We start from the raw sequence: 72089 nt of genomic DNA, 5'->3' as shown, positions 1-72089 counted from the left end.
AGCGGAGTAGTGATGCTATTTGGGTGGTTGTAGACCGGTTGACTAAGTCGGCGCACTTCATTCCTACGCGCGTGAGAGATTCGGTAGATCATCTTGCCGACTTGTATATCGGGACGTAGTGAGATTGCACGGGGTCCCAGTGACGATCGTCTCAGATAGAGATCCTCGTTTTACTGCTAGGTTGTGGCAGAGTTTGCAGAGTGCCTTGGGCACTAAGTTGACCTTTAGTACGGCTTATCATCCTCAGACTGACGGGCAGTCCGAGCGTACTATTCAGATACTTGAGGATATGCTTCGGGGTTGTATCCTTGACTTTAGCGGGACGTGGGAGAGGCACTTGCCCTTGGTAGAGTTTGCCTACAACAACAGTTTTCAGTCTAGTATCGGTATGGCACCGTTTGAGGCCTTGTATGGCCGACCGTGTAGGTCTCCAGTTTGTTGGGCCGAGGTGGGTGATGCACCTTTGTTGGGTCCGGAGTTGGTTAGGGAGATGACGGAGAAAGTTGAGCTTATCCGTAGGAGGCTTGTTACAGCCCAGAGTCGACAAAAGAGTTATGCCGACCGTAGGAGGAGGTCTTTGGCGTTTGAGGTAGGTGATCATGTCTTTCTGAAGATATCACCTAGGCGAGGTTTGATGAGGTTTGGGAAGAGTGGGAAGTTATCCCCTCGGTTTATTGGTCCTTTTGAGATCCTTGAGAGGATTGGTGAGGTTGCTTATCGGTTAGCCTTACCGCCGCAGTTGTCCGGGGTGCATGACGTGTTTCATGTGAGTATGCTTCGGAAGTATGAGCCAGATCCATCACATGTGTTGGATTGGACCGATTTAGAGGTAGGTGAGGATGCCTCGTATGAGGAGAGACCGGTTCGGGTCTTGGATAGACGGGATCAGGTCCTGCGTGGCAAGACCATTCCTTTGGTAAAAGTCTTGTGGAAACATCACGGAGTGGAGGAAGCCACTTGGGAACGTGAGTTGGAAGTTCGTGAAAAATATCCGGACTTGTTTGTTGATATGTAATCTTGTATTTAAATTTTGAACTATTGTTGAACTTAAGAGCTTTTATGTATGTCTTAAGTTGTGAAACATTGGAAATATTTTGGTTTATTGGAAGTATGTTTTGGAACTTGCCTCATATGGAAGTTGAATGTGACACTATATGTGTTGAATGTATTGTTGAAATTGGAAAGATAATGTGTAATGTTAATGCATGTTGAAAGTACATATGTTATTTACATATTGTGAAAATGCCTCTTGTTAAAGAGATGGGAAGACCGGTAATGGGTCGGATTGTTGAATGTTAAAATGTAACATTGTTTAAAATGGAGAAAAACTTGTTTTTGAAAACTTGTGCTTAATTTCGGGGACGAAATTCTTTAAGGGGGGGAGGTTATAACGATCCCGGGTTTACCCTTGTTGTACTGTGATCCGGACATGTGTCCGTGGATGTTGGTAGTTGTTTATTATCTAGTTTGCATCCTCTTTACTTTGTATATTGAGTTATAGGATGTGTTGGGCAGGTTTGCTACAGGTTGGTTGTGTTTGGGAGCCTAGTGTTGCTGCCCAGATTTTTGGACCTTCGCTCGAGCAAGGAGTTGGTCGCTCGAGCGAGAGTTGAGTTCGTGTCTGGTGGGTCGAGCCAGAGTGGCTTCGCTCGAGCGAGTGATGGCGTCTGGTTCTGGACCTGAGAGTTGTATTTCTTGGCTCGAGCGAGCTTTTCTTGGCTCGAGCGGTCTGGTTTGTTCTTCGCTCGAGCGAGAGGTCTGTCGCTCGAGCGTGCTTCTGGTTGCAGACCTGAGGGTTTGAGTTGTTGGCTCGAGCGAGCGTTCTATCGCTCGAGCGCACTTTTGAGTTTTTGGCTCGAGCGAGAACTTATTGGCTCAAGCGAGAGTTTTCTGTGTCTGGTCGCTCGAGCGACCAAGTCTTCGCTCGAGCGAGCATGTTTTATATCAGCGGACTGTAGCGTTTTTGAACATCACTTTTTCACTTTCCTTTTGATCAAATCCTAGATCCGAGACCCTTTCTCTCTAAACTTACACTCTCTCTAAGAATTGATCTCCCTAGAGTGTGAATCTAGCCTAGGGCCTTTGTTAAAAAGATAGAGGGCGTTGAGAGCTTTGTTTTAATCTGAAAAAGTTGGGATTTGGAACACGTTGATCTTCGAGTCTTCATCTCCTTTTTGGCTCAAACTTCGAGGTAGGGATATCCTACTCCTCTCTATGGATTTTTTCTTTAAATTATAGTATTTTGAGATGTTGGGATTGGTTTGGTAATTTGGTAAAAGTTTGGGGCTTTTGTGTTATTTTACAAAAGTTGGGGTTTTATTCATAATAAACCTAGATGCATGTTTGGCATAGAGAAATGGAATAAATGTTAAATCATTGATGAAAATGGGACCTAAGGGTTGAAATGTTAATTATGGGAATTGACCTAATTACATTGTTTAATTAATTGGGATAATTAATTGTGAGAAATGAGGAAATGAAATGTTGATTGAATATCCATTGTGCATTTATTTTCTGTTTAGAAATAACTGCTTTGGGCTATCGGTGGAGGATAGTCGTGATTGTTGTAGACAATGCATGATGATTAGGCAAACGGAAACTAATCAATGGAATGTGTCATGGAACTTGACGGTTGATAAAATACATTAACTGTATGTATTGAGTGATTGTATATAGAACCATTGTGTTTGTATACGTTATGTGTAGAGGAGGAGATGGGGGATGTACTCCGCGGTTTAGGGGAAGATGGGGGATGTACCTCTAAACCGGATAGTGTTGGGAGAAGATAGGGGATGAACTCCATAGATATAGCTCATATGCTTGTCTAGAGAAGTGAAGATAGAGCTCATATGCTTATCTTTGTGAAGTGTGGATATAGTTTATATGCTTATCTGTGGATATTGTTGTTATACATATCTGTGGAGAATGTGGGTAGTGCTTATATGCCTATCCGTTGAAAAAGGGAAAATGAAAGGTAACTTGGACTCATAAGTCGTATGACATAAATATGTGATTTATGTGAATGTATCAGTGTTGGCCATCTATCAATTGCTAATCTTTTAGTCATTGTTCATGGTTGGTTTAGTATATTTCTACTGGGCTGTGGCTCACCCTATATGGGAATATCATTTTCAGGTACAGGTAGCATGCCACCTCCAAGGACATAGCTTGGGAGGCTAGAGGTGGACATACTTTTGTCGTTTTTACTTTTTGATGTATTACATGTAAATTCAGGCCAAGGGCTTAATGTGTTTGAGTTAGTACTCTTTTGTTGTAACCAAGTGTTAACTTGGAAAGTTGTAAGCCCATAGGGCATTTGCTTTTGTTGTTAACATGTAATACTTATGTAATGGAATTCTGAGTAATAAAAGAATGTGGTTATCTCATATGTCTATGAATGTCTTATTTGATGGGTTTAATGTTATTATTTTGAGGGCGTTACAAAAGGGGTCAGGAAAAGGAGAAAACTGACTAGGATGCCTAAGGCATCGTTGGTTTACAAATTCTATAGCTTCAGACAAAGAATGTCTAGATGATTCTAGTAAATCTACCCGATAAGGCAGAGTAGATGAGTGATGACTCATACTGGACAAGCTTCGACTTAGAGGTCATTGAAATTTAAGATAAACATTACCTCCTTGTGTCTGAATAACATCATCTAGGGTTTGTCTGATGATTAGTCAGACTGGTACAGCATTCTTAATTTGCTATTTTTTTGGAAATGTAATATTACTCCACGGAATCATTTTAGGAACAGCTACCTGGTTACTAAAAAGGTTAGTATTAATTAGGATAGTTTGCCCTAATTCACTGTGTTTCCTGATATAAGGATTAAGAGTACTTAAAACCTTGAGATGGATACAAAAAATTGCAGATAAAGATGGTGATCCTAGTAAATACTGATAACCATTTGTCAAAATTCAAAGTTCAAAAACTTTAGACAGATTAGGGTCTATGAGTGCTATACTCAAATTCGGATAAATATTGAAATTTATTAGTCCATGAGATAAACTGGTTTCAATAGCTCCCATTAGAGGAACTTTCCAATCTAGGCATCTGCCATCCCTAAGAGCATGTTTGTTTTGAGGGATAAGAGGGTGGGATTGGACTATTAGTCCCACCGGACTAATAGTCCATTGTTTGTTTGAAAAATTTTGCTCCGGACCATTAGTCCCACAAACATGGGACTATCCTATCCCATGGGGGGGTGTGGGATAGAAACCATGGGATTGGTATCCGATGGGATTATTTTGTGAAATGTCCATTTTACCCTCCATGCTATTACTTAGTGAACAGTTAGAAAATGGTAAAATAGTCTTTTGAACATTTATAAATTATTTTTTTAGTGTTGTTAATTTAAAACTATATATTAAATAAAAAATTTAAATTATAAATTATAAATTAAATTTAATTAAAAATAATAAATTATAAATTATGGCCTTATAAATTAAATTTTTTTAGTGTTGTTAAAAAATTAAATTTACATATTAAATAAATTTTTTTTTAGTATTGTTAATTTAAAATTATATATTAAATAAAAAATATAAATTATAAATTAAATTTATTTAAAAATAATAAATAATAAATTATAAATTATGGCCTTATAAATTAAATTTTTTTAGTGTTGTTGAAAATTTAATTTATATATTAAATAAAATTATTTTTTTATTGTCGTTATTTAAAATTATATATTAAATAAAAATATAAAATATAAAATATAAAATATAAATTTAATTTAACTGAAAATAATAAATTAAAAATTGTGGCCTTATAAATTAAATTTTTTTAGTGTTGTTAAATTATAAATTATAGATTATAAGGGTAAAATAGTCTTTTGAACATTTATCATTATCCAGTCCGTCTAACCAAACATGAGATTTATTAAAAATAGTCCAATCCAGACATCTAATCCCATGACTAAACAAACATAGGATACAAATTCAATCCAACCAAATAGTCCCGAGACAATTTATCCCAAGACTAACAGTCCGATGTATTACAATCCCCCCTTATCCAGTCCGTCCAAACAAACACACCCTAAGAGTACAGGTAAGACTGGTATTTTTCCCTTGCAAAGTTAAAGGCTTAAAATCTATCTGGACGAGTTCGATGTGTACATACTTGTATTTTTTTAGAAAGGGCACTAAATCCTGTATGTGAAGTAGTTGAATTACTTCGTCGTCATTCTGTAAAGGAACTTCATGTTCAAAAGTTTTAATTATTTTTCTACTGGTAAAGTCAAAGGTTCTAATTTTCTAAATGGTTTCTGGTTTGACCTTTGGAATTGTCCATTTATCCAAGACTTCTCTAACATCTTGGTAGGCGACTAGTTCTGCTCACTACAAGAAATAACACCTTCGCCGACCAAAAAATTGGTCGCTAAAAGCCCATTTTTAGTTGGCAAAAGTTATCCGCGACCAAAATTTTGGTTGGTCGGGAAAAGTTGGATTTGCCGACTAATTTTTTGGTCGCTAAATATATCATTACTGTGACTAATCCATTTTGTCGGTAAAACACTTTGGTCGCGAAAAGTGATATTTTTCCGATCAAATATCTTAGTCGCCAATTGTCACATTCCACGACCAAACAGATTAGTCGTCAAAAGTCAAGGAATTACCGACTAACAATTTAGTCGCCAAAGGGTAAGGAATTGCCGACCAATGATTTTAGTCGCAAAAGTGTAGAATTTGCCGACCAATTTTTTAGTCGCCAAATCTCCTTTTGGTTTTTTTTGTTTTTTAGAACAACGAATTTTTGTTTATAAACATTCATTCCAATATCTATCAATTTGAAGTATCACTTAAACTTACTCCAAGAGCTTTAAATAATTTCTCAATCTAAATGCAATATTAAAAGATGCACAATCTAGAGCTATTCAAGGACAATTATTTTGCCCTCAAGCTGCTTTCCCCTGTATTTGAATATCTTGAAAACAAAATGCAGATCATCTAATCAAAAAGAAGAGTTTTCTCTTCTTAGTTTATCCCAATTCTCATCTACCAAAACAGTAATGCTAAAACCATACCACAAAGTTACACACCAAATCATATCAATAGAATCAGTGAGCCCACACACATATCATTTCCTGTGCCAATTTTCCTAGGGCTCATTTACATTTACTGCATTTTATTTGTGCACCAATTACTTTCACTTAAAAAATAAGAAACAAAAAATACCACGGAAAATAAAAACTATCAGCCACCAAGAGACACACGACTAATCAAGCAAAGATCAAAATTGACAATTACAACATAAAAAGGTTTCTGGTATAAATAAAATAAGCAAGTTTAACTTAAGCTACAACAAAAACCCCAATTACCCAAGTCAGTTCCCAGGGAAAATGAACTATAAGTTCACAACATCTACAATAACCTTAAAACGACACAATCACCTCCTCAGATGTGAGGAAAAACATGATACCTCCATATGCAGATTTGCAATTTGAGCTGCCCAGCAGCACAGAAAAATCACTTTGAACCAGAAGAAACCTCTTCAGAGGAGGATGTTTGGCCCGCTCATGTATGCACTCTGTCAAAGATTGTAATCTCACAGAACTGGCCTCATTTGTTGCTATGAGATCATAAGAAAACCCTTCATCAATATGTAAATTATTTTTTCTAAATTTGCACTGAACACTAATTTCCCCTTTTATATAAATAAAGGCAACATTTTGCAGGCAACCAAATAGAGAAATTAGAAAATATAAGGAACAAGAAGGATAACAATATATATATATATACATCCTACTGACTTGGCTTTCCAAAATTCTCTCCACGTTCGATACACATCCTCTACACATCATACCCCGAGATGAGAGAGACACAGAGAGATTAGATATTGAAGAATTCATTACAAATTTACAACAACCAAACACATTAAGAATTACATTTCATTTCATTTCAAAAACAAAAAAGAAGGAGAAAAAGAGAACGCGAGAGAGAGCAATTACTTCAACATTAATAATTCTCGCATCAGGCGACAGAGCTCCACCATCGGCGCCGCCGTCGCCGGTTGCGGAAGGGAGTGATGCAGCGCAGTGCAAGCGAGAGCGAACAAAACACAAATTTGTGAGCGAATTTGGGGAACGAGAGATCGAATTCAATGCTTTTGATCTCTGAGACTCGCCATTGAAAGGTCATATGAGTTGAAGAGACACGGATTGACAATGAATCGGACGGCGTAGACGACAAATGAAGAGTGTTGTTGTTACTGTTGTTGTTGTTGTTGTTGTCGCAGATAAAGTTGACCCCATTTGAACAGAGCTTTAATTAAAATTCAATTCACAACATCAACTCCATTGGAACAGAGCTCACAGTGATTCGCCTCTGCTCAACAGCAACAGCCAACGCAAAGGCGATGACATCGAAGACGAAGACCGCAACCTGTAAGATCTTTGATGCCCTTGCAATGGAGTTCCTCTTCTTCACACACGCCACAAATCTAGATCTGTACCTTTGCTTACTTTCTTTCTCTACTATGCGTTTTCTCTCTCTAGATATAGATATAGATATAGAGAGAGAGAGAGAGAGATAGACTGGAGTGTTGGTAGTAGAGAAGCTTGAGATATATATCTACTGAAGCTTGTAGATCTCAAACTGATTTGCAATGGAGCTCGAGATGGACGGAGCGAAGGTCTACGATGGAGCTTGCGAGAGAGAAGCTTTCGAGAGATAGACTGGAGTTTTTACACCTACGATGGAGCTTGCGAGATGGACGGGGCTTTTTCATTTTTTTATTTTTTTTCTGTTTTCCTGGTGCAAAACGACGTCATTTTACAATCGGCGACCAAATTTTTTTTATCACAAAAAATTTCAATTCCCGTCTCAACGTTTCAAATTTCCCTCCCAAACTTTTGGCGCCCAAGAGACTAGATTAGTCGCAGAAAAGGTACCTTCGCCGACAAACTTTTTTAGTCGCCAAATCTCAATCAACGACGACTAAAATATTAGTTGCTAAAAGTACTAATTTGGTGACTAATTCTTTTTTGGTTGTTGAAAATAAGTTTTTGGCGACCAAATTTTTGGTCGCAAAAGAAAGAAAATAATATTTTATTTTCCATTCGGCGACTAAATTGTTTTAGTAGCTAAAACTCAATATACGGCAACTGAAACATTTTTGGTCAGGGAAAATAAGTTTTGGCGACTAAAATTTTGGTTTCCAATTCCACAACCAACTTATTTTTTATCTTCCGCAACCAACTTATTTTTTGGTCGCCAAAATGTGACCTTCCGCGACCAAATTTGTAGTTGGTCGCCAAAAGCATACCACTTTCTGTGACCAACTCATTTTTTGGTTGCCAAAATATGACCTTCTGTGACCAACTCATATTTGGTCGCCAAAAATAATGATCATTCGCGACTAATTAATATTTGGTCGCCAAAAGGTAACTTTCAGCTACCAACTTTAATATTGTTCGCGGAAAGTGGTCGCTAAAAGTGCAGATTCTTGTAGTGGTTGCTACTGATGTAGAAGCTACTGTATTTGCTACTGTTGTAATAGTTGACTCTTCTTCTACGATTGGTTGCATTGTGACCATATAAATATAATTTGATTATAATATATTTATAATATGCATAAATATAAACTTGGCTCTGATTATTTAGAGTCCATCAGTATGGGATTGTTAAGCTTACCCTCTCTGTTGTTGGGATCTATGATTTATCTCGGATATTCTCTATTGTCGAACTTTTATGATCGGCTCTACTTTGCAGTACGAGCACGAGCACAAAATGTGCGTCTGAATATTTTAATAGTTTTCTATCCTTCGTGCTTCTCGCTTTATTTTCACTTGTTTGGTGTAAGTTTTGAGTTGGATGGACTCTAGTAAGTGGCGTTTGGTTTTCTTGAATGAAATTTTCTTCGAATCAAAAAGAACAAGAAAAAAATGGCATATGAGATGATACATAGCAATAGATAGTATAAAGGGTAAATTACAAATACACTCCTTAAGGTTTGATTAAAGTACGAATTGTCCCATGTGATTTTGGAAATTATACTCCACCCCCAGAGATTTCTAATTACATAACAAATTGCCCATTTTATTAATAAATCATCAAGTCAACTAACTATTTTTATTTTAATAAATAATGTAGGTAATTTTATTTTTGTATAGGAGAGAAATTATGAATTTCACTTTTTAATTAATTCTATTAAATAAAAAATTCTAACAATGGGGTATTTATAATTGTTCAAACCACAGGGAAAAATCCGTAATTGAAGCAAACCTCAGTGGGTGTATTTGTAATTTACCCTAGTATAAAAAAGTGATGAATGTAACATTATTTTTCTCCCAATAATAGAGATCTCCATTGACATCCTTCAATTGCAAATTGCTTAATGCTAATAATAATATTAAGAATGTTGATAAATTATATCAGTGATAGAACAACCTATGAGATGATACATAACAATAGATAGTAAAAAAAAGTGATAAATGTTACGTTATTATTATCTCAATAATAGAGATCTCCATTGACATCCTTCAATTGCAAATTGCCTAGTGCTAGTAATGCTTTTAAGAATGTTGATAAATTATATCAATGATAGAATGACATATGAGATGATACATAATAATAGATAAAACAAAAAAGTGATGAATGTAACGTTATTATTATTCCTGTTACAATATCTCAGAGAGAGAGAGAGAGAATATTATGTTATGTGTATATTAAATATTGTGTTGAATAATTATGTAACAATATATATAAGACTCCTTTATATATGAGGAGAGAAATCTAAGTATGGTTGAGAGGGTGATTTATACTCCGGCGTTGGGCCGAGGTATAAACCGAACAGGTTGGGGGCCCAGCAGAGCAGTGGGCCGAGATGATCGACTGTTCACCCGGAGATGGGCTACCAGAACTTGGGCCGGGCAGAGTTTGGACTATGTGCTGCCCCGAACCGTGCAGAAGGTGCTCGGCCAGGAAGTGACCGGTCAGACCAGGATGCTCGGTCTGAGGATTGTCGAGATCAGATAGACCGAGAGGCCGGCGCTCGGAAAGGCGCGGTCAGCCGAGGTAGTTGACTGACCGGCGAGAAGACCGAGCAAAGGAGGATCCCGGGCTAAGCTTTGCCGAGATGCCGCCTAGCCCGGTCCTTCATTCGGTTATCCGGTCGGGCGCTTAAGGTATGAAGCATGGTATGACCGAGGTAGGGCAGCTCGGCTGCCGAGCTCCAGCTATGCTGGCAGGCAGTTGAGAGCAGGTGATGAACGGCATGGTTTAAGCTGACAGATGGGATAGCAGAGCCACGTGTCAGGAGATGACAGGGAGTGGATATGGGGCACAGAAGGTATATAAGCCTGTCTGCGCCCCCCATACGAGATAGACGAACATTCTGTAAGAAAATCCTTACACTCAAACACTCTCTCCCTTCTCTCTATTCCCTCTAAGGTGTGTGCTAACTTGACCGTCGGAGGGTTTTTCCGGCCACACACCGCCGGGTAGCTCATCCTTATTGACTCGCAGGTGATCGGACATCGACGGAGCTTGGAAGAAAGGAATACGGGCACGCCGGAATATCTGCTCCCCGTACAATTGGCGCCGTCTGTGGGAATCTTGACAGACAAAACCTTGTCTTCCAGGTTCATCTGATCGCCGTCCATGGCGAACAACGACGAGTTCCCGTTGTCCGCCATCGATGGAGCCACCCCGGAGTATACCCGAAGGAGAGAGGGACCACCTGCCATCCATCCAATGGCTGAGTTGGGGACGCCCACTGGAGGACAGTCAGGAGACGCGCGGGATAAGCGCGGAAGGAGTCATGGGCATTCACGGAGTCCAGACGGTCACCGGCGGAGAGACTCACACGCCAGGCGGCTGGAAAGCAAGTTAAGGGACCAAGACGCTGTCATCAGGCGGATGGCGGCGGAGATGGAGGATCTTAAACGGCATGTCAAAGGGAAAGGTGTAGCTGGAGTGGGAGACCACAGTGAGCGCACCCTATCCCGCCGTTCAGGCGGACAGAGCCAACGACATACTCAGTCCATATCTATCACCAGAAGTTACCAGGTTGGTGATTCCGACGTGCGTGCAGAAAAGTCCAGCGCGCAAGACAGCACTTACAAACCCTCACGTCCGGCGACGACGTCGAGGTATTCTTATTCAGCTCAGTCAGAGGACTTACGGGCAGTATTAAGGGAGCGGGCTCGCCGGCGCGAAGCTCAGAGAATACCTGCTTTCCAGCGGCTCTCCTACGGGGTTCATGCCAGCGAGGAGGTCGGAATGCCTCCACCCCGCCAGGCAGTGCCGATATTCGAAGATACAGACTTGGCAAGGTTGAATGCCACTCCTTTCTCCCTGGAAATAGAAACAACGCCGCTTCCAGCGGGCTTCCATCAGCCTAAGTTCACACTTTACGACGGGAAGACCGATCCGTACATGCATGTGAGCCACTTCCAACAGGTTATGGCCGGACATCGGCGCAATGACGGACTTATGTGCCTAATCTTCCCGTCAAGTTTAGGCGAGCTGGGCTTAAAGTGGTTCGAGAGGTTGCCGGAAGGGAGTATACAAAGGTGGCATCAGTTGGCCGAGGCGTTTGTTACGCGCTTCAAAACCAACACAAAAACACCAAAGGAAGTTGATCACTTGCTGAGTGTCAAGATGGAACCGTGCGACACACTGAAGGCGTACAATTCAAGGTATTGGGAAACCTTCAACGAGATCTTAGACTGCCCGGTCAACCTTGCTATCACGCAGTACAAGCGCGGTCTCCCGGTCGGACATAGACTGCGGGACTCGCTTACCATGCACCAACCGACTTCCATGGGCCAGCTCATGCAGCGCATCAACGAGCACATCCGAGTAGAGGATGATGCGTCGGCTTCCACCGTGAAGGCCACTCCGGTCGGAACAGACAAGAAGACAGCAGGCAAGGTGCACGCAGTTGGGCAAGAGTCCAGCCGCTCAAATGACCGGGCAGAGGAATCAGACCGAGGTTCAAATCGAAAAAACCGGGGTAGAGGACGTCGGAATGACCGGGATGACTACCCCCGTGATGACGTTGAGGACGCAAACAGGAGAATGAAGGCAAGGACTGGCATAACCACGGTCTTTAAGATTCCAATCTATCGCATACTTAGCGAAATCCGAGACGAGGAGTATGTCCGGTTTCCTGCTAAGTTGGGCGATGGACAAAAGGGGTACAACCCGCGGTATCGTTGTACGTTTCACCGGGAGAGGGGCCACCGGACTGAGGATTGTTTGCCTTTGCGACAACATTTGGAAGAATTGGTTGCGGCCGGGCATCTGGACCTTTACATTGATGGCGGAGTGAAACCAAATCAGGCTCCGGTTGATCCCAGGGGACAGGACAACCGAGATGCACCACCACAAGGAGTCATTAATGTCATTCACGGCATCGTGGAACCGGAGCGTGTCTGCGAACTCCGGGGCATGATCAAGAAGGCAGAGCACATGAGGGAAGTTTTGTCAGTACAGCCTGCCATCAAAAGGGGGAAGACAGAGGAGAAAGACGTGATCAGTTTCACCTCAAGGGATTTAGAGCGTATCCAGACGCCGCACAACGATGCTCTTGTCGTAACACTACGCGTCAAAGAATTTGATGTTAGACGGATCTTGATCGATCAGGGAAGCTCGGTCGAGATCATGTATTATGATGCGTTCAAACAGCTCAAACTTCGTGAGACAGACTTGGCACCGGCCACTTCGCCACTGGTTGGATTTAACTCGCAGCCGGAGTGGCCATTGGGAAAGATTATCCTGCCGGTCAAAGCGGGATCCGTGGTCCAGCAAGTGGAGTTTTGGGTGCTACAAGTGCCTTCAACATACAACCTTATCCTTGGAAGAGGATGGCTTCACGCCATGCAAGCCGTAGCATCGACCTACCACCAGGTGATGAGATTCCCCTCGGCTATGGGGGCAATCGAGGAGATTTGGGGTGATCAGGTCATGTCCAAGCAGTGCTTCGTGGCGGTCAACGGGAGCCGGGCTGCCAAAGGATTCGTTCAAATGATCGAGGGACCGGAGGACCAGAATGTCTTGGATGATGTTGGCACCAAAGTAGAAGACAAGGCAGTTGAAGAATTAGTTGAGGTGCAGATTGATGCCGAGCAGCCGGACAGGTTCTTCTTGCTCGGTTCAAGTCTCTCGGCCATGGAGAGAACCGAGATGATCGAGTTTTTAATGGCGAACATCGAAGTCTTTGCATGGTCGCCCTATGACATGCCTGGTCTTGACCCAAGCTTTATCTGCCATCACCTCAATGTCTTCCCTGGAGCAAAGCCAGTCATCCAGCGAACAAGGCGATCGGCGCTGCATCACGCCGAGGTAGTAGCAGAGGAGGTAAAGAACTTGCTTGAGGCACGAGCAATACAGGAAGTGCACTACCCTCGGTGGATTTCCAACACGGTAGTGGTGCCCAAGAAAAATGGAAAATGGCGAGTTTGTGTCGACTATAAGACAGTCAACCGAGCTTGTCCAAAAGACAGCTTCCCTTTGCCGCGCATTGACCAGCTAGTGGATTTGACGGCTGGACACAGTCGGCTCAGTTTCTTGGATGCATACCGCGGCTATCACCAGATTGCCATGCATGGGCCTGACCAAGAAATCACCTCTTTTACGACTCCAAGGGGACTCTTCTGCTATCGAGTTATGCCCTTTGGTTTGAAAAACGCCGGGGCAACCTTTCAGAGGATGGTGACCAAAATGTTCGCTCCTTTGCTCGGCCGGACAATGGAGGCTTACATCGATGATATGGTGGTAAAGAGCCGACATGAGGCACACCATCTGTCCGACTTAGCCGAGATGTTCGCCATTCTTAAGAAGCACAAGCTGCGCTTGAACGCCTCGAAGTGTACCTTTGGCGTGGGATCCGGGAAATTTTTGGGATTCTTAGTCACGAACCGAGGCATCGAAGCAGATCCTACTCAGATCAAAGCCGTGCAAGAATTGAAACAACCTAGCTCGGCTAAGGACGTACAGCATCTGGCCGGTATGGCCGCCGCGCTTAATCGATTTATAAGCCGGTCATCAGATCGCTGCCGCCCTTTCTTTCAAGCATTGAAGTCAAAATTCTCATGGGATGACGAGTGTGACCGAGCTTTGGCTGAGCTCAAAGATTATTTGTCTTCTCCGCCGCTGTTGGTTACACCAGAGCCCGGTGAGGAACTCTACCTTTACCTTGCCGTCTCCCAGCACGCAGTAAGTGCGGTGTTAGTCCGGGCTGAAGGAATTAAGCACCTCCCAATTTTTTACGTAAGTAAGACCCTTCTGCCGGCTGAGGCGAGGTACTTGCCGCTGGAAAAACTAGCGTTGGCACTGATGATGGCTTCGAGGAAATTGGCACATTATTTCCACGCCCATACCATCGTCGTACTGACCGAGTTCCCTCTCAAGGCCTTGTTTGAGCGCGCAGACTTTTCCAGCCGAATATTAAAATGGGCGGTCGAGTTGGGACAGTTTGATGTGAAGTTCCAGCCGCGCACCGCAATCAAAGCCCAAACCTTGGCCGATTTTGTTGCCGAGTTCTCACCTGGCACTCATCCGGTATGCCCGGCCGTCATTGCCGGGGCAGATGATGAGACGCCCACAATGCCAACCGAGGAACTACTATTTGCAGAAGGTCGCGCCGCGGAGTTAGCGCGCACCATCGAAATTCCCTCAGTTTGCACGGTAATACCTCCCGGTGTTGCGATGACGGAGTTGTATCACCAACCCATCCACTCTGTCCGGTACCGCATCACCAAGGGGGGAAGGAATGGTTCCACACAGCTCAGAACTTGATGATTCGCCTACGGACTTGGGCATTCTGAACCAACTTGCTGAGTCCGGTGCCGAATCCTCAAGGGGGGAAGGAATGGTTCCACACAGCTCAGAACTTGATGATTCGCCTACGGACTTGGGCATTCTGAACCAACTTGCTGAGTCCGGTGCCGAATCCTCAAGGGGGGAAGGAATGGTTCCAGGCAGCTCAGAACCTGCGGCCGGCTTCACACCGCAACCTGGTGTTTCGCCTACGGACTTGGGCATTACGGACCAACTTGCTGAGTCCGGTGTCGAATCACCAAGGGGCACTGACTTTGAACCGGTCAACACCAAACTTGACACCGCACAGCCGAGCAGTTGTGATCCCATTGCCCTTCGCAACTCTCAGGACCCATCTGACTGCTGGAAGCTTTTCGTGGGGGACATGTGGAAGCTTTTTGTTGATGGAGCGTCCAACCGCCATGGTGCCGGCCTAGGTATTGTTCTTATATCCCCGGACGGCCTAACCATAGAGCATTCTATCACACTCGGCTTCCAGGCATCTAACAACGAGGCTGAGTACGAGGCGCTTCTTGCTGGGCTCAAGAGCGCAATCCAAATGAAGGCTGCCGAGCTTCTGGTATATAGTGATTCCCAGCTTGTGGTTAATCAAGTTTCCGGGATTTATGAAGCGAAGGACGACAGGATGGCCAAGTACCAAGCTCTGGTCAGGGACCATATCAAGCAGTTTGAGGCAATCAGAGTCCAGCAGATTGGCCGGGAAGAAAACAGAAGGGCTGATGAACTCGCCGGCCTCGCTTCCATGGTAGATAGCACATCTCCAAACCCCCTGTTGATTGACTTTCTTCCGCGGCCAAGCATTGAAAACGCCGGGCAGATGGATGTACTCTGCGCCGCGCTAGGTCCTTCATGGATGGACCCATTGATCTCGTTCCTCAGAGACCGGACTCTTCCAGCAGACAAGAAAGAAGCACACAAAATCCGGGTGAAGTCCGAGCGGTTTTGGCTCTCTCCATCAGGCGCGTTGTATAAGAAGTCCTTCACCGGTCCTTATCTCAAGTGCGTGCACCCGAACAGTGTGGAGGCCTTCTTGTTTGAAATTCATGAAGGCAGTTGTGGCAGCCACGTCGGGGGACGGTCCTTGGCCTACCGAGCTATTTCGCAGGGATACTGGTGGCCGTGCATGCAGGCCGACGCCCAAAAATATGTCCGCAAGTGCGATAAATGCCAAAAATTCGCTCATCAGATCCACCAGCCTGCCAGGGAACTTCTTCCCCTCACCAGTCCTTGGCCTTTCGCCATGTGGGGGCTAGATATAGTGGGACCGTTGCCAACAGCACCGGGCAACCGGAAATTCTTCATCGCGGCCACAGATTACTTCACAAAGTGGGTTGAAGCTGAGCCCTTGGCAACCATCAAAGAAAAAGACGTGAAGCGATTTGTCTGGCAGAACATTGTCACGCGGTTTGGCGTCCCCAAGATTTTGATCTCTGACAACGGTACCCAGTTTGACGGTCGCCTATTCAGAGGATTCTGTGAAGATCTAAAGATAGAATTCTACAACTCCACCCCGGCCTACCCGCAGTCCAATGGTCAAGCCGAAGCATCAAACAAGACTATACTGGATGGGTTGAAGAAACGGTTGGAAAAGGCTAAGGGCAAGTGGGCTGAAGAATTACCGAGCGTCCTTTGGGCATATCGAACAACCCCGCGACGTTCGACCGGGGAAACTCCATTTGCTTTGGCTTATGGCATGGAGGCGGTCATACCCTTGGAAGTTGAAATGCCCACCCTCAGAACTGAGAGTTTTGAGCCCGAGCTAAATGCCGAGGCTATTGCCTTGGAGTTGGACTTAGCGGAAGAGCGCCGGGAGAAAGCCCTCATCCATGTTGCCGCTTACCAACAAGAGCTCTCCAAGAAGTATAACAGGACAGTGCACCCCAGACCGTTCAAAATTGGGGATTGGGTTTTGAGGAAAATTATGGGCAACACCCTGGTGCCAGGAGAAGGCAAACTAGGGGCAAATTGGGAAGGACCTTACAAGATCACTGGTCTGGCGGGCAAGGGGGCTTACCACTTGGAGGATCTAGAGGGAAGAGCCATACCCCGGCCATGGAATGCGGCCAACTTGAAATTGTATTATTTTTAAGCTTTTTACTTTCCTCTTTTTTGTAAAGCAATTTTTTGGCTTGCAAAGCAGAATGTAATTCTTTTTGTCAAACTATAGAAGTCATTTTGCATTAGCACTCGGATTGTTCTTTTAATGTTTAAAACCGAGATGATTTGCTCCGGTTGGAGGAGTTGGTGTTTTGTCCAACTTAGGATCCCCAACCGAGATGATTTGCTCCGGTTGGAGGAGTTGGTGTTTTGTCCAACTTAGGATCCCCAACCGAGATGATTTGCTCCGGTTGGAGGAGTTGGTGTTTTGTCCAACTTAGGATCCCCAACCGAGATGATTTGCTCCGGTTGGAGGAGTTGGTGTTTTGTCCAACTTAGGATCCCCAACCGAGATGATTTGCTCCGGTTGGAGGAGTTGGTGTTTTGTCCAACTTAGGATCCCCAACCGAGATGATTTGCTCCGGTTGGACGGGTTGGTGTTTTGTCCAACTTAGGATCCCCAACCGAGATGATTTGCTCCGGTTGGAAGGGTTGGTGTTTTGTCCAACTTAGGATCCCCAACCGAGATGATTTGCTCCGGTTGGAGGAGTTGGTGTTTTGTCCAACTTAGAATCCCAACCGAGATGATGTATTCCGGTTGGAAGAGTCAGTGTTTTATCCAACTTTGGATTCCCAACCGAGGTGAAGTACTCCGGTTGGAAGAGTTGGCGTCTTGTCCAACATGGTATCTTGTCCAAACTTAGCAACAACCGAGATGGATATTTCGGTGCGTGAATTTGTTTTGTTATGCTCAACTGCGTCGACCATGTTATGGACTCCGGTCGACCAAGTGTTCAAATGATAAGTCGTACCGAGATAGTTTGCTGAAGACGGAATTAATTACTACCGGGCAAACACTTGGCGAAAATTCAAAATTTTTCATTGATAAAGAAATTCATTACAAAAGGTGGGGACAAAGCCCGGTTACATCAAGTGTATTGAAAGCAAAAATACAAAGAAAAGAAACCTAAACTAAGGGGGAAAGATTGGCGAACTCATCCTCGGCAGCATCAGCATCAAGGTCAACAGCTTGGCTTGCTTCTTGAGCGCCGGGCTCATCGTTGCCGGGCTGTTCAGGCACCTCGGCCTCTTCTTCCTCAGAATCTGTGTCATCCTCTCCATCTTCAAGTCCTTCCTCGGCCTCCGCTTGAAGCGCAGTAAATACATCATTTGCATATGGCACGAGGTAGACCGGTAGTGAAGCTTTGGGAGGATTGGCAAAAACGTCGGTGTCAGATCCCTGGCCGAGGTGTTCACAGGCAGACTTCCAACCGGCCTTGAAGTAGATGTCTTGTGTTGCAAACACCTGCTTCTTATAGCTCTCCTCGGCCTCGTTGAACCCGGCCTTGTTGGCAGCCCGGCAAGCCTTTTTCTTCGCCTTCTTCAAAGCGTCAACCTCGGCCTGAAGCTCACTTTGTTTTTTCTCGGCTGCGCCCAGCTGACCGAGCAGTCTATTATTGTCATGGTTGGCCATTTCGAGAGAAGCTTTAGCCCGGCCGAGTTCGGCTTGGAGGCTTTCAACATGGCTCGCAGTGTCGTTGGCTTTCTGCCTAAGCCGGTGGATGCGCTCTAGGACCAAATGTTGTTTTTGAATGGCCTGCAAAAAGAAGCAAAGTACATCAGAAAGGGGACCGAGCAAGAAGGACCGAGCAAACACCTGTGAAATGTTAAAAAGAACGCCGACTTACCCTGGCCATCGACTTCACAGAAGATTTTACCAGCCGGGTGTCAGGGACGTGGTCACTGCCTACCACGTCGCCCGGTAGGAGAAATGCTTTGGAGAGATCGAAGGCAAGCAAATGTTCTTTGTCTGCCTTGATCGATGCAGTCGCCGGGATGTCCTGTCCCCGGTGCTTCAGCTGAGGACGCCAAGCGGGCACGGGAGCAGGAGTTTCAGCAGGATGCTCGGTTGTCAGCTCGGTGACGAGCTCGGCGGAGGGATCTGCCCTTGGCCTTTTTCCAGCCCGGCGCGCTTCTCTGGCGGATTGCACGGCAGCTGCAGCCGGAGAAGCAAGGGCTACGACGGCTGCACTCGATTGACCGGCAGCCGGGGAACGGGTGGTGACGCTCGGTATCTCGGCTGAGGTCGCGGTTAGAAGGTTTTTGATCCGAGATCTTTTGGCCATTTCTTGCTCGTCAGTTAACCGGATTAATGGGACGTCTGGTAGTGTTGGATCGGGAGGTGGCGAAGGAGCTCTGAGGAAGTCAGTTACTCTACTCCGGCGCGGAGCAGAATATCTGTAAGTCGGTGTGTAGCCGAGCAATTCGTTGCAGTCTCGGCGACGGTACCTAAGCACGGCCCGAATTGCCTCGACGTTGGGGAATTGGTAGTTGGCTTGCAAGGCCTGGATAGCTGTAAAAGAAACAAGGAAACCGGTTAGTAAAACTAAAGAATAAAGTTAACCGAGCAAGTTTGAGTGGCTTACATGAAGAACCGAAGTCCTTGCTTATGAACCAGCCCGGCACCTCGGCTGTTTCGTAGTTGCCGGACACCCAGAAGAAATCATCATCGTGCATATCTTTGTCCGGGGTGCCGGTTACGATTTTTTCCTTGCCCGGTCTTATTTTCAAGTAGTAAGCCAGGCCGTCACCGGTGTGGCCCATAGTGTATTGCCTTAATATCTCGGCTAGGCCTAAATTGGCGCCCAGCCGTTGGTTCAATTCGTGTACGCCGTTGATTATTCTGTATGTGTTGGTGGACACCTGTGTGGGTGCCAGCCCGGTTCGGCGGAGGAACTCGGTTATGAGAGGGTTGAGTGGGAAACGAAGACCCCCTTCAACGATGGATAGCACGGTGAAGGGGCATTCCTCCCTACCCCAAGGCGTGGTCTCTTCTTCGGCCAGCTCGAGATGGACGTCGGCCGGGACGCCGTAGTCCTCTCTGAAAGCGGCTAGCGCGGCCGGAGTATCCACAAGGAAGCGGAACTTCCCCATTTGTGGCCGACTTACTATAGCCCGGTTGATGGGTTGGGCACGGTGATAAATTGCTGCAGCTCGGTCCTGAGAGGTTCAGGAATGACAGGGGTCCCCTTGGACTCTGCAGGAAAAGGATGGTAAGTGTAAGTGTGTGGTTTCGCTAAGAGAGCTAGACTTCAGCTCGGTCGGTAAGGGGGCCAAACTACCTCGGTTGTCTGATTAAGGAGCTCGGTCGCCCAAGCAGACCTGATGTTAGCCCGGTTAAGCGACCAAGCCCTTTGGTTATCTCGGCTTTTGCCATGATTGGAACAAACACGTTGTTTGCCCGGTTTGGCTAACTTTTCGGATCAAAAGAAGGCCCAGAGCCCGGTTCACCCCAGTTCTTCGATGTTCTTCAGGAAGACGAAGAACACCAAGAACAGTGGGAGGTTTAGGACGTTTTCTATGGTCTAAGCCCTAAAAGCTATGTTTTCGGGTCCTAATGTGTGCAAAATAAGAGTAAATAGCAACATAAGAGAGATTGGACATCTTACCTGTGAAGGGCCGAAGGTGTTCTTCCCAAACACGAAGAATGGCAGGATGGCAGTCCAGTTTGGGTCTGAGAATCGACAGAGATGGATGCAGCAGTAGAGGAAAAATGGAACTGGGGGGGCAAGTTTGTATAGGCGTTAGAGACCGCCCAAATTCAAATTCTGGCAAAAACGGCGGGTTGGCTGCCCGATGACCAATGGCAGACCGCCACGTGTCACCATTTATGGCTTTGGCAGGACTGAAGCGACGGGTTGAAAAGACGAAGAGCCAACCGAGCTACTTTCAACGAGAAAAGGTCAGCCGAGGAATATAACCGGTCAAATCTGCGGACAATTGCGTCAACTAGCTCGGTCGAAGCTTGGCATCTTGACGACCGGATAAACGTTGTCTCGGACGAGGTGAATAATCCCAGTCACGCTTCCGCGGACGGAATTAAGGGGCAATTGAGAGGGTGATTTATACTCCGGCGTTGGGCCGAGGTATAAACCGAACAGGTTGGGGGCCCAGCAGAGCAGTGGGCCGAGATGATCGACTGTTCACCCGGAGATGGGCTACCAGAACTTGGGCCGGGCAGAGTTTGGACTATGTGCTGCCCCGAACCGTGCAGAAGGTGCTCGGCCAGGAAGTGACCGGTCAGACCAGGATGCTCGGTCTGAGGATTGTCGAGATCAGACAGACCGAGAGGCCGGCGCTCGGAAAGGCGCGGTCAGCCGAGGTAGTTGACTGACCGGCGAGAAGACCGAGCAAAGGAGGATCCCGGGCTAAGCTTTGCCGAGATGCCGCCTAGCCCGGTCCTTCATTCGGTTATCCGGTCGGGCGCTTAAGGTAAGAAGCATGGTATGACCGAGGTAGGGCAGCTCGGCTGCCGAGCTCCAGCTATGCTGGCAGGCAGTTGAGAGCAGGTGATGAACGGCATGGTTTAAGCTGATAGATGGGATAGCAGAGCCACGTGTCAGGAGATGACAGGGAGTGGATATGGGGCACAGAAGGTATATAAGCCTGTCTGCGCCCCCCATACGAGATAGACGAACATTCTGTAAGAAAATCCTTACACTCAAACACTCTCTCCCTTCTCTCTATTCCCTCTAAGGTGTGTGCTAACTTGACCGTCGGAGGGTTTTTCCGGCCACACACCGCCGGGTAGCTCATCCTTATTGACTCGCAGGTGATCGGACATCGACGGAGCTTGGAAGAAAGGAATACGGGCACGCCGGAATATCTGCTCCCCGTACAATGGTAATAAATAATATGGTATGTATGATAGGCATAATATATAATTACTGTATTTAACAATCCCAGCAATAGAGATCTCCATTGACACCCTTCAATTGCAAATTGCTTAATGCTAGTAATGATATGAAGGCCTCGTTTGGGAACAAATTATTTTAGTAACTTTTTGATTTTTTGGTTAAAATATGAGGTAAAAAAATTAGTATGTTTGGAATGACTTTTTAGTTTTTTTTTTTTTTTTTACGAAAGAATGTGCAAAAAGTAAAGAGAAAATAAAATCTTAAATTTTTTTGTATAAGTTGTTGGCTTTTTAGGTTTTTTAGTTACTTTTTGACTTTTAAGCCAAAATAATGAGTTGCCAAACAAGGCCTAAGAATGTTGATAAATTATATCAATGACATATGAGATAATACATAATAACTGATAGTATAAAAAAGTGATTAATGTAACGTTATTATTATCCCAATAATATAGATCTCCATTGACATCCTTCAATTACAAATTGCTTAGTGCTGGTAACGATTATGTTGATAAATTATATCAATAACATATGAGATGATACATAATAATAGATAATATAAAAAAGTGATGAATGTAACGTTATTATTATCCCAATAATAGAGATCTCCATTGATAACCTTCAATTTCAAATTGCTTCATGCTAGTAATAAGATTAAGAACATTGATAAATATATCAGCAAGTATATCAATTAGACTGATTTTGAATTTGGAGTACTATATAAATCGAGACAAAGTTACATATTAAATATAATATTTCGTTTGGTTTAATTTGCTTCATATAAAATAATTTAAAATTGAAATAAACCATACTGATAAAATATTGGTTAAAAATTGAAATTTTGATTGTTCTTGGACAATCCACTTGGTTCCACCAATTTTTCTTACACCACTATTTATTTTTTTATTCTACTTAAAGGGCATGTTTATTTATGTATATCAATAATGATTATGCAAAAACATTTATTTTATTTTTCAATTAATTATACTAAGATCCCTAATTATTAACGAATATTACTTTACTTATTCATTTATGAACTATACATATTAACCATCTTGTCACGACCCGAACCCGCCCCCATGGGTTAGGGACGCAACCGGCCAGTAACCATGAGATTACCTACGGCCTCAAACCAAACCAAATGTATTTTAACAGAGTTAATGGGGGCCAAACGGAAGCAAAATTAAAAACTTTGTCCATAGAGCCGTGCTTACATGCACATCAAACAAACCATACTCAGATACGTTAATAACTCACATCAAAAGTACGGTCTCACAAAAATTCATTACAGACAGGATCGTCCAAAACGAGTCAACCTATAACAGACTATGTACGTACAGACATGCACTAGGTCCTTGCCAACAAGACAAAACATAGGTACATAGTGAAAGGGCAAGGATGGTCTCATGCGCGAGGCACAAGGCTGACTCTCCCAAAACTCCTGTTGTTTCTAGCAGACTTCACTGGGGCTGGGTTTGGACCTCCCTTGGCTCACCTACAAATACATGAATGAGCGTGAGCGATAGCCCAGTGAATAATATCAAATATAACAGTTGCATAACAATATGTAGAACAACATGCTCCAAACGGCCTTGGGCCCAATTCATACTTCTGTTTAACAACCAAATATATATATAACTATACGAAATGCAAGTCAAGTAACTGTAGTTCCAAACATTCTGGCCTTTGGCCCATCCGGGTTTCCATTCATGGCAAAACGGCCTTCGGCCCATTCATTCATGTCAAAACGGCCTTTGGCCCATTCATTCATGTCAAAACGGCCTTTGGCCCATTCATTCATGTCAAAACGGCCTTTGGCCCATTCATTCATGTCAAAACGGCCTTTGGCCCATTCATTCATGTCAAAACGGCCTTTGGCCCATTCATTCATTTCTTCTTGTCAGACTTTTGTCCACAATTCCAATTAACCACTCATAATATTTATAGGGGAATAACGATTGGACATTGACAAGTTTTCAAATATTGATATTACTCACAATGATCGGCTTGTGGATGCGCCCTGGAGCTTGACCCTACACATTTCATGAATACAAAAGGGTCACTAACAGTTCAATCCGTTCTTTAATTCACATATTCCTCTTTAGGCTTTGTTCGTATCTCATTAACTCATTTACAATGCTTAACATATGCCTAAGAGTGCTTACAAGTGAAAGGGAACGGAAAACGAATCACAGAATGCATGAACAAAATTCCAGGAAACAGGGTCCCCGCTCGAGCGTAAACTTCTCCGCTCGAGCGGACCCTTAAGGCCTGCTAAAGTACTGGTTGCACGAAAGATGCGCTCGAGCTGAAGGCCTGTCTACAAGACTCCACGCTCGAGCGTGAGGTGTCCCGCTCGAGCGGACATCCAACTCTGCAAAAATGCTGGGAGCACGATTTTCCCGCTCGAGCGGCCATTACCCCGCTCGAGCGGACCTCAAAAATCTGGGTTTCCCAGATCGTGTTCTTGAGCTCCAATACGGTTTTCCATCTACATTTCTTGCATGCAATGGCTCAAATTACACATTTACACATGCTAACATGCTACTAATACAAGATTACAACATTAGGAAGCTCAATTTCATGATTTATCTACATGCATGTCCCAAAACATCTCAAACCCATCATCAACATGCTCAAACTCAAACATTCAAGACTTATACTTCCATGATTTGTACATGCATGTGGGAGATGCTCATCATTCCCCACTCAGATGGTACAAATGGCGATTACAACATGAGCTTTAACCAAAACTCTACATGGATCATGTGTTTCAAGCTCAAACATGCAAATTCAAGGTAATCTCTTACATGCATGAGTTCTAAGACTTCAAACTCAACAAAAATCAACTTATTACATGCTCTTGATTACAAACAACTCTTGAACTCACAAGATTACAAGTTCAATTCATAATTTCAAGAGTCAATGGCTTACCTAGAAGTCCAATTCTTCAATCTATGGTCCAATTTGAGTTGGACTCCAAGATTCCAAGCCCTCAAGATCAAACACAGATTTTTCTCTCTTCTCTCTCTCTAAAGGTCGGCCCTCTCCTCTCCTTAGAGTGAATATCAGCCAAAATGAAGGTATATGAGAGAATGAGATGTGTAGTGCTCAAATGCAAGAAGCCCCACTAGCCACAATTAAGATATTAAACAATTGGAGCACAATGTCATTAAATAATTCAATTTAATCTGGCCCGAATAAATTTTCAATTAAATTTCACCGTAGGCTCTAAAAATTATGCCAAACACAATGGCGTAATAAATTTCGGGTTCTGTGGCCGATAAGGCCCTCGATTGAATTTCCCAAGCTGATTATTCGAACAGATATTCCTATGGTGAACAGGTAAAACTTCAAAATCATATATATTCACATAATGGCACACAAATCATATCAAACATATAATCACAATGACATTTGGGACCAATTAGCATAATACAGAACAGGGGTATCACAGTCTTCCCCCCTTTAGGAAGTTTGGTCCCTCAAACTTAATTTACCTTCGTCGGGAAATAAATGTGGGTAGCGTAAACGCATTTCCTCCTCTTTTTCCCATGTAGCATCTGTCCCATAGTGTTCCTTCCATTCCACTTTCACCATTGGAATGGATTTGTTTCTCAATTCTTTCACTTGTCGATCAATAATTCTTTCCGGCCATTCAGTATATTCCATATTTTCATCAATAGCAACCCGGTGATAATCAATCACATGTAACGGGTCTCGGAGGTAACCCCTTAACATCGACACATGAAACACGTTATGGATCTGCTCAAATCCCGGTGGCAAAGCAACTCTATAAGCCACTGGACCAAGTTTCTCCAAAATTTGAAACGGCCCAATGTAACGGGGCGACAACTTGCCCTTTTTCCCAAACCTGACTTGGCCTTTCATCGGAGAAACACGGATGAACACATGGTCGCCGACCTCATATTCAAGAGGTCTTCTCCGAACGTCTGCATAATTCTTCTGTCGGTCTTGAGCTGTTCTGAGCCTTTGCCGAATAGTTTTGATCTTTTCAGAGGTGTCCTGTACAATTTCAGGCCCAAGCAAAGCTCTGTCTCCGACCTCTGTCCAACAAATAGGTGATCTACACCTCCTACCATACAAAGCCTCGTATGGTGCCATACCGATGCTGGAGTGGAAGCTATTATTATAAGCAAATTCTGCAAGTGATAAGTAATCCTCCCAACTCCCTTGGAAATCCAAGGCACACATGCGAAGCATATCTTCCAAAGTTTGTATCGTTCGCTCTGACTGGCCATCTGTCTGTGGGTGGAATGCAGTACTGAACCTTAGTTCTGTTCCCATAGCCTCCTGCAAACTTTTCCACAATCTAGATACAAATTTCGGGTCCCTATCTGACACAATGGACACTGGGACTCCGTGCAATCGGACAATTTTGCCAACATAAATAGTAGCCAATCTGTAAGCAGTAAATGTAGTTTTAACAGGCAGAAAATGTGCAGACTTAGTCAGTCTATCAACTACAACCCAAACAGAATCCATACCTCGGGAAGTCCGAGGTAGGCCAACAACGAAATCCATAGTCACATGTTCCCACTTCCATTCAGGAATAGGAAGAGGTTGAAGTAGGCCGCCTGGTTTCTGATGTTCAGCCTTAACTTGCTGACACTGAAGACACTTGGACACATACTCTGCAATCTCTTTCTTCATTTTAGGCCACCAATAGGTTTGTTTCAAATCTCGATACATTTTATTGTTACCCGGATGCATAGCAAATACAGATCTGTGGGCTTCATCTAAAACCCTCTTCTTTAGCTCCGGGGTATCAGGAACACATATTCGGTTTCGAAATTTCAACATTCCATTTTCGACACTGTACTCTGCTTTTGGGCTTACTTCAAATTCATCAATTACCTTTCTGAGGAGCTCATCTTCTTTCTGTTTCTGCTTGATCTCATCAACAATTGCCGGTTCGGCTGTAATAGCGGCTATCAATCCGCCCTGTTCACATACCACCACTTCAATTTCAGACTTTTCAAAGTCTTGCAAAATCTCCCTTTGTTCAGTAAGCAAACAAGCCATACTCCCTGTTGATTTTCTGCTCAAGGCATCAGCCACTGTATTAGCTTTCCCGGGATGGTACTGAATCTCTAGGTCGTAGTCTTTTATCAGCTCTAGCCATCTTCTCTGACGCATATTCAACTCTTTCTGCGTGAAGAAGTATTTTAGGCTCTTATGATCCGTGTAAACTTCACACTTTGCCCCATACAAGTAATGCCGCCAGATTTTCAAAGCAAAGACAACTGCAGCCAATTCTAGGTCATGTGTTGGATAATTCTTCTCATGTGGCCTCAACTGTCGGGAGGCGTAAGCAATCACCTTCCCGTTCTGCATTAACACACAACCCAAACCCTTATAAGATGCGTCACTGAAGATCACAAAATTTTCCGTACCTGAGGGTAGTGTTAAAATTGGTGCGGTGGTCAATCTTGTCTTCAATTCATGAAAGGCTGATTCTCTTTCACTATTCCATTCAAATGGTTGTCCCTTACGCGTCAATTGGGTAAGAGGCACAGCTAATTTCGAAAAGTCCTTTACAAATCTCCTGTAGTACCCGGCCAAGCCCATGAAACTGCGAACTTCTGTCACGTTAGTTGGTGTAGGCCAATTCACAATTGCTTCTATTTTCTGCGGGTCCACTGAAATTCCTTCCTTGTTGATTACATGCCCTAAGAAAACGACCTCGTCCAACCAAAACTCACATTTCTTTAGTTTAGCAAATAATTTCCTTTCCCGAAGTATTTGTAAAACAGTCCTCAAATGATGTTCATGTTCAGGTCTATCTTTAGAGTATATCAAAATATCATCGATGAAGACTACAACAAACTCATCAAGGTAGGTTTTAAAAATTCTATTCATTAGGTCCATAAATGCTGCCGGAGCATTAGTCACTCCAAATGGCATAACAAGAAATTCAAAATGACCATACCTCGTTCTGAATGCGGTTTTCTCAACATCCTCTGCTTTAACCTTCAGCTGATGATACCCAGATCTCAAATCAATCTTAGAAAACACCTGTGATCCCTGCAACTGATCAAATAAGTCATCAATACGGGGTAAGGGATATTTGTTCTTTATCGTTACCTTGTTCAATTCCCGGTAATCAATGCACAGGCGTAAGGTACCATCCTTTTTCTTTACAAATAACACTGGTGCGCCCCAAGGCGAAGTGCTAGGCCGGATAAACCCTTTATCAAGAAGGTCTTGCAACTGTTCTTTTAATTCTTTCATTTCGGCGGTAGCCATCCTGTAGGGAGTTTTAGAAATAGGCTGGGTGCCTGGCACAGTTTCAATAGTAAACTCTATCTCCCTATCTACCAATTCCCCTGGTAATTCATTTGGAAACACATCTGGGAATTCTCTAACAATGGGAATATCATCCAATTCAACATTCACGGATTGTTCAGTCAATACATAACACAAATAACCCTGGCATCCCTTCCTGATCAGTTTACATGCTTTCATTGCAGATATCAAATATGGTGGAGGCACTACCCCATTTCCCACAAACACAATTTCCTTCTGTTCTGGTGGTCTAAACACAACCCTCTTTGTCACACAATCTATAGTGGCACAATATTTGGTCAACCAATCCATGCCCAAAATTACATCGAAGTGTCTAAAGTTTAAGGGCAACAAATCTACATATAGGGTAGCATCCTCAATATGCATGTCACAAAACCGATATTTATAGTCACATAACACAGATTCCCCCGATGGAGTAGGCACACATAACAAATATGGCAACAATTCTAGGGGTCTTTTCAGTCTAGATGCAAATGCATATGTCACAAATGAGTGCGTCGATCCAGAATCAATTAATACAAAGGCATCCTGATTACATATTGAAATAGTACCTGAGACAACGGCATTGGCATTCCGTGTATCACCCGGAACGAGTGCAAAGACTCTCCCTTGTCTCACTGTATCCCCAGTAGTAGCAGATCTCAAAGTGTTTCCCGGCTTCGGGATCGATGCAGTGGAGCTAGCAGCTATCTTCCCACTATTCTGATTACAATCTCGGGCTATATGCCCTTGTTTCCCACACTTAAAACAGGCTCCTGATGTACGGTAACAGACTCCACGGTGCTTTTTGCCACAAATGTTGCACATGGGAGCTGCGTCTCGGGAAGAATTGGAAGTAGTTGAGGAGCCCGTGTTCTGCTTTTTCAAAAATTTCTTCTTCGAAAAGAAGCCTTGCCTTTTGTTGCTTTTCCATTCGGTTGTTGGCTTAGCTTGTCTAGCTATATTAGCCTCTGATATGATGGCCCAGTCAAGCACCCCGATGTAGGTCTCCAACTTCAGGACATTCACTCGCTCTAGGATGTCACTTCGGAGCCCACCTTCAAAATGCCTTGCCTTCTTATAATCAGTGTCAATTACGTGTGGTGCAAATCTGGCCAACTCAGTAAATTTGGCCTCATACTCAGCTACAGTCATGCTGTCTTGCTTGAGTTCCATGAATTCTGCCACTTTCCTGTCCCGGACACACTGTGGGAAGTACTTGTCATAGAAGATTTCCAAAAATTTCACCCAGTCAACACCCCGGTGGTTTTCTCGCATTAACATCCACCATCTTCTCGCTTCGTCTTCTAGCATAAAAGTGGCTAGAAGCACTTTCTGTGTATCCGAGCACGGAAATACTTCAAACAGTTTTTCGATCCCAAGAACCCAAGCTTCCGCTTTCAAAGGATCCAATCCACCATGAAACTGTGGTGGTTTCATTTTTTTGAACTCCTTGGTGAGAGCGATTATCCGATCATCATTTTGGTTATCTGGTACGGGTGGTGCCGGAGGTGGAGGTGGCGGGTGTGGTTGCTGCCACTGTTGTTGCCACTCCTGTTGCTGTCTCAAAGCTTCTGCCATTTCCTGAATCAGTCTTTCCATTCTATCCAGTCTGGCAGTAGAGGATTCCTCTAACTCATCACCTCTGGTTCTCACCATCTGATTAAACTTGCATTATATTCCATACCAAAGGTACACAAGTACACATACACTAAGGAGCACATATTTCCAGATAATTTGTAATGCAAGTAGTTCACAACTTACACATATAATTATTCATAACAGAACATTTAAGCATATAATCAATGCTTCCAAACTCGTACTTATCACATGAATGCATCCTAGATCTTATCTAGACGCTTATTGCTCTTCTTGGACAAGTGTGTGAGTTATTAACTCGTGCTCTGATACCACTCTGTCACGACCCGAACCCGCCCCCATGGGTTAGGGACGCAACCGGCCAGTAACCATGAGATTACCTACGGCCTCAAACCAAACCAAATGTATTTTAACAGAGTTAATGGGGGCCAAACGGAAGCAAAATTAAAAACTTTGTCCATAGAGCCGTGCTTACATGCACATCAAACAAACCATACTCAGATACGTTAATAACTCACATCAAAAGTACGGTCTCACAAAAATTCATTACAGACAGGATCGTCCAAAACGAGTCAACCTATAACAGACTATGTACGTACAGACATGCACTAGGTCCTTGCCAACAAGACAAAACATAGGTACATAGTGAAAGGGCAAGGATGGTCTCATGCGCGAGGCACAAGGCTGACTCTCCCAAAACTCCTGTTGTTTCTAGCAGACATCACTGGGGCTGGGTTTGGACCTCCCTTGGCTCACCTACAAATACATGAATGAGCGTGAGCGATAGCCCAGTGAATAATATCAAATATAACAGTTGCATAACAATATGTAGAACAACATGCTCCAAACGGCCTTGGGCCCAATTCATACTTCTGTTTAACAACCAAATATATATATAACTATACGAAATGCAAGTCAAGTAACTATAGTTCCAAACATTCTGGCCTTTGGCCCATCCGGGTTTCCATTCATGGCAAAACGGCCTTCGGCCCATTCATTCATGTCAAAACGGCCTTTGGCCCATTCATTCATGTCAAAACGGCCTTTGGCCCATTCATTCATGTCAAAACGGCCTTTGGCCCATTCATTCATGTCAAAACGGCCTTTGGCCCATTCATTCATGTCAAAACGGCCTTTGGCCCATTCATTCATTTCTTCTTGTCAGACTTTTGTCCACAATTCCAATTAACCACTCATAATATTTATAGGGGAATAACGATTGGACATTGACAAGTTTTCAAATATTGATATTACTCACAATGATCGGCTTGTGGATGCGCCCTGGAGCTTGACCCTACACATTTCATGAATACAAAAGGGTCACTAACAGTTCAATCCGTTCTTTAATTCACATATTCCTCTTTAGGCTTTGTTCGTATCTCATTAACTCATTTACAATGCTTAACATATGCCTAAGAGTGCTTACAAGTGAAAGGGAACGGAAAACGAATCACAGAATGCATGAACAAAATTCCAGGAAACAGGGTCCCCGCTCGAGCGTAAACTTCTCCGCTCGAGCGGACCCTTAAGGCCTGCTAAAGTACTGGTTGCACGAAAGATGCGCTCGAGCTGAAGGCCTGTCTACAAGACTCCACGCTCGAGCGTGAGGTGTCCCGCTCGAGCGGACATCCAACTCTGCAAAAATGCTGGGAGCACGATTTTCCCGCTCGAGCGGCCATTACCCCGCTCGAGCGGACCTCAAAAATCTGGGTTTCCCAGATCGTGTTCTTGAGCTCCAATACGGTTTTCCATCTACATTTCTTGCATGCAATGGCTCAAATTACACATTTACACATGCTAACATGCTACTAATACAAGATTACAACATTAGGAAGCTCAATTTCATGATTTATCTACATGCATGTCCCAAAACATCTCAAACCCATCATCAACATGCTCAAACTCAAACATTCAAGACTTATACTTCCATGATTTGTACATGCATGTGGGAGATGCTCACCATTCCCCACTCAGATGGTACAAATGGCGATTACAACATGAGCTTTAACCAAAACTCTACATGGATCATGTGTTTCAAGCTCAAACATGCAAATTCAAGGTAATCTCTTACATGCATGAGTTCTAAGACTTCAAACTCAACAAAAATCAACTTATTACATGCTCTTGATTACAAACAACTCTTGAACTCACAAGATTACAAGTTCAATTCATAATTTCAAGAGTCAATGGCTTACCTAGAAGTCCAATTCTTCAATCTATGGTCCAATTTGAGTTGGACTCCAAGATTCCAAGCCCTCAAGATCAAACACAGATTTTTCTCTCTTCTCTCTCTCTAAAGGTCGGCCCTCTCCTCTCCTTAGAGTGAATATCAGCCAAAATGAAGGTATATGAGAGAATGAGATGTGTAGTGCTCAAATGCAAGAAGCCCCACTAGCCACAATTAAGATATTAAACAATTGGAGCACAATGTCATTAAATAATTCAATTTAATCTGGCCCGAATAAATTTTCAATTAAATTTCACCGTAGGCTCTAAAAATTATGCCAAACACAATGGCGTAATAAATTTCGGGTTCTGTGGCCGATAAGGCCCTCGATTGAATTTCCCAAGCTGATTATTCGAACAGATATTCCTATGGTGAACAGGTAAAACTTCAAAATCATATATATTCACATAATGGCACACAAATCATATCAAAACATATAATCACAATGACATTTGGGACCAATTAGCATAATACAGAACAGGGGTATCACACATCTCAACTATGAAAATCATACAAATACATCTCTTTTTGAGATAGTATGGAAGGGGTTTACAAGAGTAAAAGTGTTACATTTTTATAATTGAAAAAATCAAAATATATAAATTCATTGATAAAAAAATAAATATTCACTCATAGATGAATGTTTGCTATGATAATTACATACATGAATTTGTAACAACTCTTTTAACCTGTCTTATATGTTTGCCATTGTTTTTGATTGAATAAATCAGAATATATATTGATTTCAGCATGGAGATTTGGGAAATAGATAACAAACGAAAGTTTTAAAAATAAATAAAAATAAAAATAAAAAACACAACGCATAAAGCCAGCTTGGGGCTGGGAAGTGAGATTTTAGTTTAATTTAGGCTAAAATTTAAAAAAAAAAGATAAAATATATTAAAATAATTAATAAGACAAAATGTCACATCAAATTTATAATTATTTTACTTTTTCTGTCACAAATATCACATCCAACTAGAAAAAAAATCTAATCATCTTCCGAATTATAAAAATGTTAACCTACTAAAATAACCTACTGAAATAGCAACTTCTCAAACACCCATTGAGAACAACACTGGTCTCTTCCTTCTTACTTCAAAAAAAAAAAAAAATTCAATTCCTTCTTTTTATTTTATTTTTAATTTTTGGGTGAGTGGGTACATATACTCGATTAATAAATAAATTGCACTTTATCCCTTTACTAACAAGTATTTTTTTTTCATAATTTTTTATTTATTTTAATCTCAACTATCTATTAACATTCTATTATGAAAAAAAAGAGAAGAAATAACACATGAATTTTACACACATATATATCTTTCCTCTCACATATGTTTCATAAGATATGAAAAATATGTATATATCTCCTACATATATGTAAAATAAATTAGCTCCTAATTGAGCATTGTAATCATAAAATTAGCAACTCACATGTTCCTTTTCTATTCTGTTAATAGAATGTCAACAATAGGGGTTGGATTGAAATAAATCAAAAAAAATTAATAGCAAAAATAATAATTACCCATAAGTGAGGGATAAAGTGTAATTTGTCCAACATCCAACTTTATCCAGCTTTCAAAGTTAGTATTATTCCATATTTTCTCTCATTCATAGAGAGAGAAAGAAACAAAAACAAAACAAAAACAAAACAAAACAAAAAAAGAGAGGAGAGAAAGAGGAGTTTTCAGTTTCACTCTGTTATTTTTGGTGCTCTCTCTCTCTCTCTCTCTCTCCAAAGTAAACTCATCCAAATTTTTTTTTCCAGAGTCTATAGTCGTATATTCCATTCTGTTTGTACTCTCATTTGAGAAGAGAGAAGAAGTTGAATTGGTAGATGAAGCTGATGAAGACGATGATAATGATAATGAAGTGGTGAAGTTGAATTTTATTTGTAATCGCTGGTGGAGAGCGAAGTAAGAAATCGGTTTCTTCTTCTCTTCCGATTCAACTTCCCTAAGTGGTATAGAAACTAGAAATCTCTTCATGAACTCTTTGCAACACTCTTTCCAATGACAAATTTCGTCATCACTTGCCTAATCGGAACTGACCCCTTCTTTCTCTACCTTCCCGCGTATCAAAGCCGAGTCATCAAACCTCAAAATGTATGCTTGGTTACAACACTCAAAGAGCCTCTCATCGAATTTGTCAATGATGTAGTAAGCGTTGACATTGACCTTCAACACAAAGAAATGATCATTCCAGCTTACTATGTAAATCCTAGGCATGTCATTGTCACCCTCTGCGTTCTTCTTGATCTCATCCCATATTTGATCAAAAGACATGACTCCTTTCAATGTCTCAAACTTTTTCAGGCTGAAGAATCTGATGAAGGACTTCTCTTGCAAGACCGATATTGGGCAGAGTCCGGCTTGCAAGATGATCTCGATGTCAAAATGCTTGTCGGGGAATTGGTTTTTCAAGTCCTGATTGTCACAGAGCTTTCTCTCTTCAGAGGAGCCTTCGACTGTGAGCCTATCGAATTGGGCCCTCGTTGGTGTGTTGTCTTCGTTGGATTGAAGCCAATTGGCAATGACTGTAGCCAGTGCTGTACATGCGCTTTCTCTGGCACCTTTGTCGCTGCATTGGTTGAAAAAAACGAATAAGACATTGGCTTTGAGCTTTGCTTAGGCATCTCTGCTGACTAGCTCCTTTTCTTCCCAATGACCAATGGTGCTAGGTTACGTTTGCTCACGAGCAGGTTCATTGACATCTAATTTCTGCAAAAGAAAATAGTTATGAAGAAAGGTTAGATTACAATTTTCAACCTCACTAGTAGCAAAATATGTATTAATACTGACAGTACAATTATATATTAGTTGATATCGGACAATATTAGTAAATATATCGAAAGTTTAAAATCCTAATACATATTAGTCTGTATGTTATGTATGGGGCACTTTTTAAAATCCTGCAAAAGATATAGCGATCCCGATTTTGACCCGACTCTTGTGGTGTTCTGGATTCGAGTTTAATGCTTTCATGTTCTCGTTTACCTCTTTCTTCCCTTGTATATCTTTGAAATTGGCCTTTGGGTCATTATGGTTGCGTTTGAAATAGGTTAGTTACTTGTTTGTCCAAAACCTTGTTGCCCAGATTTTTGGTCTTCTGCTCGAGCGGGCCTTCTTGTGCTCGAGCGGGATTTGCAAATCTTCAGTACTTTGCACATATGTAAAAAATTCTAGAGAAGTGTTTTTCACGCTCGAGCGGCGTTTATTACGCTCGACCGAATAGGCGCTTGAGCAGTCTTTCTTACGTTCGAGTGGTCCGTCTGTCGTCTGCAAAAATACTGGATGTGTGGATTCCGTGCTCAAGCAGGTCTCTTTTGCGCTCGAGCAGATCAAGTTTTTCTGTCTGATGCTCGAGCGTCAAACTCTCCACTCGAGCGGACTGTGCGTATATCAGATCGTGGAAGTGATGTTTTATATGACTTTTTCATTTCCTTCTCTCTCTAAAACTTTCCAACTAGAATTGGACCTTCTCTCTCTAAAATACTCTCTCTCTCTCTCTCTATATATATATATATATATATATATTTTTTGACCTAGATCTATTGATTTCTTCACCATTCTTCCTTTGATAAAAAGTTTGCGCTCCTCAAGGTCTTTTCTTTAACCCGATTAAAGTTGAATTTCGGCATTTTTGGGGTTCCATCCTTGCTTGACTCGTCTTCTCTCCTTGAGGTAGGGATTTTCTACACTTTGTTATGGTTTTTAACTTAGGTATTTTTTGGTTGTGTAACAATGGTGGGTTTGGGGGTATTTTGAATACAAACCTAGGGTTTGGGTGTAATATAAAAGAGGGATTTTTGGTGAAAATGAAGTAAAAGAACATGGGGTTTGAAAATGAAGTCTTGTTGTATCAAAATAGTTGATTTTGGTGATTGGTTGAGATTTGGGGAAAAGGGGGAATTTGCCTTAGAATGAGCATTATATTTATTTTGTATAAATAAATGAAATTGACGTGGTAAACATGAAATTAGACAAGTATGGAGATAGATGGTGAAATTAAATAGATGATATGTCTCATCTTTGGAAATTTTGATTAAATTATCTGTCTTAAGAATATACATCTGTTTAGAAATATCTATATTGGGCTATTGGTGGAGGATAGCTTTGATTGTTGTAGAAATTGCATGTGGATTAGGTGAATTGAAACTATCTCATGGTTGATTATCATTGAATATGATCATGTTGTAAATACATTGTATATGTATGTTTATTTAGGAGTGAAAAGGGGATGTACTCCATGTCTGATTTTGTGTTCATATACATTGCATATGTATGTTTGTTGGGAGAAGAAAGGGGATGGAGTCCATTATAATTAAGTTGGCCGGAGTGTCCTAGGTGAAAGTCCCGAAATTATACATGGGTGCCGATCCCGCAGACGAAATATCTGTAAAATAACAAATTAAAAATTACATGGGTGCTGATCCCACAGACGAAATATCTGTAAAATGACAAGTTAGAAGTGTTATATTTTGAGTGTGAAATTCGTTGAACCATTGAGCTAGTCTCATTTGTATTAACGAAAGTAATGAAATTGACTCATGTATTGAGATGAATTGAAAGCAAATGAAATGGAATATGGAATTGATACTTTACGAATGTATATAAGGGTATGAATGTTTTAGCCCTAGCATTGTTTATGCATACCGCTCTTATATTTTTGTTAAATCTCATATACTGTGTTAGATTGTTCCTACTGGGCTGTGGCTCACCCTATTTGAGAAAAACCTTTTTTAGGTAATGATGGCATGCCTCCACCAAGGCAATAGCATTGGAGGGATATTTGAGAAGTAAGAGAGCTTCTTGTTTTGTTTCATATTTTGTATAGCCTAGGGCTTTAATTGTGAGGGCTAGTCCCGCTTTTGTAGTAACCAAGTCAAGACTTGGAAAGGAATAAGTCGAAGGGCATTTATTGATGTTAAACTCTGTTGTATTATTAACTTCATGTAATGAAAGAATTGTTTACCCTGATGTATGTTGTCATTTATGTAATGCCCTAAAAAAAAATACATAAAACCCACCATTCCTGACATGCATTGATATAAAAGAAATAAACACTTTTCCATTCATCAGAGTAGTCCTTACAAATGTATTACATGTTGACAACAAAAGTAAATGCCCAACGGCTTACAACTTTCCAAGCCAACACTTGGTTACACAAAAGAGAGTACTAACTCATATCATATTAAGCCCTTGACTTGAATTTACATATAATACAACAAAAGATAACAAAACAACAAAAAAAGAGTCTTCAACTCCCAAAACCTTCCAAGCTATGTCCTTGGAGGTGGCATATCACCTGGACCTAAAAATGATGTCCCATATAGGGTGAGCCACAGCCCAGTAGAGATACACTAAACCAAATATAAGCAATGACTAAAACAATAGTATTTGATAGATGGTTAACACACATAAACCAGTTATATCACTATACAGTTCCATGACACTTGTGTCCATGATACATTTCATTTTCCTTCACTTATCAACTCATTTCATAAATGTGGCTCAGAACCTGGCCAGATAATTTAATAACAACTCGTATTAAACATTTCTTACTTCACAATAGATACACATAATTGCTGTATCAATTTCAAACAAAACACTTCCATACTTCATATATGATATACAAATTTGCTATATCAATACTTCAATAGATACACACATTTGCTGTATCAATGGAGTACATCCACTATCTCCTCCCAAACAATGTCCGGTTTAGGAGTCCATCCCCCATCTTCCTCTAAACCGTGGAGTACATCCCCTATCTCCTCCCACACAGCACAACGTATATAAACACATATCATATACAAGGTCAATCAATACATAAATTTGATGTATTATTCCAACTGTCACATTCGATGACATATTCAATGTGATTAGTTTCGGTTTTCCCTAATCAACATGCAGTGTCTACAACAATCAAGACTATCCTCCACCGATAGCCCAAAACAGATATTTCTAAACAGAACATAAATGCAACAACAGATATAATATCAATATTTTCCATAGGTGAGTGATAAATTAATCCAACTACACCATTCAATCTCATAATGTCCCAATTTCATTATTCTCAATTTAATTTCACATTTTCCCAAATTAATTATTCATTACAATTAGGGCATTTTCCCAATTTTTCCAATAATAGCCCTAAGGCTCAATTTTCACCCATAATCCATAAACAACCTCCATTTCAAGTCTACAACACAAATATGACTCAAACATGAAAAACCCCTCTTTTAGAAATTACAAAACAAACCCTAACTTTCTCAATATTACCCAACAACACCAACTAATCCAAATGACCAAAATTAAAGACAAAACTCATAAGATGGAGTAGGTTATCCCTACCTTGAAGTGAAGAGCTCAAAAGGAGGAGATGATGAAAACTCAAAGTGCTCCAAATCTGAGATTTTTCAGATTAAAACGAAGCCCAAGCCACCCTCTATCTTTTTTACAAAGGACTTAGGGTAGAAACACACTCTATGTGGATCAATCCCTAGAGAGAAGATATGTAGAGAGAGAGGGAGAGTCGGTTCTAGGGTTTGTATAATGAAGGAGATGAAAAAGTGATGTTCAATCCTGCTGCTGTCTACTGATATAACACAGGCTCGCTCGAGCGAAGGATTGGTCACTCGAGCGACCAGACACAAGGAACTCTCGCTCGAGCGTAGGAAGCCTCGCTCGAGCCAAGAATGCGAAGCTTCAGGTCTGCAACCCAGAAGCACGCTCGAGCGACAGAATTCTCGCTCGAGAGAAGAAACTCAAAACATACACCTCGCTCACTCGAGCGAAGGAAAGCTCGCTCGAGCCAAGAAATGCATCTCTCAGGTCCAGTACTAGACGTAGACGCAAGCTCGAGCGAAGGACCTATCGCTCGAGCCACCAGATACAAAACTCAACTCTCGCTCGAGTGAAGGAACCCTGGCTCGAGCGAAGGATCTAAAACGAAGAGCTCGCTCGAGCGACAAAGTCCTCGCTCGAGCGAAGACACCAAAATCTGGGCAGCAACCATTTGCTCCCAGGCACACCGAACCTGTAACAAACCTGCCCAACACAGCCTATAACTCAACAATAAGGAATTAAAGGATGACAACAAGATATATACGACAACAAGCTCCACGAAACCTAAGTTCGGATACAACAACCAAATGGGGAAAGACCGGGATCGCTATAATTTATGTATGTTTATGGGTTATCTTTATAGTTATATTTTTAGGGCGTTACAGGGCATTATTTAAAATCCTGTAAAAAAAAACAAATGTTAGTTCTTGCATATTCATTTGACTCAATATATGTGTAAAAACTGCACTACAATGTGTATGGAAGTATATGAAGGTATCTGGGAATATGTGAAAGGAGCATTGAAATTCTAAATATTTTGGCATTTTCTCTACCTTATTAACAGTCCATGGGGTTGCCATTCGCATGATCTATGATTAAATAGCGCAACATATGAATTTTACCTCATTATAAAGCCAAGCAATTTCCAAGCGATCAGGTTTATCATCACAGGCAGCAGCTGCAATTTCTTCTGAAGCTACACAAGAATAGGTCAAATCATATTAACTACCTAAACAAGCCTTGGCTCTTTTGACATGTTAAAGATCAACGGTCCATCAGTATGCAATGAAATAACAACAAAGCACGAAGGAATCTAATATACTAGTGGTTTTAATAACTGAGAGTTGCCAAACATTGTTCTTGATTTACCAGAGCTAAACTTAAAGAAACAGTGGGTGCACTTACTGATCACTTGTGGTAACTGATTATTAGTTTGAGAATCAATATCCATGGAGCGTGGGCTTGGTATATCGAGAACCTTGGCTTCAGTCTCCGGCTCTTCAATAGGAGTCTCATTTGCTTTTGTGTCACCCTACAATAACATCAAATAATAAAGAGAAACCATATGAGTTAAGTATTGCTTCATTGCAGTTAACTAAGAATGCAATTTATGTAGCCTATTTCGCTGGCAACTCTTTCATATAGAACCATATTCAGAGTTCGTAGCGATTAAGTCACATAGGAAGATGAAATAAACAAACCGCCAAACAAGAATTAGGATGGTATGCTTTTTATTTTTGGTTAATAGCACTACAACAAAAAATACTTTTAATAACATTTTTTTATAACATTCTTTTTAAAAAGCTATTAAATATGATACATCTATACCATTTGGTTATAAAAAGCTATAAAAAAGGGACAACCCATAACATTAGATTTTCCATCATGTTTTGTAGTAGTTTTAATAACGTTTTATAAAGGCTGCTAAAATTGTGTAATTTTCACATTTAATAGCAATTTATCAATGCTATCACCAAAAATATGAATGCTATATATTAAATTAATAAAAAAGGAATTTTAGTGATAAACATGCCCACCCTAATCACTTCACTCCTATTATCTTGAAACCCACTTCCCCACAGTTTCAAAACCTTCATGGACTCTCCTCTAATTCGTTTTTCCATTCTTTGATCATCAACAATTTTGTATCAAGGTTCCAGATTCAATTCCATATTCAAACCAATTGCTACTTCTCTCTCACGATTTTGCTAGACGTATTGTATATACACATATATGTATATATACACACACTATAGAAGATTACGATTGCAAAAAAAAAAAAATATTGATATATGATAAATTTAATTGATTTTAATTTATATTCATTTTGATTTGAAGCATCTATGACCATTGCAATCTCAAGAGTTGGTGAGGAAAGAGACGCATACAGGTTTAGATTGTGTCTGTCAGTAACTATTTGACCATTTTCTCTTATTTTCTTTGTGTGATTTTAATTCAAGTTCTTATTAGGTATAGTTTGTTCATTTTGTTGACTTGTGCATATTCTTAACATATATGGATTCTATTGATTTTGGTTATATATATATATATATTCTAATATACGCATATATATTTGTAATTTGGGTAGTCTTTATTTTTTATTGCGAAGAATTGAAAGAATCTCCTATGAAAAAAATAAAAACAAAAATTATGTGATATTTCAAATCAATCACAGATGAATATTTTTTACATCTTGAATATAATGATTGACAATTGTTAGGTAATTAAAAAATGTGAGTTATGATTTTTCATTTGTCAGGAATGTCATGTACACATAGTGCTGCTACAATATTTAATAATTTTCCCTTAATTAGTTATAAATTTTTTATTTTTTATTTTTTGGTGCTTGGAAATAAGTTACTAGAAGATTCAATATGTCATTGATTATGAAACTAATATTTTTGTTTTTTGCATTTTGTTTAATGCTTGATAATATGCAAGATCTAATTAATAGATAGAGTAGTTTACAAATGATTTAACACCTGGGCCAATTTTAATTGTTAGTTTTAAATGTTTTAACTTAGTATTCCTTTTGATGTTGTTTCTTTCAATTTAATTCTATTAATTTTGACTTAGTACCAATATGAATTTTACTTAATTCCAATTAAATTTGAAATATGATTCCAAGTTATTTTTTTGCTGGAATAGGTTAATAGCCATGGCTGCTAAGCAGGTTGTAATGAGAGAAATGATAAATTTACAGGTTTGAATTCCCTGCTAATATGATTAGTAAATTTCATGTTGTTAATGAGCTAAGAAAAATTTTAAAATTACAGTGCATATCATATTTGTATCCATAAACATAGGAACATTATTATATTTTATATTTCATGAACTTTATTGAAAATTTGGAATTATTGGGACATTGCCTATTGCATTATAAATTGACCACTTTTTATGTGTTTTACCTTCCGCCAATTATTTCTACAAATCACAATTTTATTTGCCAATCTTTAGAAACTAATTTTAATATGGCTTGTTTATTTTTCTTTTGAATTTAATTTTCAACAATGATTCGTACCACTAAAAAAAGCGCCACTAATAGCACTAATGCATTGGGAATACCAAAAAAAAAAAAGGCATAGGCAGTGAGTGGGTCCCACTGTCACATCATTAGTGCTCCCCCTAGTGCTCCCGTTTTAGTGCTCCCAACCATTTTTCTTTAATTTTTTGGTGAAATTTCATTAGTTTAGTAGTATAAATATTCCTGCTTACTAGGGTTTTTGAATGGTATCATCTTTTTTTTCTTTTTTTTTTCTTAGGTACTAAGCCAAGATTGAATCCTTAGGATTTCTAAATTGTTTAATCATCCACCATTTTTTTTAAATGCTTTTGTTGACTAGGGAATTTCATTTTGGTGTTGCTGTTGGTGGCTTCGCAAATAAAGAGGGACCAAACTCACCAGAAAATCTAGTTTGAAGAATGAAAGTTGTAGGTGAAGAAGATAATTGAATGTATACCTTATTTTGAGCTGTACATGGTTATGTTAGAGATCTAAATTGTTTATAAATTGTCTTTTACGGATATGGAGATTATATTTTGGTGCTTTGGTAAAACAATGTAATTACTTGGATGCTTTAATGAAATTTGTGTTGAATGTTTTCCTCTTGATGATACATTTTTTTGTGTAATAGATGAAAATATTTTGATAGCCTTGGTTGCTTCGGGATTTTCTATATTCTTGTTGAATGGAAAAATAAAAAATAAATAAATAAATAAACAAAAAAAAAAACACACTTTTTATTAGCAAAATACAATATAACATTCATATATAATTACAATCCGATATATGATAACATTATTAGATTTCTATAAAAGATATTTCATAGCATGCACAAACTGCTATGATCATATTTTTTTTAATAATTTTGTACCACATCATAGCATTCCAAGAATGCTATTATACACTTTTCGTAGCATTCACTCATAGCATTTTATGAATGTTATAAAAAAATTATAGACTTTTAATAACATGGGCTAACATAGCATTCCAACAAATGCTATAATTTACTTATGATAGCATTCATTTCATGCTATAAAAAGTCATTTTTATTGTAGTGTAGAATAATCAAAAAGAAAATAAACGTAAACAAAAGATAATTTGCTTCATTTTTCTTTGGCCAGTCAAAAAGTATTTTAGAAATTCCAACCAAACAGTGCCAAAATATTTTTTTCAACATTAACACACCAACGAGACTGATGTTCACTAACCTTGTAGTAGCTAATGGCAGACGTTAGCTTCTCATTCCTTTCCTCTTCATTCATTTCACTATAATAGTCATGGTTTTCTTCGACGACTTCCCATCATCACAACGACTAGTTTTCTTCTCCGACAAATTACACGAATTCATTCTCATCTTCCCCTTGTATTTTTCTTTGGTTCCTAGCTCTGTCGGCTTGTAACATGTCAAGTACCTCTTGAGCTTCCGCATCAACAATGTCCTGAACCTTTGGTGATTACGCCTTGCTAGGTCTACAAGTTGAGGTTAAGACATAGATGAAACAAAGCCATTTGTGGGTTTGTGTGATGAGTTTGAATTGTGTGATGAGTTTGAATTTGAGGGCTCCATGGAGAGAGAGAGAGAGAGAGAGAGAGAGAGATGTTAATCCTCGTACTAGTTGGCATGCCAAACATCTGCTTTTTAGAAAGTAGATATACTAGTTTTTTTCATTTCATGCCGATGATTTTGCTTGTAGGGGACAAAGTTCATCTTGTCTTGCCTTTTCCTTTTTTATCTTTTTCTTTGTCAATTTTGTCGGCAATCATACTGGTGAGTGAATCCCAAAAATCACCAAAGTTGGGTTCATCATCTATTGGTGCCTGTGACTCTCCAACTAAAATAACAAATTCATTTCCATCCTGGTCTAGATCTTCATGGTCTTGACTACTGGTAATAGATTTCAGGGAGGTATTATCTCTGGAAATAGTTTGGAGAAACTGTTCCTTCATAAAATCTATACTTTTAACAATTAATTATGCTTTTGACAAATTGGGATATTTCTGTCTTAATTCTGTTTGGATTTGTAAAAATGGATTATGGGTAACTGGTTGGCCGGGAATGGTTTTTGGAACAGCATCCCAACAGGCTTGTGAATGGGCCTTGATTTTCTGAATAGTTTCTGGTAAAGTGAGGTTCATGCCCTTATCCCACCATCTCACAAAGAAAACTCTTTTGAGACGTGGGATGTTATTCTGATAAACACATTGAAAGTCCTATTTTCAAATCCCCGGAATACCAAAAACGGATTGTGAAATGGACTAAGGATTTGGTAATAGAAATATCCTTATTGATAGGTAAATGAGAATATGCAGTATGCCATTCATTACAAGCTTCCCTGATTGGTACTGGTAAAACTGCTAACTATAACCCAAATTTATCCCACCAAACGAGGAACCAAAAAGGGACATCGTTTTTAAGGACATCAAGGCAAATACGGATAAACCATGAATGGCTATTAATGGGATTCTGATAGTAAAATGTTTGAGTAAAAGCATCGATATAGTCCCAATAACTATACCGGGTTTCCCTATTACGAATGTCAAGTTATCGAGTAGTATGTGGATGAATGCCTCATGTGGTAATGGGCATAATGTTGCGGATAGTAATTTTACTATATTGGATAGGACTGGCAGTTTTGGAGGGATCATGCAAAGTATGCTTGATATCAGCAGCAACAGTCTCAATAAGTATCTGTTCATAAACATATTGTTACGGGTCAAAATGAGGAGGAAATTTTTGCGTAGTAAGATACTGACGCTTGATTTCCCATGGATCAGACATCCATTGTTCATCTGCGGGTTCAATATAAAGGACTGTTTCCTCAGTAATACTGTTTGCGGTGTACTGTTCTTCAGGTGTAAGAAGAATAGCCTTAACCGTTTGACCGGATTCAGTTTTACTGGTAGAGGCTTGTAGCCGTGGAAATTCTGTGTTTGATAGGGGTTAGAGCCCCTACCACAGCCTCAGCGGCCCCGGCCTCTGCTGGTCATGAGGTTTCTAGGCCCTGCAAGTATTCACGAGTTAGGAAATCTGGTAAAGAGTTCTGTTCACCTTTGATATATTCAATATCAAAGTCAAATACTGATAGAATACTTTGCCAAGTGGCGAATATCTGTTTAGATGATAAATTTAAAGCATCTTTTTTAAAAATCTGTTTAGTGGCAGAACAATCCACGTGAATAAGGAAATGTTGATTATGGAGATTTAACAATTGCTAAACATTCATGTTTAATAGTTGGATAGTTTAGGGCAAGGCCTTTCCAACATCCAGAGGTAAACCATAAAAGTTCTTCGGTTGGGATAGTAGGATTCAATTGTTTTAAAATCCCACCATGTCCCTGATTGGAAGCATCTGTTTCAATAATTTTCTTCCATGGTGGATTGGGAAGATGAAGACAAGGAAGCTGTTTAACTTTAGCCTTAATTTGCTGGACAGCTGTGGTATGTTCTACTGACCAAGGAGGAGGATTTTTCTGTAGTCTGGTATAAAGGATAGAGGCATCCTGGGATAACTGATTATAGTAATCACGAATGTGGTTTAGACTACCAAGAAATCTCTGTAATTGAGTTTTATCTTTAATTTCATCAGGAAATTTAGATGCAAATTCTATGCTTCTGTCAATAGGTATAATACAACCATTATGGATATTATGACCCAAAAATCTTATTGTTGTCTGAAAAAGTTCCATTTTTGGTGCAGAAATAACCAAACCATTTTTGATAATGACATGCTTAAAAATATCAAGATGTTTAACATGCTAGTCTGTAGAAGATGAAAAAATAAGAAAATCATCTATATAACTGATAGCAAATTTCGTATAAGGTGTAAAGATATCATTCATGATATGCTAAAATTCTAAAGGAGCATTTTTTAGACCAAATGGCATAACATTCTATTCAAAATGCCCAAAACGTTCTGTAAAAGCAGTTTTATACCTATCATGTTCAGCAATTTAGACTTGCCAATATCCTGATTTTAGATCAAATTTAGAAAATATAACAACATCCTGTAATCGATCTAAAAGATCCTTTTTATTCAGAATTGGATATCGGTTCCATTTTAGAGCATCGTTAAGAGGTTTATAATTAATTACCAATCTTGGCACACCTCTTTCTATTTCGGTATTTTTATTAACATAAAATGCTATACAACTCCAAGGTGAATGGCCAATTCTGATTACTTTTTTCTGAAGGAGAGAATAAATTTCTGTTTTGCAAAGTTCAAGATAGTCTTTTTTTTATTTGACTAGGTCGAGCTTTGGTTGGGATGAATTTTTCATCAAAATCGGGTTCGTAAGGAAGAGAAACAATGTGTTGTTTTCTTTCCCAAAAGGCATTCGGAAGACCACTTCAAATTTTTGTTTGAAATTCCTTTTCAATGATTTTAATTTTATTCTGTAAAGAAGGTTGTTGTAATGTTTGTTCAGTAGTAAGAAAATGAATTTCTGTTTGAAGAAAATTAATTTGTTTTTCTTTAAAAATAACGAGATCACGATTGTGATCCAATTCTTTAGTATAGGGTTATGTTATAAATTCAAAAATAATAGGTTGATTACTGACGGTTGTATGTATGCCTATAGAATCTATTTTAGAAATTGGCATAAGCATACATAGAAAAAGATGTCCCTAGAATAATTGATTGGGACATGTTGCGGATTAGGACAAAAGACGTGGGTAGATAAATACCCTGGTTACAGATAAGTCTTTCTGGTATTTTGTACCTAATTTGCATAGAATTACCACCAGCACTGGTAAGTGACTGGGTAGTTTTCGGGAAGTATTTGGTTGGAATTAATCCTTCCTGGATACAATTCATGTTGGCACCACTATCAACGAGGGCCACTGCATCTTTAATAATAAAATCAGGTTGAATAATAAAAGTAATATGAATATACCATTTTTGAAATGTAACCTGATTTACAAGCATTAAATACTGGTTGTCTTTCTGTTCAGAAGTTTCTGTAACAATTACTTTATCATTCTGATTAGTTGTTTTTAGTTGACGAATATCAACCATAATAGCTTGATTTGCATTCTAGAGACGATGAATCTCTGTTTTTATGGCATTAATTTCCATTTTTAAGTCTTGAATGGTGCCTGGTTTTTCAATAACAGGTGAAGACTGTATTCTATTCAAAACATCCTTCTTACTGTATGATTGAAGAGGAATTAGAGGAGGTTCAGTACTGGCTTTCTGTTGTTGATAACAAATTTCTAAAAAATTTAGTTTCATTTATGGATCTTTAATTTGGTCGGCGAGATCCAACATGGATTTCTGATCATCAGTTAAAACATGGATACTAGGACCACTTAGGTCTAATCCATTCATTTCAACTATAGATTTCCAATAATCGATTTCAGAAATCTGATTCAGATTACAAGAACAATTGGGTTTGGATGTTTCCAATTCCTCACTCAAGGTGGATGGAGAATAAAGCTTAGTGAGTCCATCTGACTTAGAGCTAGTGTTAGTTTCTTCTTCGGATAATGTCTGAAGCAATTGTTAAGTGACAAGGGGACTTAAAGACATTGCATTAATTTTCTGTTTTAATTTAGATCGACATCTATTAGCATAATGACCAGTTGCTCCACACTTATAACATTTAATATCTTATTTAGAAGCTCCCATTTTAGTTGTGGATTTTCTGGCTTGAGGAGAAAACATTTTCTAGTGAGAGGTTGAAGGACCACTTTTGGGTTTTTTTAAAGTATTTCCGATACTGTTTAGAAGGCTTTTTGTGATAGGATTTTCTGTTTTTTGAAGGATATTGGATTTTGGTGTCATGAGCAAATTGATCACAAAATTCGCCTTGTTCTTTTTTCCCTGTAAGATTCTATTTTTTCATCTGTTATTGAAGTTTAAGATCATTGCACAAAGAAAGACCTTCTTCTATAATTAGGCGTACAAGTTGGGCGTAAGTGTACTGATCATAAGGAATGGCCATGCGATCATGGCGATCAGAAAGTTTTTTCAGAACTTTTTCAACAAAAAGAGTAGAAAGGCCATCAATAAATTTGGCTTTCCAATGTTCACTGTTAGCATCAGATCTTTGCATAACTTTTAATGAGAACACATCTTTATACCAACGAAAATGGGTTAAAGATGGACATCTAAGGTTCTGAAGTAATTCGCAGCTTCAGTCAGCACTAACTATGCCGGATCCAACAAAATGGCAAAGAATTGTCTGGACTAAAGTATAAACTGAATCCTCTCTTTGTGTAATAGTATTACTAACTGGATTAGTTTCAGTTTTAGTAGCATTTAAGGCTTCATTCTTTTGAGTGGGAGTGAGAACATTATCTCACCATCCTTTGAGGATACCTGTAAAACCATTGACAATGAATCTAACTATCTGATGGTCAAAATTATTATTTTGTTTACAAACAGTGGCATACATAATAATTTGATGTATACACTCAAATATCTAATAACCATCTATATTCCATTCATAAATGGTTTTTCCATGATAAGAGTTCTGGCCATGGAGGAAATATTCTTCATAAAGAATATCCTATGGTGTAGGTCTATGATAATAATATCTACTAGGGCCTTGTAAGGTTGTCCTACCGGTTTGTTTTGGGAAAACGGTTCTGTTAATAGATTGCATGTCCTGCAAATTATTCTGGATTTCATGGATTAATAAAGGTGTAAGTTCTTCATCTCCCTGATTGAATTCTGTTGTATGATGTGTAGACAACATGTTTATAGAACTAGTACCTGGTGCTGATTTTCCTAGTTTTAAATCAGTCATTTTCCTCAAAAGAGTATCCATAAATTCATTATCCTGTTTTACATAACGTAACTTAAAATTAGTTACATCTAAAGATGGTTTAATATTTACCGGTTGAAGCGTAGAGACTGGTGGTGGAGTCAATTGATGATTTTTAAATGTATCAATGGTTTCCTCAATTCTGGTTAATTATTTTCCTACAGTTTGAAAACATAAATTAGTATAATTAGTCTGTTTAATAAGTGGTACTATATCTTTCAACTGTAGCGACTCTTTTTGAGGCATTTGGGAAGGAGTTTCCACATATGCAATGATAATCAAAGGCTGTTGTGAAACATCACTAGGGACTAACTCTGAAGACAATGGTGGAAGATGGACAGAAACTATATTTTGACCACTTACTGTTGTCCATGTTCTTTGGATTTTCTCCAAGACATTGATCTGTTGCACAGGAACTACGTCCATAACTACACTGAATTCATAATACCATTCAGGAAAAGGTCTAAGAACTTGATACTTTTCTAAATGATAGTAATACTATTTTTTTAGCTGTTGAAGCTATTGTTTAGTATGGTTATGAAAATACCATGATCTAAATTCCTGATATTTATCTTACAAAAAATCCTGGTTTAATTGTTGTCTAATTTCACTTCCTGGTGTAAAATCCATTTAAATTTCAAAATTCATATCACTAGCAGTTGGGCTTTCGGGCCTTCTGATTTCATAGACTCCGTGAGGAATTTGGTTTTCTGATATGTGAATTCCCTGAATTAGGGTTTCGGGAAGGAGGTCAGGAAAAGGAGAAAATTGAGTAGGATGCCTAGAAGGCATCCCTTGGTTTACAGATTCTATAGGTTCAAACAAAGAATGTCTAGATGATTTGGGTAAATCTACTCGATAAGGCAGAGTAGATGAGTGATGACTCATACTGGACAAGCTTCGGCTTAGAGGTCGTTGAAATTTAAGATAAACATTACCTCCTTGTGTCTGAATAACATCATCTAGGGTTTGTCTGATGATTAGTCGGACTGGTATGGCATTCTTAATTTGCCATTTTTTTGGAAATGTAATATTGTTCCATGGAATCATTTTAGGAACATCTACCTGGTTACTAAAAAGGTTAGTATCAATTAGGACAGTTTGAAATTTAAGATAAGCATTACCTCCTTGTGTCTGAATAACATCATCTAGGGTTTGTCTGATGATTAGTCGGACTGGTATGACATTCTTAATTTGCCCTAACATAATATTCATTGTGTTTCCTGATATAAGGATTAAGAGTACTTAAAACCTTGAGATGGATACGAAAATTTGCAGATAAAGGTGGTGATCATAGTAAATACTGATAACCATTTGTCAAAATTTGAAGTTCAAGAACTTTAGACAGATTAGGGTCTATGAGTGCTATACTCAAATTCAGATAAATATTGAAATATACTGGTCCATGATATAGCGATCCCGATTTTCCCTTCATTGTTTAATTGTATTCCGAACTTGGTTCCGTAGATGTGTTGTTATCTTATTCCCGTTTCCATCCTTTACTCTTTGTATATGAGTCTTGGGTCATGTTGGGCAGGGTTGAAACAGGTTGTTTGTGTTTGGAAACCAAGGATTGATGTCCAGATTTTGAGCTTGACGCTTGAGCGGACCTGTTTGTATATCAGTCCGAAAAATAGCTTTTTGGATCACTTTTTCGGGCCATTCTCTCTCTCTAACTTCTCAAAGATTATGCATGATTATACTAGATTCATCTCATTAGTAAGATACATGTACATCAATTAGATGGTGACTAATCATTGATACCTATTTATACAATGTATAGAAGACTAATGCTAATACATTGAATGTGATGGATTTATTATGAATGAATCTTAGAGATGCATTATGTATCTATTATGAATATGTAAGATACATTAATCTATCTAATGAATTCATTAATATAAAAGATGCATTATGTATCATGAATGTATGAGATACATTAATCAATTTAATGAAGTTCATTGAATGAATAATTTGAGAGTTTCCCTCTCTAGACTACATCTTCTCTCTATAAATACATCTAGTTCTAGTGATCTTCTACCCTAGTTCCTTTGTATTGAGTGTGGAGCTTCCCTTGATCTTCATTTTAATCTGAAAGTTTGGCGATTTGGAGCACTTTGGTTTTTGGCCTTCATCTTCTCCATTTGAGGTAGGGATTTCTTTGTTCTTTTTCAATACTCCGTCTATAGATAGACATGTGGCAATTTTGTATTGCATGAAAATCATATCCGTGTTGGATTTGTTTGAAAATCATGAGGGGAACCTAGGGTTGGTTGTTTGAGAATGGTTTTGTTATCATTGACTGTGGTTTGGACTAATTAGAGAATAAAATTAGCATGTTATTATTGAAAGAAGAGAAAGCCCTAAATTATATTTTGATTTGGTAAAATAAAAAGGGTTTATGGTTGAACAATGTTGGTAAATTTCTATTGTTAATATGAGTTGTGTAGAAGGTGTTAACAGTTAAAGGATTAATTATGGTACTGGAGTTATTTTGAAATGAACGTATTGAATCAAGTTGGGTTATGGCTTATTATCCATGGAATTGATTTTGTAAAATGAAGAGAATGTAATTGGTTTTGTGAAAAGGGAAAAGTGTTTTTGGAATAAGTGATGGAACGTGTTGACTTGAAAAATTATGAAAGTTGATCTTGAAAATGGTAAATGAAATGTTAACTCTATGTGAGTCTCAGAAAATAAATTTGAGAATTGAACTATTGTATCATGAGTGTTGAATACACACATTTGGTGGTTTTATCCTTACCTATCGTACTGGTGTCGTTGTTGGGTTTAAGGATTGCTTGAGAGTTGAGTCTCTTTTATTAGGTGTACTGAATACATGCATCTAGAGGTTTTGTCCTTGGTCATCGGTGGAGGATGACATTGTTGTGTTGAATTGTGATGTATGCGTTACACTTGTGTTGGGTAAACATTATTGAATAGTTTATGTGTATGTATTACACTTGTTATTTATGCTTTGTTGTATTGAGGAATTTCTACATGATAATCGCTTATACACATTGTTTTGTGTGGGAGGAGATAGGGGATGTACTCCACGGTTTAGGGGAAGATAGGGGATGGACCTCTAAACCGGATTTTGTTTGGGAGGAGATAGGGGATGTACTCCACAGTTTAGGGGAAGATAGGGGATGGACCTCTAAACCGGATTTTGTTTGGGAGGAGATAGGGGATGGACTCCATTAGCACCACTATATGTGTGCTTATTGATATTAGAAGTGTTTTTGTTTGATATTGATACAGCACTAAAATGTGTATCATTTGTGAAGTATAGAAGTGTTTTTGGTTGATATTGATACAACACTAAAATGTGTATCATTTGTGAAGTATGGAAGTGTTTTTATCTGAGATTGATACAGTACTAAAATGTGTATCTATTATGAGGTATGAAATGTTTAAAATGAGTTATTATCTCGCTTATCGCTTGGCGTATCCTTAGCTCACTGTGCATATAGCTGGTAGAGCAGAGTTTTAATTGTTATCGTCAGTGTATCTAAGTATGTTATGGGTTGCGATGGTTACAGTTTTGAAAGGCCGAGCTGCTTCATTTGTGGATTATATACATGTTGATGATTTGTTATTTCCCTTTTATTTAAGGCATGCATGTATTGATATGAATGTATTGGGAACAAACCAAAATGCCATTTTGAGATTTTGGAAAGTGTGAAGGAAAATGGGGTATTTGTGAACATGTTTTCAAAAAAGGTCATTTTGTTGTAAGTACGGAAAATGGGGGAAGAGTAATGGGCTTGGTGAAATTGTTTTTTTTCTAAAACTGTTATAGTCATGAAAGTTTGGAAAAATGGGTAATAAAAAGGAAAAAAAAAGGTGAACCGCTTATAACGTCGAATGAAATGGTTGTTTTCGAGAAAAGTTCATACTTATGTATATTTTGTATAAACTGCCACATTACTATTCTAGTATGAGAATGAACATTCATGATCATAGCTATCTGTAAGTTGTTATTGTTGGAGATCATGTTGAGATCCCTACTGGACTATATGTTCATCCCACGTTGTTGAATCTTTTTCAGGTGATAGCCAGGATGTTCTACAAGGTTGGATCTTCTTATTTGTTGGCCACGGGGCCTCTTTTGTGTTGGCGGAATGCCATTTATGTAAAAAGGGTTATACCCTTCTTCTTGACTTTTAAAGATGTAAGCCCAAGGGCAATTTATTTAGTGTACTCCTGTTGTATTTACTTGCATACGAATGAGAGCAATGTTATTCACTTCTACAAGTTGAATATACGAGTTTATTTCCGCATGTTATCTCTGAAATGGAATTAAGTAAATGAAATTGGTAATACTTAGAGTAATAAAAAGTGGGGCGTGACACATGAGATAATCTGGTTTCAATAGCTCCCATTAGAGAAGCTTTCCAATCTAGGCATCTGCCATCCCTGAGAGTACAGGTAAGACTGGTATTTTGCCCTAGCAAAGTTAAAGGCTTAAAATCTATTTGGACGAGTCTGATGTGTACATACTTATATTTTTTTAGAAAGGGTACTAAATCCTGTATGTGAAGTAGTTGAATTACTTCGTCATCATTCTGTAAATGAAATTCATGTTCAAAAGTTTTAATTATTTCTCTACTAGTAAAATCAAAGGTTCCAATTTTATAAATGGTTTCTGGTTTGACCTTTGGAATTGTCCATTTATCCAAGACTTCTCTAACATCTTGGTAAGCGACTAGTTCTGCTGTTTCTGATGTAGAAGCTACTGTATTTGCTACTGTTGTAATAGTTGACTCTTTTTCTGCCATTGGTTGCATTGTGACCATATATATATAATTTGATTATAATATATTTATAATATGCAAAAATATAAACTTGGCTCTGATTATTTAGAGTCCATCGGTGTGGGATTGTTAAGCTTACCCTCTCTGTTGTTGGGATCTATGATTTATCTCGGACATTCTCTATTGTCGAACTTTTATGATCGTCTGTGCTTTGCAGTACGAGCACGAGCACAAAATGTGCGTCTGAATATTTTCATAATTTTCTGTCCTTTGTGCTTCTCGCTTTATTTTCACTTGTTTGGTGTAAGTTTTGAGTTGGATGGACTCTTGTAAGTGGCGTTTGGCTTTCTTGAATGAAATTTTATTCGAATAAAAAAAAACAAGAAAAAAATGACATATGAGATGATACATAGCAATAGATAGTATAAAGGGTAAATTACAAATACACTCCCTAAGGTTTGATTAAAATATGAATTGTCTCCTGTGATTTTGGAAATTATACTCCACCCCTAGAGATTTCTAATTGCATAAGAAATTGCCCATTTTATTAATAAATCATCAAGTCAATTAACTATTTTTATTTTAATAAATAATGTAGGTAATTTTATTATTGTATAGGAGAGAAATTAAGAATTTCACTTTTTAATTAATTCTATTAAATAAAAAATTCTAACAATGGGGTATTTATAATTGTTCAAACCACATGGAACAATCTGTACTTGAAGCAAACCTCAGGGAGTGTATTTGTAATTTACCCTAGTTTAAAAAGTGATGAATGTAACATTATTTTTGTCCCAATAATAGAGATCTACATTGACATCCTTCAATTACAAATTGCTTAATGCTAGTAATAATATTGACAAATTATATCAATGATAAAACAACCTATGAGCTGATACATAACAATAGATAGTATAAAAAAGTGATGAATGTAACGTTATTATTACCTCAATAATAGAGATCTCCATTGACATCCTTCAATTGCAAATTGCTTAGTGCTAGTAATGCTTTTAAGAATGTTGATAAATTATATCAATGATAGAATGACATATGAGATGATACATAATAATAGATAATACAAACAAGTGATGAATATAACGTTATTATTATTCCTGTTACAATATCTCAGAGAGAGAGAGAGAGAGAATATTATGTTATGTGTATATTAAATATTGTGTTGAATAATTATGTAACAATATATATAAGACTCCTTTATATAGGAGGAGAGAAACCTAAGTATGGTAATGAATAATATGATATGTATGATAGGCATAATATATAATTACTATATTTAACGATCCCAATAATAGAGATCTCCATTGACACCCTTCAATTGCAAATTGCTTAATGCTAGTGATGATATGAAGGCCTCGTTTGAGAACAAATTATTTTAGTAACTTTGTGGGTTTTTTGGTTAAAATATGAGGTAAAAAAAATTAGTGGCCTTGTTTGGTTTGTGTTTCAGAAACCATTTTCTGAAATCTTCTCTGAAAACACATTTCTGGGAGTAATCAAACCAAATAGATTTTCTCAAAAAAATTCTCAGAAATGTCTTTGGTTGTCTTTTTTCAGGATCACTTTTCAAAACAAATTCTCAGAAATCCATTTGGTTGGTTTTTTCAGAAACACAAAATACAAACACCCCCCCAATTATGTAAACATGTTTTTTTTTTTTCTTTTTTTTTTTTTTGAGAATGAAGCAAAACAGCACAGATTAGAATGAAATTGATGGATACTCACAGCATGGTCAAGAAATTCATGCAATAAAGCTGTATTTTCTAATGCAAAAATCTGGCCTTATGCCAGATCAGTTCACCTTTGGAAGCATAATAAGATCTTGCTCAAGTTTGAGTTCCATTGAGCTAGGGAGGCAGTTGCATGTTCATGTCATTAAATCAGAATTTGGTTCCCACCTTATTGCACAAAATGCTTTGATTGCAATGTACACAAAATTTGGTCAAATTGCTGATGCATTGGATATGTTTTCTGGTATTAAAAAAAGGATTTCATTTCATGGAATGCAATCATTGCAGGGTTTGCGTATGGTGGTGATGCAGACGAAGCCATGCTGTATTTTTCTCAGATGAGGCATCTGGCATTGACCCCAGATGATATCACAGTTCGCTCCCTGCTTTGTGCCTGCACAAGTCCAGTTACCCTAAATCAAGGCATGCAGATACAGCCATACCTTATCAAAGTGGGTTTTGATTTAGGTATAGTAGTGTGTAACACTTTACTTTCAATGTATGCAAAGTGTTCAGATCTTTATGATACATTTAAAATGTTGAACGAGATGACAAGCAATGCAGATTCGTTCTACTACTCGTATCAAATGCTCCTTTCAAATAAACCACCAAACTCTAAATGTGATGAAGGATAACCCAGTTACCAGACTAGAATGAACACAGTACCTGTTACCACACTGACAACATACCAAACCAGTGTCTCAAGGGATGAAGACTAACAGAATCTATTTAAGCACCCAATTAAGGCCTTTTGTAAAAACATGTAAAAATGGATCTAAATATGTAAACACACATTCAGAACACACAGAAGCATCTGTTCTCAGACCAAAAAACAAAAAGCAGCATCATGCAAATTTAATATACACAGAGAAGCATCTGTTCTAGTTACAGATTCAGAACACACAGAGATGGGACTGTTCCAGTTACAGCATCTAAATATAAAATACAGATTCACCATTGCATCTAAATTTAAAATACAGATTCACTAGTTACAGCATCTAAATTTAAAATACAGATTCAGAACACAGCAACACAGACTTGCCAGCAACACAGCAAATTTAAAATTAATCTAATCACAACTATCCACTGTTTCACTATTTTGCCAGCAACACAGCAACACAGACTTCAACACATGGATATAGAACATCACCTAGATAAAGAAGACATATTCAAAACAGCACCACAGTGAATTTGATTGCAGCAGCCGCACCACGCGTTGGCTTCATCTGCATATGGCTTTTTAGTTAGCAATCTCATTTTCAAATATATACAAGAAATACAAATATAATGTGAAGTTTGAAACATTAACCTACTTTGATTATGTGCTCCATTTTTTCCAATTACCAAAAAGAATCTACCTACTTGTTATCATATACCTATTGTTGTATGCCTCCCACATAAATGTTGCAACCTCATCTCGCCATTGTCCTATCTGCACTAGTTGTTCACGTGACATGTTCACATGGTTGTGTTGTTGCATAGTTGGTACTCCATCTTCATTTCCGTGGACATTTTGAACTCCAACTTCACCCTGAACTTGACTTGCACCTTCACCTTCACCTTCACCTTCACCTTCATCTTCATCTTCATCTTCATCTTCTTCTTCAACGTCATCTTCATCTTCGTCACTTGATTCTTCTGCATCGAAAAATTCATCCTGCTCTTGCACCGTCCGGATCCAATTGTGGAGAACACAACATGCCATAATGATTGGCCCTTGTCGTACCATATCATACCGTGGCATGTGTCTCAATAATGGAAACCATTGCTTCAACACTCCAAAGGTTCTTTCTATAACATTCCTCAAAGAAGAATGTCTATGGTTGAACAACTCTTGTGGACCATGGTAGCGACGCCGCCTATTGAACTCTTGCAAATGGTATTTTTGGCCACGATATGGGGCTACGTACCCGGGCATGTGTGTATACCCGGCGTCAACGAGATAATACTTGTCTACAGGAAAACCCTTTCAGTAAGAACATGTCATGCCATATTTGGGTGTGAGAAAAAGGAAAACTCTAAATTAAAAACAAATACACTTACTAGGTGGTAGGTGTGGAAAGTCAGCAGAATTTGTGGTAAGTGCTTCTAGGAAAATTCGCGAATCGTGTGCACTACCTTCCCAACCAATGTATACAAACGTAAACTTCATGTCAAATGAACATGCAGCCGTGACATTTTGAGTTGTATGCACTTTTCTACCTCGATATGGCATTTCGTCACCTTCTGGTGCCACAACAACATGTGTGCCATCTATGGCCCCCACACAGTCCTACATGACATAACTTTGAATTAATTTATCTAATTTTCAGTCTGAATAAGCCATATAAAATAATGCAAATGAACTTAAGGTTTTGTTACCTTAAACCATGGCCAGTACCGTCTGTCATTCCGAATTTTATGATGGGTCACATCCATGTTCGGTGGTTGGATTACAAATGGCGCAAGATTTCCCAACGCCCGCATCATAAGTACGAAATGACGATGAATTGTCTCATTTGAGTGTTGAAATCGATCTCCTGCATTTCTTGTTCCTGAACTTTGACCACAGATAAATAAAAACATAGCCGACGACTCTTCAAGTGACAATCGCATGTTCAACCAGTCTACAACATTTCTACGGAAAATCTGTTTAACCAATTCCACAAATGTCGGGACTTCCATTCGCAATTGTTCACGGATTGATTTAGGATTTCCACTTAGTAAGAATTTTATGTACTGCTCATCGGTGTATGGACAATTACGTTGAGGTTGTCTCGTAGGAATGTCACGTGTTAGTTGACAAACCATGTGTAAGTCCATCACGTCATCGTCATCGTCACTGTACGGGTCGTACATACTGTTCGGTTGCCTTCCATTGGATCGTGACGACAACATCTAAAGCGGAAAGTGTAAAACAGTCAAGGTATTATCAGTAATGACATGAGTACAGCACTAAAAATTTAATGAGGACATTGCAACAAAGAAAGCATGGCAAAAAGATATTACGACAACATAGTGGTAAGCCTAAAGCCAATGAACTTAGACAGCATGATATAGATAGTTAGTCAACACCCAACATAGTCCAAACCGAATATTACAAAAACAAACAAATTAAAACAAATATAATTTAAGTTTAACAAATGCGAAAAATAAAGAAAAATACGCCCAAACAATTCTGCGAGCATCTTCATTTCCAGAAACCTCAAACCAAATAGTGGGATGACCAAGCTTCTCACAAACTGAGGATCCAAAGGTACCTCATTTCCGGTTCCATGGTCATAAACATGGTTCGCCATTCTAGTGATGTGAACATGTTCATGGCCTTCAAAAATAAGCTCGAATCTAGGGCCATTGATTTTAGGATGGTCATACATGCTGTAACGGAGTACGCATCAGCTGCCCCAGCATTGGCCTCGGCTTGAAGGTAAAACCGTTCACGTGCTTCACATGAACGTTGCCATGATTGCAGTGCATCGTCCATTTTTGGGTTCTTGCTGGACTGACCCTGGCCACTAGACTTACGCTTACTTCCAGAATTTATAGATTCATCTACTATGCCTTTTCCCGACGTATATGCATGAAAGCGTCCATCTTTTTCTCGCTCGTCATCAGATGTGGGTGCACCCTGACGAGAAGAACGCGCAAAAGCGCCCGTGGCAAATGACTTGGCAAATATTTCTGACAGGAGCTCATAATGTTCAAGGCCTTTGGTTTGGAATTGTTTTGCATTTGGGTGTGCCTACAAGTTGTAAACTTTAATTAATTAAGCATTTAGAAAATTATTTCTCTATGCACATGGTTATGCTAAATGTATGCGCCAAATAATTACCTAAACATAATTTTCCCAAACATTGTCTGGGGCTGTCACTGTTTGAGTGATTGGATCCCAACCCAAACCCGTGTGGTTTTTCAGAGCAACAAACTCTTTGTAGTTCGCCTTCAAACGCGCGAACTTACCCTTAAATTTTTTTTGCCCATAATTTTTTCCAACCTTTTTAGTCATCTCATCATCAATTGTTTGCCACTACCTTGGGAAAAAACTCCTATCTTTCTTTGACATGGAAGGACCCTCTTTCTTTATTTCGTCCACCAATATTTCTAAAAATATCTTGACAATTTCAGACCCCCACATCTTAAAGTCGTCATTATCGTTAGCCATTCTAGCCTAATACAAGTGCAACAAATTACAGTTTATAGTTATGTGAACAACTTAAGTTCCAGAAAAAGTTTGGCAGTACGTGACATGAAGCATATGCATAATAATAGCCATTACGAATATTACAAATATTTAATATGAGATTCCGTGTGCAAAAGTTTACCGGATAAGGACAATCGTTTTCAGCTGTGGAGGAATTGATTGATGGTTGAGGTGATCTCTTCCTTTTGGCCCTTGGTGTATTGAACAATGACCGTGGAGTACAAAGTTGGCCTGGTTTAAAATCAAAATGAAAAATTCAGAATGAGCAGAATTTATGTGGCATACATGAGCAGAATTATCCGAGCAGAATTATCCAAGCAAAATTTTTAGAATGAGCAGAATTTATGTACGCATACATGAGTAGAATTTATATTTCAAATCAAGTACCGCCTTTTTTCTAGTCATTCATTTCTGGTCAATGCAAGAAAAATCATTGAAGTTATTCTAAGTGAACATATGTGAAATACAATATTCAAACCTTCATAGTTTAAATTTTAAATCCTGCCAGTATTCTAAATCAATTTTGCCTTATAAAACTGAAGAGAATTGTCATTCCAGCTACATCGACTCCACAACACTAACTGATATAGAACCAAAAACTGGGTCAGATTGTGAGAACTATGCCACTCCTGTGAAACACACTATTGGGCTGTTTTTTTAGCCCATGCAATAGAGATCACCATCTAGAATTTTTGGCTGGTTGCCTGGTTAAATTTAAAGAACATTGACAATGTTTGTACACTAATCTGTAGTTTTGACATTAGTAGAATAAAAAATTAAATTAATTCCACTCTAAAATCCCAACAAAAGTAGAAAAATGAATATAATTGAAAAATGCCAATAGAACAACTCAAAGTTTATTGAAGAAGAAAATAAAAAGGCTGCTCCAAACAGGGAAATTAATTTTTGCAAAACGTTCATTAGATCATTTCAGTACGAATATCCCAAACAGAGTTTTTGATCTGTCATTGATGATATAAATGCTCTCAGAATTTGTATTGACCAGAATTTATGTATGCATTGACCAGAATTTATGTATGCATACATGACTAGAAAAAATGTGGTACTTGCATTGACCAGAATTTGTGTGGTCATCTATAGCCTTCTCTTGAATGGTTCATTTGTAGCATACTGTTCCCAAAATAAAAGCTGAAATGGAGAAAACATTGCAGTGGTTCATTCCCATTGCCACTAACACAACCAAGTAAAACTACTAGCCTTGACAACATTATGCAAACTCTACCACTATATAAGAAATTAAACTACTCCATTAAAACTTTAAAATCTACTCAAAAGATAAACAACTCAATCTTTTTAACACATTCTAAACTGCTACTCGACTCATTTACAAGCCTAATCAGTAGTGTTTTGTAACCTCACATTTGCTATTTTTCAATGTATCAAAACTGCATCTTCTATTTCCAACATCAAATATGTGCAGCATTTTCTATTTTCTCATTGTTTTTATATTCTCAAAGTAAAAGATTTTTTGAAAAGCCAAAACTACAACAAAAGCAACACTCATCAACTGCTATGTTAGACTTGGCTTGCTCACAAACACAAAACGCACACCAAGCCTACTAATCTACAGAATGAAAGCTTCACCGGAATCAATTCAGTAGAAAATGATACAAAAGAAAAAATAAGAGTGCAAATGTATAATAAAGTAAAGAAGATTCCAATGTTTGTGGTGTAAACCACGTGGTGTAGCAATTGCTATCGATTCCATATCCCAAAAGTTTGGCGTCAAAGATAGTGTAACAAATTGCATCAAGCTTTTGCACGATATGCAAGGATATATTACAGTATATGACCACAAAATCCTGCATTTTTGGGCAAAAATTTCCTTCTTATTTGAGAGCTTGAAAATGATATCAGCAGAATTGAGGGACCTTTAAATTATTCTTTCACCTTCATTGTTTACTGCCGTGGAACGAAATTCAAGGCTGAAATCAGTGTAAATTCATCTTTTCACAAAAAATGGGGAGAAACAACCATTTTCTTATCAAAATTGCTAATCCTAAAAAGAGAACTATCTGTAATCTGCATATGTTCTATGAGATACCAAATAAATTAAGCTAAGGTTAATTTACCGATTTCGAAAATTATCTGGTGTGTGACTGTATGGACTACGATTTCAAAAATTTACCAGAATCAGTCAATACATTGTTCAAAACTGACAAACCCAAATGAAATTTAAAAAAAAAAAAAAAAAGTAGTCATGCATTAGAAATACCTCTTGCTTGCCTGCTTTTGGTGGCCCTCAAATTCCACCGTCCACAACGAAGTTTTGAGCACGGCCTCTTCGTTTTTGCAGCGAAGGATGAAGTTATGCTTCGTCTTGGTGGGGTTCGACTGGTTGGTTTGCATTTTATAGAGCCCAGAAGAAAAAAATGAAGGACATTGATGTTACAAGTCCCGATTGTGTGAAGATTTCATTCAGTTTGACTAAGACCAAAGCTAGGGCACGATTTGGGGAAATCTGTGAGGCAGAGAAGTTGTGATAGACAGTGTCGGTGCATCTAATGCGGAAGATTTCAAAAATCTTGAACAGCGTATTGATGGAGGGAAGGCAAGTGGGTCTTCGAAGGCACTTGGGCGAGTGTAGATCTTTACTTACAGGTGCGGATCGTCTTCCTTCACACAGCCGATAGAGAGCCGTTGGATTGCCTTGAATGATTTTCTTTGTATCACAGAGATAGGTCAGAGAGGTTCTTTTGAGAGAGAGAAGACAGGAGATGCGTTTTCAGAGAAGTTTTGAGACAGAGAAGTTCCAAAACGTGTTCTGAGATGAGTCTCAGAGAATATTTCAGAAACAGGTTTGCCAAACGTGTTTTGGTACTTTTTTCTCTCAAAAATTGTTTCTGAAATACAAACCAAACAAGCCCAGTATGTTTGGAATGACTTTTTTGTTTTTGTTTTTTTTTTTTTTTTAACGAAAGAATGCAAAAAGTAAAGAGAAAATAAAATCTTAAATTTTTTGGTATAGGTTGTTGGCTTTTTAGTTTTTTTAGTGACTTTTTGAATTTTAAGCTAAAACAATGAGTTGCCAAACAAGGCCTAAGAATGTTGATAGATTATATCAATGACATATGAGATGATACATAACAACAGATAGTATAAAAAAGTGATGAATGTAACGTTATTATTATCCCAATAATATAGATCTCCATTGACATCCTTCAATTACAAATTGCTTAGTGCTGGTAATGATTATGTTGATAAATTATATCAATAACATATGAGATGATACATAATAATAGATAATATAAAAAAAGTGATGAATGTAACGTTATTATTATCCCAATAATAGAGATCTCCATTGATAACCTTCAATTTCAAATTGCTTCATACTAGTAATAAGATTTAGAACATTGATAAATATATCAATAAGTATATCAATTAGACTGATTTTTAAAATTGGAGTACTTTATAAATCAAGAAAAAGTTACATATTTAAATATAATATTTCGTTTGGTTTAATTTGCTTCATATAAAATAATTTAAAATTGAAATAAACCATACTGATAAAAGATTGGTTAAAAATTGAAATTTTGATTGTTCTTGGACAATCCACTTGGTTCCACCAATTTTTCTTACACCACTATTTATTTTTGTCTTCTACTTAAAGGGCATGTTTATTTATGTATATTAATAATGATTATGCAAAAACATTTATTTTATTTTGCAATTAATTACACTAAGATCCCTAATTTTTAACAAATATTACTTTACTTATTCATTTATGAACTATACATATTAACCCTCTCAACTATGAAAATCATACAAATACAACTATTTTTGAGATAGTATGGAAGGGGTTTACAAGAGTAAAAGTGTTACATTTTTATAATTGAAAAAATCAAAATATATAAATTCATTGATAAGAAAATAAATATTCACTCATAGATGAATATTTGCTATGATAATTACATACATGAACTTGTAACAACTGTTTTAAGCCGTCCTATATGTTTGTCATTGTCGTTGATTGAATAAATCAGAATACATATTGATTTCAACATGGAGATTTGGGAAATAGATAACAAACAAAGGTTTTAAAAATAAATAAAAATAAAATTAAAAAAACACAACGCATAAAGCCAGTTTGGGGCTGTGAAATGAGATTTTAGTTTAATTTAGGCTAAAATTTAAAAAAAAAGATAAAATATGTTAAAATAATTAATAAAACAAAATGTCACGTCAAATTTATAATTATTTTACTTTTTCTGTCACAAATATTACATCCAACGACAAAAAAAATCCAATCATCTTCCCAAATATAAAAAATGTTAACCTACTAAAATAACCTACTGAAATAGCAACTTCTCAAATACCCATTGAGAACAACACTGGTCTCTTCCTTCTCACTTCAAAAAAAAAAAAAGCAGTTCCTTCTTTTTATTTTATTTTTAATTTTTGGGTGAGTGGGTACATATACTCAATTAATAAATAAATTGCACTTTATCCCTTTACTAACAAGTATTATATTTATTTTTTTTCATAATTTTTAATGTATTTTAATCTCAACTATCTATTAACATTCTATTATGAAAAAAATAAAATAAAATAACACATGAATTTTACACACGTATATATCTTTCCTGTCACATATGTTTCATAAGATATGAAAAATATGTATATATCTCCTACGTATATGTAAAATAAATTAGCTCCTAATTGAGCATTGTAATCATAAAATTAGTAACTCACATGTTTCTTTTTTGTTTTGTTAATAGAATCTCAACAATAGGGGTTGGATTGAAATAAATCAAAAAAATTAATAGCAAAAATAATAATTATCCATAAGTGAGGGATAAAGTGTAATTTGTCCAATATTTAACTTTATCCAGCTTTCAAAGTTAGTATTATTCCATATTTTCTCTCATTCATAGAGAGAGAAAGAAACAAAAACAAAAACAAAAACAAAACAAAACAAAACAAAACAAAACAAAAAATGAGAGGATAGAAAGAGGAGTTTCAGTTTCACTCTGTTATTTTTGGTGCTCTCTATCTCTCTTCAAAGTAAACTCTTCCAATTTTTTTTTTCCAGAGTCTATAGTCATATATTCCATTCTGTTTGTACTCTCATTTGAGAAGAGAGAAGAAGTTGAATTGGTAGATGAAGCTGATGAAGACGATGATAATCATAATGAAGTTGTAAAGTTGAATTCTATCTGTAATCACTGGTGGAAAGCGAAGTAAGAAACCGGTTCCTTCTTCTCTTCCAATTCAACTTCCCTAAGTGGTATATCAGCTAGAAATATCTTCATGAACTCTCTGCAACACTCTTTGCCACTGCAAATTTCGTCCTCACTTGCCTGATCGGAACTGACACCTTCTTTCTCTACCTTCCTGCGCATCAAAGCCAAGTTATCAAACCTCAAAATGTATGCTTGGTTGTAACCCTCAAAGAGCCGCTCATCGAATGTGTTGATGATGTAGTAAGCATTGACGTCGACCTTCAACACGAAGAAATGATCATTCCAACTTACTATGTACATCCTAGGCATGTCATTGTCACCCTCTGCGTTCTTCTTGATCTCATCCCATATATGATCAAAAAACATGACTCCTTTCAATGTCTAGAACTCTTATGGGCTGAAGAATCCGATGAAGGACTTCTCATGCAAGACCGATATTGGGCAGAGTCTGACTTGCAGGACGGTCTCGATGTCAAAATGCTTGTCGGGGAATTGGTTTATCAAGTCCTGATTATCTCAGAGCTTTCTCCATTTAGAGGAGCCTTCGACTATGAGCCTGTCGAATTGGGCCCTCGTTGGTGTGTTGTCTTGGTTGGATTGAAGCCAATTGGCAATGACTTCAGCCAGTGCTGCACATGCGCTTTCTCTGGCAGCTTTGTTGATGCGTTGGTCGAAGGAAGCGAAGAAGACATTAGCTTTGAGCTTTGCTTCGCCATCTCTGCTGACTAGCTCCTTTTCTTCCCAATGACCAGTGGTGTTAGGTTCCGTTTGCTCACAAGCAAGTTCATTCACATCTAATTTCTGCAAAAAAATAGTTATGAAGAAAGGTTATATTACAATTTTCAACCTCACTAGTAGCAAAATATGTATTGATATTGACAGTATACTTATATATTAGTTGATATCGGACAATATTAGTAAATATATCGAAAGTTTAAATTCCTGATACATATCAGTCCGTATGTTAGGTATGTGGCACTATTTAAAATCCTACAAAAGAAACAATTGTTAGTTCTTGCATTTTCATTTGTCTCAATATATGTGTAAAAACTGCACTACAATGTGCAAGAAAGTATATGACAGTATCTGGGAATATGTGAAAGGAGCATTGAAATTCTAAATATTTTGGCATTTTCTCTACCTTATTGACAGTCCATAGGGTTGCCATTAGCATGATCTATGATTAAATAACGCAACATATGAATTTTACCTCATTATAAAGCCGAGCAATTTCCAAGCGATCAGGTTTATCATCACAGGCAACAGCTGAAATTTCTTCTGAAGCTGCACAAGAACAAGTCAAATCATATTAACTACCTAAACAAGCCTTGGCTCTTTTGACATGTTAAAGATCAGCGGTCCATCAGTATGCAATGAAATAACAACAAAGAACGAAATAATCCAATATACTAGTGGTTTTAATAACTGAGAGTTGCCAAACATTATTCTTGATTTACCAGAACTAAACTTAAAGAAACAGTGGGTGCACTTACTGATCACTTGTGGTAACTGATTATTAGTTTGAGAATCAATATCCAGGGAGCATGGGCTTGGTATATCGAGAACCTTGGCTTCCGTCTCCGACTCTTCAATAGGAGTCTCATTTGCTTTTGCGTCACCCTACAATAACATCAAATAATAAAGAGAAACCATATGAGTTAAGTATTGCTTCATTGCAGTTAACTAAGAATGCAATTTATGTAGTCTATTTCGCTGGCAACTCTTTCATATAGAACCATATTTAGAGTTCGTAGCAATTAAGTCACATTGGAAGATGAAATAAACAAACCGCCAAACAAGAATTATGATGGTATGCTTTTTATTTTTGGTTAATAGAATAATCAAAAAGAAAATAAACCTAAATAGGAGATAAATTAGTTCATTTTTCTTTGGCTGGTCAAAAAGTATTTTAGAAATTCCAACCAAACAGTGCCAAAATATTTTTTTTCAACATTAACGCACCAACGAGACTGATGTTGACTAACCCTGTAGTAGCTAATGGAAAACGTTAGCTTCCTATTCCTCTCATCTTCATTCATTTCGCTATAATAGTCATAGCTCTTCTTCGGCGACTTCCCACCATCACGGCGACTAGTTTTCTTCTCCGACAAATTACACAAATCCATTCTCATCTTCCCCTTGTATTTTTCTTTGGTTCTTGGCTCTGTCGTCTTGTAACATGTCAAGTACCTCTTGAGCTTCCGCATCAACAATGTCCCGAACCTCTGGTGATTACGCCTTGCTAGGTCCACAAGTTGAGGTTTAGACATAGATGAAACAGAGCCATTTGTGGGTTTGTGTGATGAGTTTGAATTTGAGGGCTTCATGGAGAGACAAAAAGAGAGAGAGAGAGAGAGAGAGAGAGACAGAGAGAGAGAGAGAGAGAGAGAGTAACGCTGCACGGAAGCGAGGTTAATATACCCGAATCCACGGGACTGGAACTGTAACGCAGCACGGAAGCGAGGTTGATATACCCGAATCCACAGGACTGGAACTGGAATCCACAAGAAAAAATATACTAAGAAGAATATTATTGATGTCTCAAAGAAAAGTTGTCTAAGCCTAATGGCTTACAAGAATATTTATACTACTAGAGCTTTAGACAAAAACAGAAAGAAAATCAAAATCAATTCTGCCTAAAATTCTGCTAGAACATTCCTAATAAAACAAGAAGGAAAGTGCTTAAATTTCTCCCAGCAACAATTAAGGAAGTGTTCCAAAAAATCATCTAACAACTTTCAATCAATCAAGCTAACTTTATGCAATTATTGATCTCTTGCAATTGCAATCAAATATTCTGTCCAAACTTTCCAAACTTTAAATCCAAGGTCCAATTTAAATCCAAACTTTCCATATTGCTGGCCATCTTTAACTCTCAAATTTTTTTAAATGTCAATGTGATCATTTGAGCTTCACCGAATTTTAGCTGAAATTTAAAATAATTAGTCCAAACTTCCAGCTAAAATTATTAAAATATTGAAATGACCTTGTTTACCGAAATGTGATCCAAAGTTTGACAAAAATCCAATCCATAATTTGGGTCCAGAATTCACTTAATTTATGTAGATCTTAAAATATTAACTAAATTTACAAGCATTAAAATATGATGGCAGGTGGAAGTATTAAAATCTAATGTCTTTTTTTCTATCTTTTTGCCAAAAAATTAACATCTGTACAATTCATACATTGATAAAATGTAGAATAAAATGATGTAGGCAGCATTGTATAAATAATATAGCCTCATTAATTTATACCTATATATAGATTGCACATTTCCATCAAAAGATTCCGGGATATGATCCCACTTCTACAGGCTAAATTCATTCAAGTACGATAGTATGTTGCAGTCATCACCATAGAAGATATGTTAAACAAGTCTACCAGCAGAGAAATCTTGCCAACTTCAAAGTAGCATAGAGTTCAATGCTTAGGGGATATACTTTGCATGCCAAATAATTACCAAGATAACCATCAAGAGCGTTACATATATTATGAAGTGAATAAACATGAAAAGACAATAAATAATAAGCATTAAATAAATCTCAAAAAAAATAACATTAAGCCACTGGAAGTTTTTGTTATCTGAATAATAGTATTCTTCAAACTTATATAATTTAAATTACATAATTAACCAGCATTTTTTTGGATTGACAACCAAGAGAAATTTATTAATAACCAGAGGAAAATTAGAAAATAATACAATAAAAGTAGAAGGGCACACGCTACACATTTCCAAAGAGCCCGCACTTTATCACTTGAACCAAAGCCTCTCCAATCAATTCAAATGAACACAAGAAAAAGGTGCAACCCAATCCAACTTCGCCAAATGAATCACCCTCCACCATAATTATAAAACTATGGGACAATGCATGAACAAATGATCAATACTCTCCTCGGCTCCATTTACACTGGACACACCATGGGTGTAACAAGTAATTCAGCCTTCTTTTCTAAACCATGTCATTGGTACTAAGTTTCTAGTGAGCCATGGTCCATACAAACACTTTAACCTCAAGGGAGAGGAGACCCACGCACTTCACATCAACTTGTGAGGGACAAAATCATCAATAATTTTATCAAAAAATTACTTGGAAGAAAAATGTCACTGAGTCTGTACCCTTTAATCAATAATGCATTGGATAATGAGAGATACCAACGAAGCAAATTAATTGGCCTCATGATCATTTATATTTCTAAAAAACTAAAAATTCTAAGAAATCATATTAGAAAAAGAGGAGATCATAGAGATGATCAAGAAATTGTGAGCTCTAAATAAAATATACAGTCGGAAACAAACGAGCAAGTGGAACCATTCCCCCTCCAAGCATCATCCCAAAAGCGAATGTTCTCCCCATTACCCAGAACAAGACGAGTGCACTAGGAAAAACACAAGAGGCCCTGAGAAATAAACTCCCATGGAGAGCAATAATTCTGCCAATCAACTACATAAGAATCCCAACCATTATCCTGTAACTCATTATTGCTTTTGATAACCACATGAATCCCCATAACCATTTACCAAGCAATGTGAAATTCTTTTCTACAATGTGACCCAAGCTAAGCCGCCCCTTGCCCTTGAGGGAAAAAACTACATCACAACTTACCAATTAACACTATGTTGTTGCCTCATATATTAACAATATGAATGTACTCTCCCTTTTGGTTTTATTTTCATGTATGATGCAATTCTAAAAATTATAGAAATTTTTTTTAGTAATGTATCCTAGTCATACCCATTTCTTTTTTTTTTTTAATGTATTGCTCGTGCTTCATAGTATTTCATGAACCTGCAGCTTCCAAACACTCCTAGTTATAAGCTACACTTGATAGCACCATACCTTATTCTAATTTCTACCTAATACTTACCAGAGGTCAATAAGAAATGTAGAAGTAGGCCAAAAGAAGAAATACATTGACATTGAATGCAATCTCATTCCCTTTCTCTTGTTAAGATACTTTTGTTGCCACATTTCCCCTCTGCATTATACTTTGCTAACTGTCTCATGAAGGCTTAACTGACTAGATCTCATAGCAAGATTGGCAGGAAGGTTTTCAGAGAAGAGAAAAGTGTAGGAGCGTGGGTCATTAATTTATCTTTTTCTTGCCACATCATTTGGAGAATTTTGTGGGAGAGAAATTGTGTGGATGATACATTTTTCTAAAAGAAAACCAATCACATCAACCCAACTTTACAATTACAGCTCTCATGGATATCACAAAATTAGGGTACAAAGTTTGCTTATTAGGATTGAGATTTTGTGAAATTAGGGAAAACAAAATTGCATTGTGTTCAATCTTAAAAAAATAAAAATAAAAAAATTTGCATTGAGTTCAATCTAAATAATAAATAAATTGAGTTGAATTTTTTTTAGATGATCCCATAGGATAAAAATTATAAATCCACCACTGATTGAGAAGGTAAATTTGATCAAGGTGATGAAAAAAACTTTTTAGATTTGAACCTTCTTTTTTTTGGGTACAATTTGTTTGTTTTAACTTCGGAAAAACATAGCTAAAGTTCACTTTCTATCTAGAATGTGAAATTGTGGTTCAAGTTCGGAAAAACATTAAAACTCCAACATTAAATTAATTGAGTTAGTCCAGTTCTGTAGAGTTATTTTTTTACTAAAAGCAAAGATAGATTACATCATTTCTATCGGGGACTCTTCAAGTTGTTTATTTTTCTTACATTACATTATATAGGTTTTTTTTTTTTTTTTTTGTACTGACGTTATGTTGAACTTCCAAGTATTATTTTTAATTTTCATTTTCAAAAAATAATTATTTGGTTTGACAAAATTCACTTTTGTACATGAAAAAAACTTCATGGAAAAATATGAGGTGACATAAAATGTTAGAAATTCATATAACATAATCCCCTTAAATTCATTGTGAATGATGTGGCCGGGGTTGGGTCTTAGGTGGTTTATTTTTAAACTAATCAATAATTGATGTGAAGTAATTTACATAATTATGGATAAATTTAGAAGGGAAATTTTATGGTACGAACTTTGTGATCTTTGATTAGTTTTGATTTATTGTGATGTTAGTTATGACATTATTTTAATTGTCATTCAAAAATTATTTGATTATACCTTATGTAGTATTTGATTATAACTTATTTGTTTTAGTCATAATAAGATTAAGTTATAACATTTATAATAATCAACTTCACAAATATTACAACTAACATATTGTACACAACCTTAGCATTACCCAATTTAGAGATCATGTTTACAAGTCCCCAAGTTGTTTTTTGTAACTAAATACGTGTAGGTGGTTTTTCTTTTTTCTTTTTTGATATTTTTATCCAGCAAGTGATGCTTTTTCCTTGTTAAAGAAAAAGTGACAATTTTTTTTTTTTTTTTTTTGGGGTGGGGTTACTAATAGGAGACGTTATTTGGTGATCCTGGGACATGACCATGTAGTACCTCCAACGAGTTATGACTAGTGAAGAAAGTCGAGCCCACGATTTTGAGTTAGGTAATTACAAAATAAGAAAAACGATGATAAGTTGTGATTTATCAGGAGCATGGTCTTGTAATACCTCCAGACCACTATATAATTTTTCTACTAAAAGCATGTCATCATGAGCATTACAAAGAAATTTGCACAAATTATATTAAATCCCCTCAAACTATCGACTATTTACACTTTACCTCCTTAATGTTTTAAACCTAACAATGACTCCCCTCAGACTATTTGAATTTGAACATTAAGTCCTTTTATTAGCCATTTAGTAGATATTTGGATAAAAAATTATCAAGTGATGTGCACATGATAATTATATTAAATTTTTATAAAAGATAAAATAGGATAATTTGGTCATAAAAGTTAATATAATCATCATGTACACAACACTTGACAATTTTTCATTCAAATATCTGACAAATGACTAACAAAATGACTTAATGTTCAAATTTAAATAGTTTGAGGGAGTAATTTTTAGGTTTAAAATAATAAAGGGGTAAAGTGTAGATAGCCGATAGTTTGGGGGGTTTAATATAATTTGCCCAAGAAATTTAACTTGCTAATTTATAAGTACTACAACCAAGAAAAGCTTGCAGCAAACAACTACAAAATACCAACAGCAAAAAAAAATCCTTCAAACTGCTCTTACTTACAAATATGGCATGAAAGAAAGCCATAATTCTTGCGATTAGCCGCTCTGTTCTCCCACTAGAATCACTATTAATCTATTGTTACCTCATTCAAGTACAATGGATTAATATTGATCCGTGGTTTCTTCTAATGTATCAAGAAAAGGGAATTTTCCTACAATGCATAATTTGTATATTACTCTATATAGATAACTTTGCTCAAATTAGGCCAAAATCAGTAGTCTTGAGTTTATGAAAGCTAAATAATCATTCAACTATAAGCAACTTCTTAAGTACCAAAACAGAAATTAGTCAATCATTTAAACTATAAGCAACTTGTTGACAAGAGCTCAATCCTAACTGAATGAAAATGAAAGCACAAAAGATTGCCAACTTGTTGCCTTCAAAAGATTTGACTTCTTACATTTGGTGAGAAGCTCCAAAGCAAGTCAACATATATATATATATATATATGTAAGTCAATATTAGGTTACACATATAATAAACAATTATTGTGCTTTTGTGTTGTAGAAAGTAGATCTTCTTGAAAAACCAAGTTCAAAGCAGAAGCATTCCCTAGGTTGAAGATGAATATTGCCAATTGAAGCAGACAGTCTTTGATGATTGATTGTCCGTGGCCCATACTCTTGCCATATTCCAAAAATAGATAAGATAAGATATTGAATCCACGCTAAAACAACTCTTTTTCCTCTTGGATTCTAGCTCATTATAGCTGATAAAGAGAGCTCAATATTATAGTCATAAACAG

The 72089-nt window shown here is 38.2% G+C and overlaps 1 protein-coding gene and 1 long non-coding RNA gene across 2 annotated transcripts; both read right to left on the bottom strand.

Annotated features, from left to right (window-relative positions):
- Positions 1-17741: 17741 nt before the first annotated feature.
- Positions 17742-19148, bottom strand: LOC145790133 (uncharacterized). Its single transcript, XM_082867966.1, has 2 exons — positions 18572-19148; positions 17742-18480 (listed from the first exon to the last, which is right to left on the bottom strand). The coding sequence occupies exons 1-2, from the start codon at positions 19007-19009 to the stop codon at positions 17851-17853; spliced, it is 1068 nt and encodes a 355-aa protein (XP_082724092.1). The 5' UTR covers positions 19010-19148; the 3' UTR covers positions 17742-17850.
- A 15170-nt stretch (positions 19149-34318) lies between these two features.
- LOC145790132 (uncharacterized) lies at positions 34319-65861 on the bottom strand. Its single transcript, XR_014328783.1, has 3 exons — positions 65714-65861; positions 65431-65504; positions 34319-34434 (listed from the first exon to the last, which is right to left on the bottom strand). It is a non-coding gene; the product is annotated as an uncharacterized LOC145790132 (long non-coding RNA).
- Positions 65862-72089: the final 6228 nt, after the last annotated feature.

This window comes from Camellia sinensis, chromosome 5, assembly GCF_055761805.1.
Source record: "Camellia sinensis isolate YWXY chromosome 5, ASM5576180v1, whole genome shotgun sequence".
In the NCBI taxonomy this organism is placed as follows: Eukaryota; Viridiplantae; Streptophyta; class Magnoliopsida; order Ericales; family Theaceae; genus Camellia; species Camellia sinensis.
This window is presented reverse-complemented; position numbering and strand designations above follow the sequence as displayed.

Coding starts and splice junctions, on each gene's coding strand:
- LOC145790133 (XM_082867966.1), bottom strand. CDS start 19,009: ATGGCCAAAAGATCTCGGATCAAAAACCTTCTAACCGCGACCTCAGCC. Junction 18,481..18,571: donor CTGTGAAGTCGATGGCCAGG/GTAAGTCGGCGT, acceptor TTCTTTTTGCAG/GCCATTCAAAAACAACATTT.